We start from the raw sequence: 57249 nt of genomic DNA on the forward strand, positions 1-57249 counted from the left end.
TCCCAAACAAAATTTACTTCTATCCTAGGTTGCTTCTGTATCAATGTCTCAAAATAACCCTCGCTCTGATACCACTTGTTGCGCCTGAAGCAATAATCACAACAATACAGAAGCAATAGACAATAATCAATAATCAAATACGCAAAAAAAATAAAGCACACCAAGATTTACATGGAAAACCCTCCAGTGTAGAGGGAAAAAAATCACGGGCCACCAAAAAAATCTTCACTATCAAATAATAGTTATACAAAGTTCTTCTCTAGCTAAAACTAGAGCTAATCAACAACTAGAGAAACAATTGGAGAAATCTCACCAAATAAGTGACTCAACAAATACACCCTGAATTTGTTCCTAGAGAGCTTCAAACCCGATCTTCACTGTTCAAAAATGTAGAACTCTGAATCATAAACCTCCTGACAAGGTTTCAACTCAATCGGATCACGGATCGACTTTCGTTCAACCAACTTTCCCTTTTTCTTTTTATGTCTCTACTTTTTCTGGCTTTTCTTCTTTCTCTGCTTGATTTTCGACACACACCTAAAACAACCCCACCTCTTTTTTTATTAAGTAGCTAGGGCTCTATGTAAAATAAAAGATCAAGGCCTATGGCCTTTACTTGGTCCAAAACCACTTACATGGGACTGGACCCCATTTTCCTAATAAAGGTCACCATTGAAGTCCTAAAGCCAAGCATGAAGTCCATTCCTGATTGAGCAGAAATCACCAAAAGGTTAGAAATGAATCAAAACAGAATTCCATAAAAGCATAAAAATTATTTTAGAAATTGACGTACTCTCCAGCAGTGGCATTATTGGGTAAACCATGTGTTTCAAAGTAAACAAGAGCACCCTTAAACTAATTCAGAAGCCCTACTACTGTCAGCAGGGAATAGTACCACATACTTTCTCAAATTGTAAGAACATGTTTTTTTTTTTTTCCTCAAAGGCTATCATTAATTAAGTATTGGGTTCAATTGAAAAAAAAAAGGAAACATAATTGTAGTCACTCTCTCAACCCACTTGCCATTAAATTATATCACATTCATCTTTAGGCCCATAAGTGCCTATTCCTGCCACACATCCACCAATGCCATAGAACACATGGATCTTGTATGAGTGCTGTTATTTGCACCTTAACTTTTCTTCAATACATCCTAAGAATTTAATTTTTAATGAAATTATTTAAATATCTATTAGTTTATTATCTTTTTGTCTTTCATACCTCATTCTGGAAAGGAGAAATTTAAAATGACGTCATTTTAAAATGCATCAATTTAAAAGAACAATATTTATAATTGTATTATTTGAATAATTACTTTTCATAATGAAATTTTAAGCATTTGAATTTGATCAAAAAAAATTTTAAAAAGAAAGTATAAAAGAAGAATAAGATGTTAAAGATAGAAAAACAAGAAAAAGATGGAAAAATGTGTTACATAAGTGTCATTAGATTTGTAAAAAAGTGTAAATGTTAGTAATAATATTAAAATGATCAAGAAATATATTTAAATTTGAGTTTTTGTAGTTAGAATGTAAAAAAATAAAAGTTACATCAAAAAAGGAAAGAGAATAAAAGTTTTTCTTACTAATAAAAAATAAGGAATTCACCAATAGTGTCATTTGAAATGAGAAATTTGGGCATTCAAAACCCCTTATCAAGATTCAAAGAATTTTGAGAATTCCAATTTTATTTTCTGAAAAAATGAAATTTATCTTCGAAATTTTAAGTGCTTTCAACAAATGAAATCCCTGTTAATCTCCATCTAAATGTATTGCAAAGTGAGTCCGCGGGGAAAAAAAAGGGTCAAAACCCATAATGACTTGAAGTCCCAAACCTAGAAGTCCAGGACATCTCAACTCAAACCTACCCAGACCCACCCTGCCCTTCAAATTGTAACCTTCGGCCGAAGTGGCAACAGACCATTGGGAACTTTGGGATTAAATCATTTCAACAGAATCTGGAAGAGAGACTATTTACCCTTTACAGACATTTATGATTCATAACCATACAAGAAAAAAGAGTGAGCAAGAGATGACAAACAAGGGAAGTCAATTTGGAGAAAGGAATTTGCTATAGATCTCTACAGAATTTTCAGAGACATATCATCTCATAATTCTTAAGAAAAGCTTAGAAAAAGTCGTGCCTACATGATAACCTCCTTAACAGCATTAAAAAAGACCTAGTTATTCATAATAAAGTAGAGTATGGTAAATTTCATGGTCATCAAGATGATTGAAATCCTCATAATCAAGGCTAAACACATGTGCTCATGATGATAATGAAAGGAGAAAGCAGAATAGGGGCCTAAAAACAAGATGTCATGAATTTTGAAGAAAATAACATCCTTAAAAATTTCAAGGGAAAAGGGCCAGCATCTTATAAACTGTAGCATACAAGAAGGTTCCAGCACATGTCAATACCAAAGGTATTGTCCAAAGGTCAAAGAAACAACTACAGAGGATTCAAAAAATATTTCAAAGAAACATAAAGATAAAGCTATAAAAGGTCATCCAAAAATCTAGAAACATTCACATCACACCCTGCAGTGAAATTGTGAGAAAACTAAGAAATAAAACTATATGAAAAACTAAAAGTAAAATTGAATGTATATTGAAAAACTGCTCATTAAGAATAATACAAGAACCTTAGGTTATACAACTAAATAGGGGCTAAATTAGGAAACTAAATCTTTCTAAAAACTGATCCTATAATTGAGGGATTGTCTATCCTAATTTTTTGTCCTTAATTCTAAGGATACAAATACTTAAATCTAGAGATACAAATAAAAATACATAGATTACAAGATTACAACTAACTATAAATAAATGTTTTCCTACACTCCCCCTCAAGCTGGTGAATAGGTATTTTCCATTCCCAGCTTGGAAATAATTTCTTAAAATGTTGCACTGTTGAGACCTTTGGTCAACACATCTACAAGTTGACCCTTGGTTGATACATAAGGTGTACAAATCAACCCATTGTCTAGTTTCTCCTTTACTTCAATGTCGGTTTACTTCAATGTGATTTGTTTTGTCATATTGCACAAGATTGTGCGCAATACTTATTACAGACTTGTTATCACAGTAGAGTCTCATTGGTCCATCCCATTTGATCTTCAAGTCTTCTAGGATAATCTTTAACCATAGTAGTTCATAAATTCCTTGAGCCATTACTCTGAACTCTGCTTCAGCACTTGATCTTGCCACCACATTCTGTTTTTTACTCCATCAAGTCACAAGATTATCCCTTAAAAAAGTACAGTAGCCTGAGGTAGATTTTTTATCAATTACTGAACCTGCATAATCAGCATCTGTATATACTTCTAGAATTAGCCCTAAATTTCTTCTGAATAAGATACCTCTTCCAAGATTGGCTTTCAAATAGTGCAATATACGGTAGATAACCTGTAGGTGCACTTCTTTAGAATTATGCATAAATTAACTTACCACACTCACAGTATATGTTATACCAGGTCTAGTATGTGAGAGATAAATAAGTCTTTCAACTAATCTTTGGTACATCTCTTTATCTACAGCAGCATCTTCATTAACTTCTATAATTTTATGATTAGGATCTATAAGGGTATTTACAGGTTTACATGCGAGCTTCCCAGTTTCTTTTAGAAAATCCATCATATATTTCTGTTGTGAGATGAAAATACCATGCCGTGAGTGAGCTACTTCAATTCTTAGGAAGTACTTCAATCTCTCTAGCTCTTTTATCTCAAATTCCCAAGCCAAACACTATTTTAGAGATTCTCTCTCTTTTTCATCATCTTCAATTATAATTATATCATCAACATACACTAATAGAACTGTAACTCCCTAAATCAGAGTGCTTGATAAACAATGTGTGATCTCTTTGACTCTGTTTATATCCCATTGCTAGCATCACTTTGGCAAATCTTCTAAACCAAGCCCTAGGAGACTGTTTAAGGCCATATAAAGCCTTTTTCAGTTAAAATACTTTTGTTTACTTCTAGATGACCTTTAAATCCCGGTGGAACCTTCATATATATTTCTTCTTCCAAATCACCATGTAGAAAAGCATTCTTTACATCAAATTGTTGAAGCTACTAATTGTAATTTGCAGCCAGTGATAACAAAATCCTAACTGTATTCATCTTGGCAACTGGAGCAAAGGTTTCTTAATAATCCACTCCATAGGTTTGAGTGTAGCCCTTAGCCATTAACTTGACTTTATACCTTTCAATAGTACCATATACCTTGTATTTTATAGTGAAAACCTATTTCTCCCCATTGGATTTTTTTCTTTAGGTAACTCTATCAGTTCTCATGTCTTATTTTTCTCTAAGGCTTCCATTTCTATTTTCATGGCTTGCCTTTATTTCTTACTGGATAATACCTCAAATAATGTAATTAGAATAGAAATAGTGTTTAGGCTCAGAAGAAAATTTTTGTGGGATAGTGAGAATTTTTCAAATGACACAAAATTAAAGATTAGGTATAGTGGATGCTTAGTACATTCTCTGGTTTCTTTTCTAATGGCAATAGGCAAATCATAATCACTAGCTTTAGTTTTAAGAGATTCATGCTCATTTTGAGAAACAAAATCAAAAATTGTAGTTACTTCATTTCCAGAGTTAAGATCAGGTTCTTGGACTAGCACTAGTTCAAGATTTGGAGCTTTCATTCTTGAGTACACCTATAATTCCTTCATAGAATCAAGAACAATATTATCCTTTGTCACATCTTTTGTATTTGAAATGGGTTCAAACTCAAATTTAGTGTTTGACTTGGGCTCAATAGAAACAAGTTTCGACTCAGAAAAATTAATGGGTGAAAATATTGAAGAAAGGGACAAATTAAACAAAAAGAAGTTTTTATCCTTCTCTTCCATGAATGAAGTCTCCCCCTGAAGATAAGGTTAAGTGAAAAATGATTTATTTTCTTCAAAAGTGATATCTGCAGACACATAAAATTTTTTGGTATGAGGATGATAGCACTTATATCCTTTTTGAATTGATGAATATCCCACAAATTACACTTAATCGCTCTTGGATCCAACTTTCCCTTGTTATGATTATGAACATGAACAAATGATGTACAACCAAATATCTTAAGTGTGAGGTTGTTTGTGGTATTAAGGTTGGGATAGAATTGTGACAATAGTTCCATAGGAGTTTTAAATCCCAAAACCCTTGAAGGTAACCTATTTATAATGTGTGTGGCAGTGCGAACAACTTTTTTTCAGTAAGATTTAGGTACATTTACTTGAAAGAGAAAGGCTCAAGTTGTGGCTAGTAAATAACTATTTTTCCTTTCTGTCACTCCATTCTGTTGTGGAGTATTAACACAAGATGACTCATGGATAATCCTCTCTTTTTGAAAATAGGTGGATAGACTTGGTTGAAATAGTATCTTGCATTATCAGACCTAAATCTCTTGATTCTCATTCCAAATTGATTTTAGATCATGTTTTGAAAGCTTAAAAACATATTATTCACATCTGATTTAGATTTAAGTAAAAAAGCCCAAAAGACTCCAGTACAATCATCTATGAATGAAAAAAATCATCTTGCACTAGAAATATTAAGAATTGTAGAAGGACCTCAAATGTCACTATGAATTAAGTAAAAGGGAGTAGAACTTCTTTTGTTACTAATTAAAAAAGACACACGTCTGTGCTTTGCAAGTTCACAAACATCACAATGAAAATCTTCGACATTTAATCCTTTGAACAAAGAAGGAAACATGTTTCTCAAAATTTCAAAAGAAAGATGTCCAAGACGAAAATGATAAAGTCAGATTTTGTCTTTATTGAAAATTTTTCATAAGAAATGAAAAGGTAAACTATTCTTGATATTACTTATGTTATTTAATGTCACAAGATAGAATAGTCCATCATTCTCCTTAGCAAGTCCAATCTTTTTTTCCGAACTCTGGTTCTGAAATTCACAATAAGAGGGATAAAAAGTCACTTTGCAAATCATATCTTTAGTAAGTTTTTGTATAGATATCATATTAGTAGATAATCTAGGAACATGAACATTTTTTAAAACAAATGAGAGATTAACTTGAACATCTCCTAATCTTACCACTGTAGTAAGTGAATCATCTGCAACAACAATTTTTTTATTACTAAGACACAGAATATATGTACTAAACTTCTGTGAAGAATGTGTCATATGGTCTGTGGCTCCTGAGTCAATGACCCAAGAACTCATAATAGGCTTAACTGAGACATTTAATCCATGAGAACCAGAAGCTTTAACTGAACTAGAAACTTTACTCGAGGAACATATCACAGTAGGCTTTTCAAGGGTTTTTAATAGGTTTCTTAGCTTTTCAATCTCTTCTCTGTCGAACCCTCCTTGTTTTTGAGACATCTGTAATACTCTAGTTATTTTTTCGGTTGATATTTCCTCAAATTACGTGATGGTGATATCTTTCTTTGAACTGAAACAAGTCTTAAGATATAACCAAAAATGACTCTTAGCAATAAAGGCTAAAGAAGGAAAAAATAGAATGGCTATGAAGGCCTTAACAAGATTCGACAATGAAGGTCTAAACAGGGTTCGGCAATGAAGGCCTAAAATAAAAGTCAACAATAAAGGCTAAAAATTTTGCTTCCCAAGAAGAGCCTAAAACTCTGATACCATGTGAAAAAACTAAGAAATAAAACTATGTGAAAAACTAAAAGTAAAACTGAATGCATATTGAAAAACTGCTCATTAAGAATTATACAAGAGCCTTATATTTATATACAACTAAATAAGGGTTAAACTAGAAAACTAAATCTTCCAAAAAATTGATCCTATAATTGAGGAATTGTCTATCCTTAATTCTAAGGATACAAATACTTAATTCTAGAGATACAAATATAAATACACAAATTACAAGATTACAACCAACTGCAAATAAATGTTTTCCCACAAAAATCAATGCTACAAAAAATTTTATTCAAGGAAAAAAATAAAGATAGAGCTATTACAAGCTAGAAAGTAGAAATTTTGAAAATACAAGAAAAAAATAACAAAGATAAATAAATTAATCCCTATATAGGACACTGTTGACAAATTGTAGAATCAAGTGGAAGCAGGTAATTACCTTTCTAACCACAGCCAGTTCGGTTAAGAAACTTTCTTTTTGTCTCCAATCAACACTCCGCTATAGGTTGAAAGAATAGATGACAACCTTGAAAATAGACTGCACTGTTCAACCAGATAATGAGCCATTTTATGCAACTCCACAAACATTTTTAGTATCTGTAAAACAAACAAAATAAAAGGCCTTATAAGGCAAGCTCATCAACAACAACACCAAACCTCGTATTAAAGTAACTTTGGCATCCATATTTTTCAAGCATAGAACTTGTTCCATTTACATTGGCAGTAATTGTTGAACTTTAATGATATTTGAATAAATGAAAGAAGACTTGTTAAGATTACAAGCAAAAATCTAATATCATCTCTGAAATGATAGATTACCCGCTTAAAAAATTCACAAGATAATGGGCCAATTTGACATCTGAGTTTGTCACAATGGTAACAGTCTAAACATAAAGATCGAGAAGAACAAACTGATAAAAAATTCATAGAGCATTAGTGCTAAATTATAATCCACTTATAGCATCATCGTAAATCCAGAATCAGCATCAACGAAAAATATTTGCTCTGTTCCAAAATAATCCTCTTTACTTCTATTTTTGGGATGTCTCCAAAATTGCTGCGATCGAAAGCCAAAAGCTAATTATCTTATAGATGACACATATTATAGCAACATATTTATCTCAATCAATCATTATTTATGTCCCTACAATTAAAAATACCATATCTATTGCCTATTGTTGTTTCATATTTAATTCTGCTAGCCCCACTATGTATGACTCCCATTAACGATATGTTAGCACGAGATTCTTATTATTGTTATTATGATTAGCTTTTCCATGACTAATTGAATGAACCAGAAGAACAAACAAGTAAACTCTGGCTTGCAGTAGAAATGATATAACCGTAGCTTCATGGCTGATTTTTCAACTCTAGGATTCATTAAGGATAATCCTTTTTCCTTTACCTATTATAGGGAACTCAAATGTTCCCAAGTGTCCTCCATGCCACACAAATTCAGTACACATTTGATTGAATAGATAACTTCCATCAGATTAATCATATTAGCTGAAGGGGGAGCTCCTTAGGTTCCTGGTAAAACCATGAAATAATGTATTAAAATTGTGGACTTGGCATTAAATCCACCTTGAAATTTCCCATACTGTGTCAGAAATTTTGACACATTATGTGATTCTATTGGGTAACCTAAAGAACTCCACCTAAATCTTACATTTATCCCAATAATATGATATAAATTCTTACTCACATCTTCATTTAATTAATATTTTGGCTCATTTTCACCTCACTTTTTTCTCTCTCTAATTGAATCTCTCTCTAGTCTCCTCAAAGCCCTAACTCTAAGCCTTAATCACTCGGTTTCCAATTTATTTCCCATTACATCATTCATCCCATATTTAGAATATTTAAACCACCTAAGCTTTGTACGACTACCATACCAATACAAAATCGAATTCTTCAACTGTCACCACTCACCACACTTAAGTTCTTACAGGATTGCCCAACAACTATCTTCTTTCCCTTAGATCTATATAACACAATCTAAACTTTAAAGAACCCTAAATCACGAATATTAAACTTCCAATACACGCTTCTTTACTAAAACTGTTCATCAACTTCATACAAAATGAACTATGTTACTCAATATCTTATAGTTTAGAACTTAAATATACTGCCAACCATAATTAGTGTGAACTTATTTAATATTTTCTTAATCCTCAAGCTCTTTCGAAGAGGAAATATATAGAGACATAGAGACCCAAATCACATTAACAATAAGAATATAGTATGATTGTACCAGTGATAAGATGACAATGTGTGAGAACTAAATTTACAGCAAAAGTGACAAGTTTCAACATTTTCAAGAAACAAGGCAATGAAAATAGTAGGCTAGTGAAAATATGATATAGGAGTATATAACAAAACAGACAACCAACCATAACAGCCTAAATATTATTACCTAAAGAATTAGTTTCTTTGACTCAATATCTGAAAGAAAGGAAGCATAAAAACTCATCAAAGTCTCTAGAATAGAGCTCCTGATATATAACCAAGCATCATCCCCTAAATTAAGCCCTGCATAGGCTAGGTCAAGTATCCAGAGCCGCTGTGCTCTAAAGTTAACAGCATTACTATGGAAAAAATCATGGAACAAGGGTATTTGCTGCAAACACAAATGAAGCATATAAAGAGTTAGCTACTATACATAGTAATAATTAGAAAAAAGAAAGCAATTGGAAGAAGCATATTTAGCAAAAGGTTTTTGGCATTTGTCTTGGTGATAAACGAGTACCTCATATTTACCCTAGAAGAGTCCATCAAAAGCTTATTTAAGGTTGAATAATGTTTATGTAATGGATCTAATAAAATTAACGATGTCTTTGCAGAAAAAATAGCTATAACAGAAGGGATTCTTTGCCACAGCTCTTCTATTCCATTTTGCATATACATCAACAACAGGTGAAGTCACATAACATCTTTTTTCTTCTGACAACCCTGAAATAATTAATTTGAACTTTGGATAAAAATTGCTAACTAAAAATTCTATGCAATTAGCAAACTTACACACAACAATTAGTCAGTAAAACATAATATCCACATGTTGATAATATCTAAGCCAATTAATAGCTTAAGTTCTAGTCTACATTCAATTACCAATGTTTAGGGAATCCACTTCCAGAAAGAATTATTAATACGGGGAAATCTCATAATTTTCCAAATTGCATGCATTGTGGAAGCATTGAACTGAAACAGGCAAAATTGTCAGCCAACCAAGGAGTAACTAACCAGGAGGGGCAATTTACTCTAAAAAAAGGTTTATCAGTTTAACTTATGTTAATTACTTTTCATAGTAATTTTGGTTTTCTCATGCTGGTGAGAAGCAAGATGATTCAAATTGAGCGAACTTCATCAGACTGTTCATAAGCCAAAAAAAAAAAAAGCAAAAAGATCTGAGACAAGGTTTGCTTTCTGCCTTTCTGTAAATACTACACTTTGAAGGCAACATAATTTTGCAAGCCTCTTAGAAGATCATTTTGATGAAAACAAAAAGGACACACTTATGATCAAAAGCTTAAGGTATGTGGAGAAAATTATGATAATTATAAAACCCTAACACTTATTCTCCCTTTGAAAATTTTTATAAGACACACTTATATACAACTATTACTCTATAACTATTAAGAGGACAGACATTAAATCGCCATAAAGAAAATTTTGGAAAGAGATTTGATGTGTTTAGAGAAAATGCATGTATGATAAAAGTGCACACAGAAGAGGCATTGGAGACGAAACAAGCTGCAGTTTGTGGAAAAACCCATGATGAGAGACTTGCCATGAAACAAGGTCCCTATGGATAGAGTCTTTTCCCTAAGGAAGTAAACTATGTTTTACAGAGCATCATTCCTTGATTGGTTCTGTATTAATATCAATGGTAGGAAAATGAGATGTTTGGTGAAAGAAATTGACCTATGTTTGCAAACATGATATGGCTCATAGGCAAGTGGAGGAATAGGGCTATTTTAGCCAATGATAAGAGTTCCAGGGATGGAAAAATAGGAGATCGTAGCCAATGATAAGAAGGTTTTACTTGCTTCCTTGGAGATTGTTCAATTGACCTTGCTGAACTTTGGGGAACATAACATGGAATTTAAATGGCCAAAAGTATGGAACAGTACAGAGTGGAAATTGAAACTGACTCATTAAGCTCAGTGCTCATGATCAAACAACCCACCCAACTCAAACTCGCTCTTTCCCATATCATCCAACCCATCACAAATCTCTTAAACACCAAATGGACATGGAGACTTTTCCACATCCCTTGGCAAAAGAATTTCATGACGGACTGGGTAGCCAACAAAAGATTATTTAAACACCCCGAAATCTAGATTTACCAGCAAGCTCTAGACAATCTAAAATTTCTCTTGCTTGCTCACATTATGGGAGTCGGGTATCCCATACTAGTTTAATTATTATTGTTCAGGACCATTGGCCCTCTTTTTTACCATAAAAAAGAAGTGCAACAATAACTGCCACCCAAAAAATTTTAAAAATCCAGTACCTCCAATGATATCTTGAATCTTGAAAGAACCTCATACGCCAATTTTCTCATCCTGACATCATGAGAAGACATGCTAACAAATGCTACCGCAAGCAAGCCTAAACCAGCAAACTCGACTGGTTGATTATAGCCTGCTGACAAACTATGAATTGAAAAGCGCATGATAAAAACAGGATCATATCGCTGTATTTTCCAGCACCATGAGAAGGTGGCTGCCAATATTTAAATTATAAAAATTATCTGTGTTATAGCATAATCATAACATGAAATACAAACGCTAGAGCTACAGAACAAAATTCAGAGTAATAGACTACAGTAACCAAAGATATACCTTAATCATGTCCTTAAGATTATCTGTCGAAAACTTGTTCAAGGATAAAGGCTATCACTCACAGTTATATCATAAGAGTGCGGCACTATTGCAGCACATACCTTGGGGTCAACCGAAAGATTCTCCCTATACTTAATTTTTCGACCTTCTTGAACTGCTTCAGTGTCAGTGATGATATCAGTAAAAGCACTATGCTCCAGCCCACGTTCCTTTTTTACTTTTATTGCAGCACTACCCCAAAGGTAATCCATTTCTGTAATATTTTCAAATTTCGATGAATCAATTGACTCAATCTCATTCATTAGACTGTATATCGCCAAGTCAATTTCACCAAGTGTTGCACCATAAGAAGACAAAAGCAACAAATGCAATTCTTTAAGATTTATGCCATTATCATTTCTAGAATCAAAACCAGACTGATCAGTGCCAGACTGGAGAAGTGTTCCAAGTAACTTAAGAATTTCTAACTGCTTCACTCACATATCAGCTGCTTCCTGGTCATCCTTGACATCATTCTTGTTTAAAGAGATATGAGGGATAACAAGCAACCTCAGAATACTGGACATAGGCCTCAAAAATGTACCGATCTCTGAGACAGATGATTTAGATATAGAGTGAATCATAGGGTCAAACTGAGAGTGACCAAGCAACATTTGAAGGCATAGAATACGTGAAAATTTTCTCTCTGACAGCAATATAAGGATGCTTCGTAGAATTCAGTGTATTGGAATCTTCAAATCTATGGAGGAGAGTGGATCTCATTAATTGTTCTACAAAAGGAATAGATTGCAACTGAATTAGATAACCGTGCATATTTCTGGTCAGTTGAAGCATACTCCTCAAGATGAAAACTTCCAAACATCTATACAAGTATAAGCAATCCCCACTATTTGCTATTATTGATTTGGAATACTCTAGAACTATAGGTAATTTCTTAACCATCCATTGCCATGCACCCACTAAAGCATTCATAAAATGCATTCTTGATGAGTCTACTTTATTCGATCCCAATATTAATGAGATTTTCTTCAAGTCTCCATCTGTTTTTTCTTGCAGAAACAGTACTTTATCGTCTACCGAAAATAACAGCATCCCGCAGAGTGACATTTTGGCAACAACTTTATTAATATGGTTCAATGACCTGTTAACTGAATTAAAATCCATTTCAGTAACATTGCAATCAAGCAGTTCTTCATGCTGAGCAGAACATGCGACAATGGAATTAAAATGCTCCAATCACTTTTTCAGTTTCAAAGAGTCTCCATTTAAGAAAAAGTGATATCTCAACAAATAAATTGCTTTCCCCAGAAGACTTCCATCAACCAGATTAAAAAGTTCTTCAGCAGAAGATGGCAAGAACTCGCTGTATTCCTCCTGAAATATATCTCCAGACACAAAGCTCTTCCAATGCATGAAACCATTCAACAACATCCTTGAATAAAAAGATGGTATACTTTTAAAATGCTGGTAAAAGTTCGTCTTAAATTTCACAAAAGCTGAATTTAGAAATGACAAAACAGCAGGAAGAAGCATCATAAAATCCTGATCTGAAAGGGCATAGCCAGAGACTTCTTTCATCAAAAAGCCACTGGAAAGAAAATTTCTGTTTAAAATTGTGAAAAAATTAAAAAAAAAAAAAACTGTATAGAAAACTAAGAGTAAAACTGAATGTATATTGAAAAACTACTCAAAGAATTATACAAGCATTTTAGGTCTTATATACAATTAACTAAGAGGTAAACTAAGAAACTAAATCTTTATAAAACTAATCTTATAATTGAGGGGTTGTCTATTATAATTTTTTATCTTTAATTTTAGGGATACAAATACTTAATTCTAAAGATACAAATACAAATATATATATATATATATATTACAATATTACAACCAACTGTAAATAAGTGTTTTCCCACACTTTCCCTCAAGCTAGCGAATAGGTGTTTTCTATTCCCAGCTTGAAAATAATTTCTCGAAATGTTGCACTACTAAGACTTTTAGTTAACACATCTGCAAGTTGATCCTTGGTTGATACATACGATATACAAATTAACCCACTATCTAGTTTCTTTTTTATGAAATGCCGATCTACTTCAATGTGTTTTTATTCTGTCATGTTACAAAAAGATTGTGTACAATGCTTATTGTAGACTTGTTATCACAGTAAAGTCTCATTGGTCTATCCCACTTGATCTTCAAGTCTTCTAGGATAATCTTTAATTATAGTAGTTCACAACTTCCTTAAGCCATTGCTCTGAACTTTGTTTCAGCACTTGATGTTGCCACTGCATTCTATTTTTTACTCCTCCAAGTCATAAGATTACCACCTAGTAAAGAGCAATAGCTTGAAGTGAATCTTCTATCAATTACTGAACTTGCATAATTCGTATCTGTATATGCTTCTAGAACCAACTACAAATTTTTTTTGAATAAGATACTTCTCCCAAGATTGGCCTTCAAATAGTGCAATACACGATAGACAGCCTGTAGGTGCATTTCTTTATGACTATGCATAAATTGACTTATCACACTCACAGCATATGCTACATCAAATCTAGTATGTGAGAGATAAATGAGTCTTCCAACTAATCTCTGATACATCTTTTTATCTACAGCAACATTTTTATTAGCTTCTCCAAGTTTATAATTAAGATCTATAGGAGTATTTACATGTTTATATGCAAGCTTCCCAGTTTCCTTCAAAAGATGCATCACATATTTTTGTTGTGAGATGAAAATACCATACCGTGAGTGAGCTACTTCAATTCCTATTTCAATTTTCCTAGCTCTTTTATCTCAAATTCTCTAACCAAATACTGTTTTAGAGATTCTCTCTCTTTTTCTTCATCTCCGGTTATAATTATATCATCAATATACACTAATAGAACTGTGACTTTATCTGAATCAGAATGCTTGATAAAAAAATGTGTGATCTCCTTGATTTTGCTTATATTCCATTACTAGCATCATGTGCCAAAGCTCCCGGACCAAGCCCTAGGAGATTGTTTAAGGCCATAAAAAGCTGTTTTCAACTTACATACTTTGTTTGCTTCTAGATGACCTCTAAATCCCAGTGAAACCTTCATATATATTTTTTCTTCCAAATCACAATGTAGAAAAGCATTCTTAACATCAAATTGTTGAACTACCAATTGTAAATTGCAACCAATGATAACAAAATCCTAACTATATTCATCTTGGCCACTAGAACAAAGTTTCTTGATAATCAACTCTATAAATTTGAGTGTAGCCCTTAGCCACCAACCTAGCTTTTTACTTTTCAATAGTACCATCCACCTTGAATTTTACAGTGAAAGGCCATTTACACCTAACTGAATTTTTTTCTTTAGGCAACTCTACTAGTTCTCATGTCTTATTTTTCTTTAAGGCCTCCATTTTTATTTTTATGGCTTGCCTTCATTTCTCACTGGATAATGTCTCAGATAATGTAGTTGGAATAGAAATAGTGTTTAGGCTCACAAGAAAATTTTTGTGGATGGCAAGAATTTTTCAAATGACACAAAATTAAAGATTAAGTATAGTGGATGCTTAGTACATTCTTTGGTTCATTTCCTAATGACAATAGACATATCATAATCACTAGTCATAGTTTTAGGAGATTCATGCTCATTATGAGAAATAGAGTCAAAGACTGTAGTTACCTCATTTCCAAAATTAGGATTAAGTTCTTAGACTTGCCATAGTTCAGGCTATGGAACTTTCTTTCTTGAGTACACCTATAATTCCTTCATAGAATCAAGAACAATATTATCTTTTGTCACATCCTCTATGTTTGGAATGAGTTCAAACTCAAATTCAATGTTTAACTTGGACTCAGAAAAAATAAGTTTAGACTCAAAAAAATTAATAGGTAAAAACGTTTAAAAGGAAGATAAATCAATCAAAAAGCAGTCTTTATTCTTATCTTCCATGAATGAAGTCTCCCCTAAAGATAAAGTTAAGTAAAAAATGGTTTACTTTCGTCAAAAGTGACATTTGCAAACACATAGAATTTTTTTGTAAGAACATAATAGCACTTATACCCTTTATGAGTTGATGAATACCCCACAAAAATGCACTTAATTGCTCTAGGATCCAACTTCCCCATATTCTGACTGTGAACAAGAACAAATTATGTACAATTAAATATCCTAGGTGTGAGGTTGTTTGTGATATTAAAATTGAGATAGAATTGTGAAAGTCGTTTCATAAGAGTTTTAAATCCCAAAACCCTTAAAGGTAACCTATGTATAATATGTGTGACAGTAAGAATAGCTTCTTCAGTAGGATTTAGGTATGTTTGCTTGAAAAAAGTAAAGCTCAGGTTGTAGCTAGTAAATGATTATTTTTTCTCTCTGCCACTACATTCTGTTGTGGAGTATTAACACAAGATGATTCATGGATAATCTTCTCTTTTTGAAAATCGATAGATAAACTCTAGTTGAAATAGTCTATTGCATTATCAAACATAAATCTCTTGATTTCACTCCAAATTGATTTTTGATCAAGTTTTGTTAAAAACACACAATTCACATCTAATTTGGATTTACGTAAAACTATCCAAGAGACCTTAATACAATCATCTATGAAAGAAACAAGCCACCTTGCACCAAAAATATTAGGAATTGTAAAGGGACCCCACATGTCACTATGAATCAAATAAAAAAGAGTATAACTTTTATTACTAATTAAAAAGACATACGTCTATGTTTTGCTAGTTCACAAACATCACAATGAAAATTTTCAACATTTAATCCTTTGAACAAAGAAGGAAAAAGTTTTTGAAAGTTCCAAAAGAAGGATGTCCAAGGCGAAAATGATAAAGTCAAATTTTATCTTTATTGGGAGATTTTTCAAAAAGAAATGACAAAGGTAAACTATTCTTGATATTACTTGTATTGTTTGATATCTCAAGATAATGTAGTCCATCATTCTCCTTAGCAAGTCCAATCCTCTTCCCCGAACTCCGAACTTTGGTCTTGAAATTCACAATAGGATGGATAAAAAGTTACATTACAATTCATGTCTCTAATAAGTTTTTGTATAGATATCAAATTAGTAGACAATCCAAGAACATGAAAAACATTTTTAAGAACAAACAAGGGATTAATTTAAATATATCTTAATCTTACCACTGTAGTAAGTGAACCATCTACAACAACAATTTTCTTATTACTAAGACACAGAGTATATGTACTAAACTTTTGTGAGATTGTTTTCATATTCTCTTTGACTCCTGAGTCAATCACCCAAGAACTCATAATAAGCTTAACGGAGACATTTAATCCATGAGAACCAAAAGCTTTACCTAAATTAGAAACCTTACCTAAAGAGCATACACCAATAGGCTTTTCAAGAGTTTTCAATACATTTCTTAGTTTCTTAATCTCTTTTCTGTCAAACTCTCTTTGTTCCCAAGAGTTCTGTAGTACTCCAGTGGTTTTACCAATTGTTACTTTCTCAAATCGGGTAGTAGTAGTAGATTCTGCTATCTCTAGCATGGTTATCTTTCTTAGCACTGAAACGAGTCTTGATAGTAAAAGTTTAACTAGAAACAATTCTAGGCAATGAAGGCCAAAGAAGGAAAAAATAAGACTAAAAGATTTAACAAGATTTGACTATGAATACCTGAAATAGAATTTAGCAATAAAGGCTGAAAAAATTTTCTTCCCAAGAAGAACCTAAAGCTCTGATACCATGTGAAAAAACTAAAAAATAAAACTGTATAAAAAATTAAGAGTAAAACTAAATGTATATTGAAAAATTGCTCATAAAGAATTATACAAGCACCTTAGGTTTATATACAACTAACTAAAAGTAAATTAGAAAATTAAATATTTCTAAAACTGATCTTATAATTGAGGTATTGTCTATCGTAATTTTCTATCTTTAATTCTAAGGATACAAATACTTAATTCTAGATATACAAATATAAATATATAGATTACAATATTACAACCAACTATAAATAAGTGTTTTCCCACAAAAATAGTTAAAAATAATTGCCCAAAGATTGATAGATGCAGGGGACTCATCTCAATAAGGAGATGCAACAGTTTAGCTTTTGCAATGCTGGTTCGAGAAATGCAATGAGAAACCATTTCTACTGGAGTGCTCATTACAACCCTTGACATTACTGCACTTGATAGAGAAGTGCACCATGATGCGTGTTTTTTTGCCTATAGACAGAACTATCAGCTCTAACAGCTCTTAGCAAACACATATCAGCAAAATCCAATTTGAAATTACAGGCAAATTTACAAACTTTAACATAGATATCCTCCAGAAGGTTAACATCAAAAGTATTCTCTTCCACTTCCCATAAGAAATCACTTGGTGCTCCCGTTATTAGAGGCTGCTCCAAATAAGTGGACAAAACTTCAAAAGCACCACCAGCAATTAAAAAACCAACGGACAGAGCAGACATTACATGAAAATTTTCGACTGTCAGTTCATTCGCATTAATTCTACTAAGCATCCAATGCCCCAATTCAAGAAGCTCAAAAGGAGGGGGATATAAATCGAATCAAAGCATGTACAGCACAAAATGATGAGAGAAGTGGCTGCAAATCTCCACTAGCACTGCACACATCAAACCTGTCCCTTAGGCCTAGAAACAGCCTTTGTACAGGGAACTGAAAGCCCTCTGAAATGTCCTCCTTGCCCCATCTTCAATGACAGAATAACGGCTTTTTGAAAAATATAAGTAGTAGTCTAAAGTTGCAGTCAACAGATCCAGGACATGATGATCTAATTTATGAAATCTCTGGCTAGATAAACTCAGAAAAGTCTCCAAACCATTCCCTAAAGAGTCCTGGTCACCAGACTCACCTCCTTATTACAGCTCAAAGGGCAAGTCAGTGATGATATCACTGCCGGATGACATAAGATAGTTTCTGCCACTTCTCTTATGGTTTCTGCTGACAAAGGAACATCACTATCCGTTGAACATTGAAAATCAGGCTTTAGAGCCAACAGTTGGGAAAAAATATTCTTTACAAGAATCAAGCACATATCAGAAAGTTGTTCCAGTTCAGTTAAATGTTTGCTTCTATAAGAAACTCAATAAAACCAAAACAACACAAGGCACAGACAGGAAATGAGCCCATCACTAGTCCGTTCTGACCTTTTAGCCAAAAGCAATTACTGCATTTTGGAGTGCTCCGAAAAATAAAGGGCATCAGTGCTTATAATTGCAGAAAATAGCACGTGAAATGCTTCAAAAACAAACTAAATGCCGTGGCAGCTGATTGTATCATATCAAAATCAATGTTAGAGGTCATTCCTTCGGCATCATCATTGCCTTGCTGATGGATCTTTATCAAAGCCATTTCCAGACCAGGAAAAAACACCTCAGGCCATAAATTAGAAAGACCAACAAAAAAAAATTTAGCTCACTAAGTATTCTTGATGATTAAAGTGGGACAGCTACACCAAGCTTCAGAGAAATAGTCATTACCGAAGGAAAATTCATTAATATATCACCTCAGGTGCTGCACATAACAGAATAAAAGGCTTTAACTATTCCATTTAGTTCACCATGATGCTCATTTCTAATAAATTTTTTCACTTCACCAAGTATATTTGCAAAAGAATTATCATCAGGGATAGCAGTTTTGTCAATTGAAAGAAAGTACTGAGGTCGTGGATACAAAACATTTTGTGAAAAGTACAATAAGCTCTTCAATGGCCTCCACTCACAAAAGAAATCCCCAGAATCATAAACCATAGAACAGCGATCACCAAGTCCCTCAGACAAAACTGATTGAATTAAATCAGACAAGAGTGCCACATCTACCTATCAAATTTCACTAATCTTTAAAAATCACAAATAGATAGTTTTCAAGCATAAGCTAAAGTGCAAAATATATACCTATGTCTGCAAGAGATACTTACAGTGATATCATTGACTTATCAGATAATGAAAAGGTTCCAGATGAGGAATTGAGCAATCTTAGACACTTATTGAGGGCACATATAATGAGAGGGTTAAAGTTAGGTGATATACCGGCAGAACATGAGTAGTGGCTTCAATAAATAATACTGCCATTTATCAAAAATTTTGAGGGACAGAAAAACCTTGAACCACAAATCAAAGTCTCCTCCCAACTTATTTTACATATTTTATAAAACAAGATCTACTTTTAAAAGTATTAGCAAAGTCGCCATAATATCAAATTTTCTCAGTGAAACCTTATCAGTTGACACAAAATCTGACAGGCTCAAAACATATAATATCTTAAACCCTTATAAGATTATCTAGATATTGAGTATATGATATTTTTACTATCAAATACCAAACCAGAACCAATTTTCTGCTAAACTTGCTAGAAAATATTACCATTCGCAGAATCCAAAGAATGGCATGCTTGTGCAATAAATGTAACAACTTTATCAACCTCACATAAGTCACTACAGCCCAAAATAAAGAAGACAAAATGCAGCTATGGTAATCAGGTCATACAAGCTAATCTTGGTGTTAAAGTATTTGTCAATAAATTAAACAGGAATTAGAAATGCTTTGCATGGAGTTAAATACTAAGAATAACTAAAACAGAACGAGCAATAATAGAACTACTAAGGCAAAGACTGAGTCCTGCATATAATAAACCATTATCTATTTATTTGTAATGCTATAAAGCTACCAAACTGTTCATGTGGGCAAATTTTTGCTGTAAAAGAAAAAATATATATTTTAAGCTCACGACATCTCTCATAAATTCTTGAAATAGCTAAAAAATGGACCAGCTTTGTTCGCCAAATTCTTGAAATACTGGAAGAGAAGGGAAGCAAAAATTCCCCATTTGATTGCAGATCATTCAATATTTGAACAAGCAATCTCAATGACAAACAGCTTAAAGCAATATAAACCTTGAAGTTTAATGCATCTATTACTAGAAGCATAAATATACTAAACTCCCCATCTCTTTATGTTTGTTGCCCTTTGACTTTCACGTAGATTAATAAAAAAAAGAAGCCTTAACTTTAGTGTATTTTTTATTAAAATATTAAAAAAATTTTAACATTCATTTGCAATGCTTTTTAATACAAAAAGTTAAAAATATATATAAAAATAAAAATTGCGAAAAATAAATTTGAAATACTAAAAGAGATTGGGTGTTCAAAAATGGAAAGGGATGCAATTATGGGACACCCCAACAAGGAAAGCTAGAATTAGACAGAAGAGTACTTACTATTAGTAATTACAAATTCCACTGACAAAACTATGGATGCAAATATAACAATGTAAGGTCAACAAAAGGATATAAATTACTAGCTACCTTTAAAGCCTTTTAAGCGGGCCATGTAATGCCGAAATATATCCCAATGTTTGAAAAGATTGTTCCCAATGGTGGAAATAGCATCACCTAAGAATGAAACAACAACCGCAGACAGGCTCTGCAGCACTTCTACTCTATGCACCTCAACAGAGGATTTATTTCTGCTATAACCTGGCAAAAATAAGAACCATCCATCAATTTCACATGGGCTTCTGTTAAAAGCACCAGTACTTAACATAGCTGCGCTTGCCAGTAAATATGCTTGATTCTTTATGTCACTATTTGGAAAAGAATTAGCAAGTTAATGAACGTCTGCAGATGCTTGTACATCAGTAATGGGGTTCTATTAAATTTTCTGTTCCCTGGAGACCATCCTATGTATTCTATTAGCAAAGACAGAAGAGAGCGCTGCAGATCTATTGGCAATGCTGATGGACTGCTCAGAAGATTCATGAAGAAGTCAAATGATCCCTCTAAGACAGTAGGTACAGCCTGCTGCACAAAGTAAAAGGAAAAAAAGAAAAACTACTTTAGAACTAAATTACAGTAGAGATCATTCACTTTAGAAGTCAAAATAAAAAAGAACGATAAGCTTCCATTTTTCCTCAAAAATGATAGCCTAAGTTGATGTATAGAGCTAATCCATAGCACTCATTTAGCACCTTGACTGGAAACTTCATTATGCAAAAGAATGCTACTAAGAAAAACCAAACATCCATTAGAATATTTGCTCCGCCAGTTGAACATGTGCGTTTTGGTGACATCTCACAAACAAGGTTCCATGAATTGAAACTTAAAAGATACATATTCAAAGAACTTTAAACTTACAAGATAAATCTTGAGAGTGTCCAGAAGCTTAGAGTAAAAATACATCTGCACATCTTTTAATTCCATAATAGGGCAGGAGGGTAGGTCTAAACCCCAAATTGCTGAAATGACATTCAAAAATTCCTTTTCAATGCCCAACTCATCTGTCACTTGTGCATCTGCAACCATGTCATGATCCTCGGGCAAAGCAATGTCAGGACCAGAGGATATCCCACCTACAATAATGTCTGGGTCCTCCTTTGAAACACCAGCTTTCAATTTCCTTAAACTGCTGTTTTCTGAAAATGTTTCTGAACCAGGTTTCCTCTTCAACGAAGGAATTCTACCGTGAGTACCCAGCGAAGAAAATAGTGTCAACGAGACCTGTGTATTATTAGGGAGCAAAGTTTGAACCTCATTCTGAATATTTCGCTTAATGATGCCCAATTTTCAATCATCTGATTTCTCGCACAAGAAATGTGGTTTAAAGAACTGATGAAGGAATCCAAGAACTTCAACTCCTCCAAAAGAACCCTTAAGGCTCCATGCTTCACAAGAAAATCAGAGTGAAGCAAACCTTTGGTGACTGCAGATTTGCTGAGTGGACAAGGACATATGCAATTAATGATATTCTGCACATCTACACTATCAAAGGAAGGTGGATCATGAGACTTAGAATCAAGGAAACCAAATGGATTTCCCATGGCCACCAAGCAAACCAAGGTCGCTGCCAGAGAAACAGTAGAAAACCTGCAAGTGCTTCAGTTACCATTAATAAATGGAGTTATATAGGAAACAGTATTAACAAAGGATAAAAGGCAGGATCTTATGAAAGTGATGAGGAAAACTGACCAAGTAGGCGATGCATGATCCTCAACACTGTATGGAAACTCAATTCATATAAGCTGCACCCAAGCATGGTCTCCCCCTAAGAGTAGCCAAAAGTAAGTCGTTGTGATGGCCAATCTCTGTTGCTTTTAGCTTTTTCATGACCCCCAATTATCTCTTTGGATTAACCTTTAATGGATTAGGTTGTCTCTCCAAATCAGGCATCAACCCATTGCAAGGATCTGTGCAAACCATGCGAAGAACAGTATATGCCAATTCTGCAGCAACTCCCCCATTCTCCATGCCAGAAATGTTTACCAGCTGTTCTAAAGTAACACTGCCAAAGAGAACGCTCCTAAGACCTGGGGGCACTAATGACTCTTCTGTGAGAACCCTATCACGCAATGTAGCCAAAATATATATAACAGTTTCATCATCATCATTCCCAAGGCATCTTAGTACACCAGAATACATTTCCCTCTGTTGCAAGATCCACCTCAACAACCCCGGCTTCTCCATCGCCAAAAATGACATAGCAAACCCAACAAACGACTTTCTAGTCGAATATTTTTTCTTATCAATCTGCTTTCTTTTTTTATACTCTGAAAGCTTGTAAAACCCTTGGAGTTTAAAGTCAAATTTCCTGCAACCTCAGAAGCCAAGCCTGAACCACGCCTAATAACCGATCCCATCAACAAAAGTGCAGCATTTTGACGCTTCCCATCTTTACTATTCAATTCCTTATAAACATCCTCCAACTTTTCATCAACAATCAATCTAGCAAACTTATCAAGCACCCTATTCACACACAACTTATAATTATATCTTCTCCCCTCAGGATGACTCAAAATAGCCACAATCAAAGATAAAACATAGGACATTCCAGGTTTCCCCTGTCGAAGCTTCCAAGCTTCTAGAAGCTCCGACAAGGAAGGAGAAGTCCGAACATAAAGAAGAAGTAATTCAGCTCCAGCATCAGTTTTGAGCAACTTAACAAACTCTTTGGTAGCATCTGTAAACAATTTGATTTCAATAGAATTGGTCTTATGCAATAATTCTTTCAGTTTAGCATCTGCGACGATTCAAAAACAGATGTTTCAGAAACTCCTTCCTCTTCCTCTTCCTCTTCCTCTCCCTCAAATTCACTTTCAGTATCATTATCACATTCCATAACTGCAACTAAACAATAGCAACATAAATAGATAATGACAATTATTCAAACCAAATTTCATTATTAGAAAAATTATTATAGATATTATTATAATTATATTTACAAAGAACAGAGCAAAAACTAAACAAAACCAAGAAAAAATAATAAAAATATTTCCAAATAGCCGTTGAAAAATTCTATGATAAAATTCTAAAAAAAAGAAGATGATATAGCTTGCTTATTAGAGGCAGAAATGGGTTCCTCCATTAAAGGGCAAAGTGAAAAAAAAAAAAATATCCCTAAGCCGTTGAAATAAACCCGACGGTTTTGCCTCTCACAGTCGAAAATTGCAGAGTAGGGTTTAAGAAACAGAGGGCTTTGGTTCAGGGCGGGCCGATCTCATTTTTTATTGTTTGTGTATTATTTTTGGGCTGGGCTAAACTTTTTTGTCTTAGGTTTAGAGACGTCTAATAAGTTTAATAGGAATAAACAATATGGCCCAATAAAATTTCTTAGATTTCCTACTTTTTTCACCTGTTTTTTATTTATGAAAAAACAACTTTTTTTAAAAATTTATGGAAAGTAACAAAACAATTCAAATTCAATTTTTTTAAGGTAATAATCACAATTAAATATTATTTCCATATAATCAATTATTATATCATAATCAAATCATAATAATTGAATAATTAATCAATTAATAAAATAAAACGTAACTAAATAACTAAATTAAGATACAATGATAATTAAATCAAATCTTATTTTGGACAAACACTTCATATTAATTTGAAAATAACTACTTTCGGCAATTATTTAAATATACTTTAGGTTAACACATAATATTATATATTTTATCAAATATAATTAACATTTCAATAACATCAATAATATTAATTTTCAATGAAAAGGAGGAAGATGAGGTGTCCACGTGGTACCCCTCTATTCCTGATTTTTTATTTTTTGTTAAATTTATTTTTTGTTTTTTTAATCTTTTATTTATTTTTTTGTAAAATAAATTTTATAAAATTAATAAAAATATAAATGATAAAATAATTCATATTTGATTAGTTTTAATTTGCACTAATTCAACGTAAGTATGTTTTTTAATAAACTATGTCTAGAATGAAAGAAAATGAGGGCAACCACGAGGCACCCCCTCCCCTCCTCCATTCTTTATTTTTTATTATTTATTTTTTTTGTTAAATTTATTTTTTGACTTTTATAATTTTTTGTTTATTTTATTTATTTTTTATTAGATAAATTTAAAAAAAAAATTCAATTGAAGTAGAAATCATGAAACAATCAACTCTTTATTGGTTTTAATTTACATTGATCCAATATAAATATGCTTTTTTTAAAAAATAAGGTCAGAACGATTTTTTTTAAATGTGGTCAGATAGGAGAAAGAAATGTTCCATCTGTTCTTGAGCGTCCACGTGACACCTTCCTCCTTTTTTTTATTTTCTCTGTTTTTAAAGCTTTTGTTTTGTTCTGTTTTTTTTTTTTTTTTGTTAACTTTTTAATTAAACTTTTTATTAAATAAATTTTATAATAAAAATATTAATTAAAATAGAGATAACAAAATAATCCATATCCAATTAATTTCAATTCACCTTAATTCAATAGTGCACTTTCTTTTAAATTGGGATAACTGAGTTAATTTTTTTTTTTTTAAATTCAGCTCAAGTCAAAACAAGATTTTGAGTATTATGCATGGACTTTGGTATATGTAAAAAATAAATTTTATTAATTATTTAATTTTATATTTATATTATTAAAAATATTAATTAATATCTTAATTTAAGAAATTCACGTATCATCTCATTTGATTTCAGTATTTTTTTTAATTTTTAAAATTCTCTTTATTAGATAAATTTTATAAAAAAACAAACGAATGCATAAATGAAAAAATAATCTGATATCCGATAAGTTTCGATTCGTCATGATCCAATCATTATCATTTTTGTTTCTTTACATAAACATTGTATTAAGTTTTATTTATTTAAATAATATAAGTCAAGTCAAGATCGGATTTGAAATATTCTACACCAACTCTCCTCGGGATATATAAAAATATATATTTTATTATTTATTTAATTTATATTTATATATATTATATTAATAAAGATATTATTTAATATCTTAATTTAATAAAAATTATATTTATATATAATTCAATTATAATTTATATTAAAAATAAATAAAATTATATTTATCTATATATTATCGTTCATTAAAATTTAATATAAATATATTACATCTCTCATGTTTAAAATATAATTTGAAAAAAAAAAATTATCTTGTGACTGAAAATGCAAATCTAATTCTAATATTATTAAATTTGAATTTATCAGCTCTTTTACAGTAATTTTTTGACACATCATTGATTTCCTCTCAATTAATATGGCAATTGAAAGGCATTTGTAATGTTGAAAGTCATGGCGAGATAAAACAAATGCTTCTTTTGGCTTTAAAAAAAAAAATATGAACTCCCTCGGAGAGCACCTATTTTTCTTCAAAATACAATATGTAATTTTTATATAAAATATGATATAATAATAATATTTTACATGACACAATAAAATGAAGTATCACATTTAAAGCCATTACATGAGGTCCTAAATGGACAAAAGAGAGAAGATTTGGTGCCAAATTTGGTGAAGACAAAGTGACAATTGCTGCAGACCAAATCTGAGGAAAGCAGAGGTAGAAGACAATTTTATTTTGAATGAAATGAAAGACAACATTAAACAAACAAAATTTTATTTGTAATTTGTAGAAAGTAGTTCTTAAGTTGCTTTCATGTAGGCCCCTATACTTGTTTCGTTTATTCCATGGAACAATGCCCCGTGACTAAATCTAATTCTATAAAGAAAAAAAAAATTCGATGGCTGATTTAATTTAATGATTCTTTGTAATTGATTCACAAGTATATAAATTAAATGAATCTCAAAGCTTCTATGTAAAGCCAAGCTTTTGTCAAATTAGTTTATCTTTAAATTCAATTTTCAAACTCAAATTATCTTTAATTATGCTTTATCAGATGATAAGTACAAAGGGTCCTAGCATTTGGTATCTAATGTCTTAATCTAACCTAACCCAAAAACAATTTTTTTTTTATAACAATCAGAATAAACTAGTTTGGGATTAAAAAAAAAATGCCAAATGCCAATCACATGAATTTAGAACAGTCTCCCCCAACTTGCTTTTTATATCCACAGTTAATCCTTTCATGTATCTAGTCTCTAGAAATCCTTACCTAACACACCAACTTCACCTTCATGTTCGTCAATGCAATCATTTTTTTTTTCGCTTTCTACCATTTCTTTATTGTCGAATTACCAAATTAGAGGAAATTCGACAACCGTTAACTTGTATATCTTTTCAATTTTGTCACTATAATAAAAAAATTTTAACTTGAATATCTTTTCAATTTTGGCACTATAATAAAAAAAAAATTGAACTCGAAACCATGTTGGCTTAGCTTATTCATAAAGAAATTGATTAAAAGATTTTGTCATATATTATATTATATTATATTATATTAATTTTCAAAATTAAAATTAAATACAATATTTTAAATAATTTCAGTACCTACGTGTCTGCTTTTTGTGTAGGCATATGACATCAACTAATTTTTAAAGTCATATTTAACAATTTTTTTTTCCAAAAGGATTATTTCGATACAATGTCAAAAGCTTAGAGACTAACAAGTAACATTCGAAAGTATAGGGTGATATACGATCTAAAATTTAAGAACCACAGATATTATTTATTTTATATTTAAATATAAATGAGAATTAATCATGTAAACAACAAAGCATAAAATTTTTCAATTTTCAAACACTAAAATCACGTCAATAATTGTACAATAATACATAAAGAACAGTAAGTAGAAGTTGCATACCTTGAATTTGTTGTGTAAGGCAAACTCTAATCCTCTTAGAATACAAAGTTAAGTTGTAGCAAATTATCAGTTATTCAAGTATTTAGCTTCCAATGATAGTCCACACGAACAATGAGGAAAAAACCTTTAACCAAGATGGAAAGAAGCTACTCCAATGTTATGCTAGTAGCAATATTGATTTGCTCTCTAGGTTTTTCTCTCAAAAGTTCTCAACAAATAAGATAGAATGGATACATGAAAAGAAGGGTGATATAGCCTTTTTATATAGAGGATGGCCGACCATGACCTATTCCTAATAGGTTTTGAACCTTTGTCAATTCCTATTTTGTAAGGATAGCAATAGGTAGGACATCAGCTAATTTTGGAGTACTCATTTTCAAACCTAATTATTTATTAAGATACTTGAATCTAATAAACACCCAAATATTTTTTATTTTTGTTACCCGAACCTTACCCAAAATACCTGTTAACTATTTAAATCCGTTAAATACTTGCTTATTAAGTTAAAGTTTAATTTTTAAATTAAAATTTAAAATTAATTTTAATGCATATTATTAAGAAAAATTAAATAAATAAATGAAAGTTAACTCATAAAAATGAATTAGAGTTAAAAACCATAATTAAAACACTTAATGAATTAATTTAGTTAAGTATTATATTAATAATAAATAAGTTATAAAGAAAATATATAATATTAAAAAATTATTATTTATGATCGGGTTCAACTTTTGAGTATTCTATGATCACTACCCATACCTTACCCAAATTTGTGTCAGGTAATAAATTTACTACACACGGTTATAGTATATTGTAATCCTACCTAATCACATTGAAGAGAGCAAGGCACCCATTACCATCTCTGACTTTTTTGGACTTTTAATTTATTTGGCTTAATTATTAAGTCTAACTTAATTAACACAATTTAATCGTTCACAAACCATGTTCTATTTGTGTATGATCCATTAAGTTATTTAATGTCTTAACTATAAATATAAGTATTGTAATCCTTAATTAATTTGGATTAAATGAATCAAACCTTTATGAATTCATCATTAATTTTGCAATGAACTAATCTTATATTTATAGATAATGATTGTCATCTAGCAATAAGTCGTAGCCCTAATTTTTAAAAAGGTTAATGAAGTTTGATTAACCTATTCGTGCTTAGTTTCTTAGCATAATTATTATCATTTTCATCAATATCTCAAATTAACCTTGAGTATAGATTAATGTCTACTCAATTAGTTTAACTATGTCAAGTCTCTAGTCAAGCACTTAACTCATTGAATTAGATTTAAAATTATTCCAAAACTTCATTCCATTATGACTAGAAATTTCTTGAGTTAATCTTTGTCAAGGCTAATTTTTCAATTATTCAAGATGATAAATCATATATCAATTACAAATTCATCTTCATATGTCTCATATTATATCAAACAATATCTTATCAAGGCATCCATGGTTAGGACCATGGTAAGTAAAAGTAAAATCAAAATAGGTTAAAGGGTCAAAAATGCCTCTAACTATAATTCAATAATTATTTAGGCCCTTATTATTTTATTGCAATTAAACTCTTAATTTTCTATTTCGATTTAATTACATCCTTTTTAAATGAACAGAATCTAGTCACATGACAAACTTTAATCAATCAACCCACAAACTATAATTAATTGAACACTTAAAAGGATCTTAGAAAGAGATAGGGAGAGAAAATAAAGAAGAAAAAGAAAAGGCAAAAAAGAAAAAAATTTGTTTAATTCTCACATATATTAATTGTATGTGGCAATTTTTAATATATTTTATTAATATCACATGAAATTTTTTCTTAGTTGACAAAAAAAATTAATAGTGTTAATTTTTTTGTCCAAATAATGGATTAATTTGGTGCAATTGGTTAACTACCTAAACCCATTTTCGTCTAATCAAAAGTTTAATTGGGATAAAAATAAATGTTTCAGAGTTCAATTTGATAAAAATAAATATTTAAAAATTTAATTGATCTAATATAAAAAAAATTTAAGAATTAATTTATTACAATAAAATGTCAAGACCTTAAATAATTATTAAATTTTTATTCAATTACTTTTTTATCCCTTTTTCCTTTAAAATTACATGTAAAGTCTAAGTTTCTCGTGATACAAAAAAGTGTATTGATCCAATAAATATTCATATAAATTTAAGTAAAAAGTTCATTCATAAAAAGTCCAAAACTTTAACAACATAAACCCTAAAACATTTAATACCATACCTGTTTGTCATTTCACCAAATTTGGTTAAATTTTGGATAATTGGATTATTTTCTACATATCAAACCTAATTATCAAGTAAAAAACCTAAATACCAAATAACAAAATATTTAAAAAAAAAGCTTCATTCGATAACCAATTAAAATATTTTTATTATTTACCAAATTATGAAGTTAATTCAATTCAATCGATTAATTTTATTTTAACCGAATTGTGGCTGTCCATATCCACTTTCACATCTGCAGCTATGGAACTTGCTTAGAACTCTATATTATATCTCAAGTTATAAAAACTAAAATTCAGAGGTTCAAACCTTTGTTTCTTTCCTTTTCTTGCTTGGCACATGCATATGACAACTGTATTTTACATGTAAAAAATGAGTTTATAATTGATGTATAATCAGTTAATAAATGTTATACATTAATCATATAATAATATCTCATAAAAATTTAATTTTAAAATTTTAAAAATATATACATTTAGACTCCATTTGTTTCGCATAAATTGATTTTTGAAAAATATTTATATTTTTTGAATTAAAAAAGATTTTTTGTTGTTTAGATGATTTAATAAAAAATATTTTTCGTTGTTTGGTTATTTTCTAGAAAATCTATTTTTTTTCAAATAATATTAATATAACTATTAAAATATTAAAAATTATTTATTATTAAAATATATTTAAATTATTTATTATTAAAAGTATTAATATTCAAAAATAATTATATTTTAATAATAATATTTAATATTAAAATATTATATTAATATAAAAATACTTAAAATAAAACTATTTATTATTCTTTATATTATTTATTAATATATTATAATATTATTTATTAATAATATTTATTAATATATTATATTAATAGTATATTATTTATTCATAATATATTATTTATTCATTTATTATAATATATTATTTATTAATATATAACAATATTATTTATTAATTAATTAATATAATATTATTTATAAGTAAAATTATACTTAAAAATATTAATAAATAGTTATATTCATAGATAACTTTTTTTTCTTAGAAAATATTTTTTTCTTTTCAAATCCGTAAGACAATTTTTAAAAAAATGATCTTATTTTTTATTGACCAATAAGTTATTTTCGATTAATCAATTAATTTTTTATCAAATAAATACTTAAAATGAAGAAATTATTTTTTAAAAATTATTTTTCACAAAACAAACGAAACTTTAATCGTAAAATATTTTTAAAATTAAATTCTTTAATGACGAGTCATTATATAATTTATTAAGAATGTATAACATTATATAATATTTACTGATATTATATCAAATATAACTTAAATGAAAAATATTACGAAAGAAATGAAAATAAAAAATAAATGGAGAGGAATGAATGCTTTTTGACTTCAATAATCACAGTCATAGAACTGCTAACCATACATGAGCAAAAATCAAGAAAGCCATGCCTGATTGCTGAGCAGACTTTCACAACCTCCGTAACCCCAACTGGACGGACACTATGACCTTAACGTTATGAAGGAGTGCCCTAATGGCTGAGTCAACATTGCCAAATTTGTGGGCCAATTTGAAAGAAGAAACTGTTGCACACATCTTAAATACAATTTGCAAAATCTCTGTCCATAGTGAGGCACGTACGGTTGCACTCCACTCAATATTTTTCCAATTTTAGTTATTTTCTAATTCATGAAATGTCAAGACTTGCAGCACAACTTGTCCTATATTTATTTTTTTCTATTAATTTTTATGTGGTTGCATGGACTGCAAGGTTTAACATTTGATTTTTCATTGATTTTTGTGGGTGGTATGATCGAGAGTTGTTGACTACATTGTTAAGAAAATTAAGTCCAGTTACATGTAATTCGTTTTAGATCAAGCAAAAGTCATACGCCTTAATCTTTTTTTTTACATAGTACCCTAATTACTTAATAAAATGGGTAGGGTTATTTTAAGGTAGTATCGCAAACCAAAAAGAAAAAGAAAAAAAGCCAAGAAAAGCAGAAAGAAAAAAAGAAAGAAGAGTTAGTTAAACAGAAGTTGATCCGTGGTTCAATTGAGTTGAAGCTTTATCAGTAGATTTATGATTCAGAGTTCTACATTCTGAACGGTGATGATTGAGTTTGAAGCTCTCTAGGAACAAATCTAAGATGTATTGTTAAGTCACATATTTGGTGAGATTTCTTCCATTGTCTTTCTAGTTATTGATTATCTCTAGTTTTAGCTAGAAAAGAACATTGTATATCTATTATTTGACAGTAAAGATTTTTCTGGTGGTCCGTGATTTTTTCCTCTAAACTTGAGAGTTTTTCATGTAAATCTTGATGTGCTTTATTTTTTTTGCATTTTTTATTATTGATTATTGTCTATTGCTATGGGTTTATTGCGATATATCATTTATGCATTGTTATGTTTATTGCTTTAGGCCCAACAAGTGGTATCAGAGCAATGGTTATTTTGAGACATCAATACAAAAACAGCTCAAGATAGAAGTAAATTATGTTTGAGATCATAGAAAGTGATACAGGTTTCATGATAAAATTAACAACATCAAATTATTCAATTTAGAAGCCTATGATGAAAGATCATTTGTACTGTAGAGATTTGTATGAGTCGGTATTGGGTGATTCGGCTAAACCAACAAATATGAAAGATCAAAACTGAAAGAAGTTAGACAGAAAGACGCTGACTACAATCAAAAAATTGGTTGATATCAGCGTGTTTCATCATATAGCTCAGGAGGTAAATGCCCACATTATTTGAAAAAAATTGGTAGCATTGTACGAGAGAAAAACATGTATGAATAAAGTTATACTTGTTAAAAAACTTGTAACTTTACAGTACAAGGATAGATGATCTATTTAAGCGAATGATTACATGAAGCTTAAGATGGATGATAAAATAAAGGCGTTGTTTCTTTTGAATTCATTGCCAGACAGCTAGAATACTCTAGTTATGACTATTCTTAATTCAGCTCCTAATTATAAAGTGATATTGGATATGGTAAATGACAGTATGCTTAATAAAAAAGCAAGGTGAAAAAATATAGACTCTGGGAATCAAGCTCTGGTCATAGAGAACAGAGGTAGAAACATTGACAGAGGTCAAAACTCAAAAGGTCATAGTAAGTCTAAATATAGATCCAAGTTCAGAGACAAAGTGAAGTGTTTCTATTATGGTAAAATAGGTCATATAAAATGACACCGTAAAATCTTGAAGCAAAACTGAAAAGATGAAAAAAGCAAGAGTTTAGATGATGGTAATGTTGCAACAATGAATTCAAATAGTGATTCAATTACTTTGATTTGCACACATGATGATTGTAATCATGTTGGTGATCCTAGCATTGAATGGATAATTGACATAGGAATGACATATCATTGTGTTCCTAAGAGAGAGTTGTTTACAACTTACAAAGTAGAAGACTTTGGTTACACCAATATGGAAAATAAGAGTGTGTCGTAAATTGTTAGGATTTGTGATATTGTTGTATAAACTAGTACAAGCTACATGTTAATTTTAAGGGATGTCAGACACATTCTAGATATAAAAATAAACTTGCTTACTATTAATATCCTTAATAAGGAGAGATATGAGAGTTAATAAAAGGATGGGTAGTGAAAGCTTTTTAAAGGATCTATGATTGTTGCAAGAGAAAAATTATGTTGCACAATGTATAAGACATAAATGCAATTAAATGGCAACCAACTAAATGCCGTTAAAGATGATGCTTCAGCAAACTTGTGACATAAGAGGCTGGCACACATGAGCGAGAAAGGATTACAAGTTTTGGCAAGGCAGTCTTTTATTTCTTTTACCAAAGGTATGTCTCTCGATTCATGTGGTTGCTATTTGTTTGGTAAGCATCGTAGGGTTACTTTTCGTAAAAATTCTCAGAAAAAAGAAAATAGATTGAAATTGATTTATTCTGACATATGTAGTCCCATTAAGGTTGAAACATTAGGAGGTAATAGATATTTTATTACTTTTATTGATGATACTTCATGTAAAACTTTGATATATATGTTGAAATACAAAAGTCAAGTATTGTAATATTTTTAAAAATTTCATGCCATGGTGGAAATGATGACAGAGTTACCTTTGAAATGTATTCAACCTGATAATGGTGGGAAATACACATTCAAAGATTTTGAAGAGTATTATTCAAAGCATGAGATCAGGCATGAGATGACAGAACCTGAAACACCACAACATAATGGTGTAGCTAAAAGGATGAACTGTACCATTATGAAAAAAGTCAAATGTATGTTGAGGATGACAAAATTACCAAAGCCATTCTAGGGTGAAGTAGTCAACACGACTTGTTATTTGCTTAACAGATCACCATTAGTTCCTTTGGGCTTTGACATTCTAGAAAGAATATGGATAAAAAAAGATGCTTCATACTCTTACTTGAAAGTTTTCGAACGTAAAGCATTCATGCATGTGTTAAAAGAATAGAGATTAAAGCTTGACAGTAAAGCTACATAGTGTGTGTTTGTGGGATATGATGATGAGAAATTTGGCTGTAGGGTATAAGATCCAATGAAGAAAAAGATAGTTAGAAGTAGAGATGTGATCTTTTATATAAAAAAAAATCAAACAGACCTTGAAAAAAATAAAAAGACTACACAGGTTACTGCTGAGTGTGATGTTTCTATACCTACAGGAGTTCCACAAGAAAGAGCCGTAAATGATGAAAATGAGTAAAAAATAAAACTTGGGGATATGAATGACCTAGCCACAGCTAATGATGAGCCACATGTAATCAATTTTGTGCAGTGAGAGCAATCCTCTCTACCTGAGAGTGTTGAATAAGAGGAGCTACCTTTGACATTAGGTGATTTAGAGTTTCAACCTCAGAGATCTACTAGAGAACGTAGGCCATCTACTAGGTATCCTAGTTCAGATTTTATTTTAGTTATCAATGAAGGGAGTCAGAGAGCTTTCAAGATGTACAAGCTATTCCGGATAGAGAGCACTGGTTAAAAGCAATGAAAGAAAAGATTGAGTCATTACAAAAAATGGTACTTATGATCTTGTTAAACTTCCAAAAGGAAAAAAGTCGTTAAAGAATAAATGGATATTCAAGTTGAAAAAGGATGGTGATAAAGTAGTGAGGTACAAAGCTCGTTTAATGGTAAAAGGTTTTTCTCAGAAACCAGGCATCGATTTTGATGAGAACTTCTCTCCAGTTGTAAAGATGAGTTCCATTCAAGTGGTGCTAGGATTAGCAGCTAGCTTGAATTTTGAGCTTGAGCAACTTGATGTTAAAACTGCATTCTTGCATGGTGACTTGTAGGCAGATATTTATATGAATCAGCTTGAAGATTTTGAAGTGAAAGAGAAAGAGCACTTAGTTTGCAAATTAAAAAAAAAGCTTGTATAGCTTGAAACAAGCTTCGTAGCAGTAATATAAAAAGTTTGATTCTTTTATGATGAGTCCTAGCTATAAAAGAATATCAGTGGATCCTTATGTGTATGTCAAAAAATTCTTTCATGGTAATTTCATTATTTTGTTATTATATGTTAATAATATGTTAAGACAAGATGCTGGTATGATTCGCAGGTTGAAAAAATAATTGTCTAAGTCCTTTGATATGAAAGATTTAGGTCCAGCAAAACAGATTCTCAGTATGGACATTATCCGAGATAATAGAGCTAGAAAGTTATGGTTGTCACAAGAAAAATATGTTGAACGAGTACTTAGTAGATTTAACATGCAACATGCTAAATCAATTAGCAGTCCACTTGCCAATCATTTTCATGTGAGTAAGAAATCTTGTTCGATATCTAAGAAAAAGCAACTAGTTATGTCTAGTATTCTTTATTCTTCTGTAATCAGTTCTTTAATGTATCTTATGGTTTATACACGGCTTGACATTGCTCATGTAGTTGGTGAAGTGATCAGATTTCTTTCTAATCTAAGAAAAATTCATTGAGAAGTAGTGACATGAATTTTTAGATATTTGAGAGGCACCTCAAAAATGTGCTTGAGTTATAAAGTTTCACAACTAGTTCTAGAAAGGTTTATGATGTTGACATGACTGGTAATCTTGATGATAGAAAATTTACTTCAGGATATTTGTTCACTTTTATAGGAAGAGTTGTGTCTTGGCAATCTAAGTTACAAAAGTGTGTTGCTTTATCAACTACAAAGGTTGAGTATATTGCAGCAACTAAAGCAGGTAAAGAAATGCTTTGGATGAAACATTTTTTTTTTTGAATTGGAGTTGAATCAGAAAGAGTATGTGATGTTTTGTGATAGTCATAGTGCTTTAAATTTGAGTAAAAATATCATGTACCATGCTAGAACAAAGCACATTGATGTTAGATATCATTGGTTACGTTTAGTGATTGAGGAATAATATATGCTATTAAAAAAAGTCTATACTAATGGGAATATAGCAGATATATTGACTAAAATACTTCACAGGGAGAAGCTTGAGCTCTACAGTAACTTAACCGGAATGAGTTCCTTGGTCAAGGTAAGTTCCAAATGAAACTGCTATGATGATGAATCTCCTCTTAATAGGACTGAAAAGGGAAATTGTTAGAAAAATGGGGTCCAGCCCCATATAATTGATTTTGGACCAAACAAAGGCCAAGGGCCTTAGTTTTTCTTTTTACATAATGCCCTAGCTACTTAATAAAAAGAGGTGGGGCTATTTTAAAGTGGTGTCGCAAATCAAGAAGAAAAGTCAGGAAAAGCAAAAAGAAAAAAAAGAAGGGAGAGTTGGTTAAATGGAAGTCGATTCGTGATCCGATTGAGCTAAAACTTTATCAGCAGGTTTATGATTCAGAATTCTACATTCTAAATGGTGAAGATCAAGTTTGAAGCTCTCTAGGAACAAATCCAATGTGTGTTTGTTGAGTCACCTATTTGGTGAGATTTCTACAATTGTCTCTCTAGTTGTTGATTAGCTTTAGTTTTAGCTAAAGAAGAATATTGTATATCCATTATTGAATAGTGGAGATTTTTCTAGTGGTTTGTGATTTTTTCCTTTAAATTAGAGGATTTTTCACATAAATCTTGCTATGCTTTTTTTTTCCTGCTTTTTTTATTATTGATTATTGTTTATTGCGTGGCTTTGTTACGATACATCGCTTCTGTGTTATTGTGTTTATTGCTTCAGGTCCAATATACATTTTAACAAATCGAGAAGAAAAGTAAATTGAAAAAGAAAAACATGAAAAAGATATTGAAAATATATAATTAACTTATTGATAAGTGAGTAGGCATGAGAAATGATATAAGAAATTAATAAATATAAATAGTAATTTTAACAATATTAGGGCTATTTTAGATAGTTTATCTTTAAGATTATGAAAAAAAAAATCACTAATTTGTTTTTCTGTAATAAGTTACTAATTTGTTTGTAAGATTAAAAACTAACTCAAAAATTTTTAGATTTAAGAATAAAAAATCCTTAAACTAAAATTACATTATCCAAATTTTTATTATTTTATTTTAATCAGTTAAATTTTTAAATATTTATTTTTATTTAATTAATTTTTTATTAAATAAAAATTGATTAACCACTATCATTAATTTTTATTTAATTGCTGGTTTAATTGAATAAAAATAAATATTTCAGAGTTTATAATTTATTGTAATAAAATAATAAAAAATTAAATAATCATTTAATTTTAGTTCAAGATTTTTTTTTATATTTAAACCAATTTTTCATTTAGAGTAGAAAATGCTTACTTCAAAGAAGATTTCAAACGAAAAAAAAAGAATTAACTTAAAAAAAGGGAAAAAGAACCGATGTCACTGTATGTCTAGTATTTTGTCCTTGTCACTTGCTACTTTTCTTCTGTCTTTTCTTTTTGTTTTTTAATTTCAAAAGATTTTTTTAAAATATTAATCAATGTTTGTAAGTATGGATAAAAATGATATTTATAAAAAATTATAATTAATAGCATATTGTATTTTTTAAAATTTGTTGAGAATAATGTATTAAATTAAAATTTTTTAAAAATAATATTGTCCACGTAAACATGAAAAGTAAATTGTTTAATTCTCTCAAATGTTCGATAGATTTATAAGTACCATTTAAAAAATTTGTTTTTTACACATCATGAGTGAAATTTTAAATTTCATAATCTGTGTTGTCATGTGTATTTTTTCTATATTATTTTTTATATCTTTTAAAGAGTAAATTTTATCTTAAAAATCAACTTGGCATGACAATATAAATTTTATCTTAAATTTCATAATCTGTGTTGTCATGTCTTTTTTTTTTCTGAAAATTATGAACAAAAGATAGAAAAATAAACAAATGTAAATTTTATCTTAAAAATCAACTTGGCATAACAATATATTTTTTTATTACATTATGAGGGTAAAGTTCTAGTATAAATAAAAAAGGAAGAGGGAGATCTAATTCGAAACCAGACTCTTGATATCCCCTCAAACGCCTTTAGCCTAAGCGTCTTTAGTCACTAAATTAACGGCTAGGGGACACTTGGCATAGCAATATAACTCTAAGAAGTTGTCTAAACATATCTATGGGTCGGGGCCAACCGGATCAGGCTTAATTTGTTTTTTTAAATCTTAACCTAAAGTTTGATCCAACCTGTTGAGCTACAAAATTTTTTTCAAATATCTTTAAAATAATAAAATAGTAATATTTTAATATTTTAAATATATTTTAGAATTTAAATTAAAAAATAAATTTTATTAATATTTTAATATCCCGGATGAGGCTTAGTCTTAAAATTCCTTGTTTATTGAGTGAATTTAATCTGTATTGCAATAGAAAGAGATGAATTGATGACTAAATGAACTCAAATTCCATCCTTAAAAACTTAACTCAATCTTCATATATCCCCCAACTCCATTTAAAGAAACTGCCTCAACACAAATTTAGCTTTGTTATTATTATTCTCTCAATCACAAAATAAATGTCCAAGTGAATTTCTTTTTATTATATGTATTTTTTTACACTTATGCTTTTATATTTTGTTTTTGATACTCTTTTTATTTTTTTAATGAATATTTTACCTTAACATTTTGTTTGTAAACAAATAAAAATTAAAATAGTAAACCTAAGTGTTTCTCTTTTTTTTTTTTTTTTGCCAATTTAGAAGTGATAATTTGTTTTGAAGCAAAAAGATTGTTAAATTATATAGAACAATCAAAGCCTAAGTGTAATTTGTCAAATGATCAATGAATTTAGTGAAGAAGAAAATGAAGAAGAGAAAAATGAAAAAAAAAAAAAAACATAAAGAAATTAGTGGAGTTGGTGTGTTCTACATCTTTAAGCAAAATTTGCCTTTGGTTTTACTTGCAAGGAAGAAATTAATTCATGTTGCCATCATGAAATGATTCATGTTGCCATCATGAAATGATTCATGAGCTTTCAAGTGCCTAACCAAGCGTCATTCTTTTAATTAAAGTAAGCAAAGAAGTTTTACAAATTTAAAATGATAGCCTTTTGAACTCTCACAAAGAATCCAAAGGCCACCCTTTGAAATTGCACTAAAATCAAAAGCTACCAAACAAAAGCTAATTGATAACCTTTCAAATCTCCTTCTACATATGTAATTGATAAGCAAATTTTTTTAATATAAAGTTATAATCAAAATCAACTATTATATTCACATAAGAAATTATTGATTAAATAAACTAACAAATCAACATATAATTGAACAAATTTAGCCTAAAATTGGACCAATTCACACATAATAATTTTGACTTGAAACCTTATGATTTTAGGTCATGCCATTAAACTAAAGTCTTATTGACAATAACCGGTGCTTAGAATTTCATTACAATTATAAAACTATCCCATGAAAGAAAAAAAATGCGATCACTTTTGAAATTTTGACTTAGATTCCAAAATTGATTCCTTGAAATTGTAATTTGATTTAAAATTTTCATACTGTAAACACCGATTTTGTCCGGATCTATTGTTTTAATTTTAATAATAATAATAATAATAATTTAAAAAAATAAATAATTATTAATTATATAAATATATATAAAAAAACAATAATAAAAAAAACAAAACAAAAAAACAGAAAGTAGGGTGGTCGATGCTTCTACCACCCTCGACCAGCCACCCTATAGCCCCCTGTCAACCCCTTGATGCCCTCTGACCAGCTCCCTTTCAACCCACCTACAACCACCATACAGCCACCTAGATCCCCCTAATTAAAGCCCTTTAAAATCTCCAACCATTTCCCTTTCAAGCTGGTTGGAAGGCTCTCTAAAGAAAAAAGAATACCAGTTCAACCTACTCTCTGAAAAACTCTCGAGCTCAGATGAACCCCCCTCAAAACACTCTCAATAACCCCAAACATCACCCCAAACAAATACCCAAACCAAAGAAAACAAACAAAAAGAAAAACACAGTCCTCGCCTATGGCGAGGAACCATCAGCGTCGAGCAAGCCCTGCAAAAACCAAAAAACAAAAAGTCAATTTCTCAAAAAAAACAAAAAGAAAGAAAAGAAACCGAAAGCTTCAAGCCCTGATCTACGTCGATCGAGGCTACTTCTGGTAAAACGGACTTCAGATCTGGGAAGATCTCATTGAAAAGAGCTTCTGAAAATTTTTTGGTGTTTCCAATCACCGACGACCACTGGCGACGGTGGACCAGGTGACGGCCGGTGCGGTGCTCTTGTGGCCGTATGGCGAGACGACCGGGGCTCTCCCTCCAGAGCTCTCTCTCTCTTTCTCTCTTTTTTAAATAGAAAATAATGAACCAAAAAAAAATCTGTAACTATATATAGGAAAGCAAAACTAAAAAATGACATCGTTTAGGAAAAGACCCCAAAACGACGCCGTTTTAACAAAGGAGGATCCGCACGTGGACCCCGATTCGACCCGAGATTCGCATAAACTGACCCATCAACCCGCTTCAACCAACCTTGAACCGGTCCAGTGAACCGATATGAGTCGGTCCAAACCACTGGACCGCCAGAACCACCGATCAAACTGCAGAATCGGTCTAGACCAGCATTGATCGGACTGTTGACCGGTCCGGTTCAAGTAAAAAAATTTTTTTTTGAATTTTTAAAATTTTTTTATATTATGTTTTTTGTTATTTTGAGTTTGTTTTATTTATTCTTGCATGATAAAATTTTAAATTTGTTAGGATAAGTTGTATAATTGTTTTAATAATAATAAAAATAAAAACGATTAAAAAAATATATTAAAAATGTTTTAAAAAAATATTTTTTATTATTATTATTATTATTCCTACTTAGATGCTGGAGGGAATAAAAAATATTTTTCTAAAAAAATAATTCCGCCTAGATGTTGGAGAATTATTATTAATAAATTTTCATAAAATAATAAATATAAAAAATTTTAAATTAATTTTCAAAAATTATTAAAATCGAACCTGCTTCGAAAATCCGTCTAGATGTTGGAGATTTTTAGAGATGTTCGTATTTTCTTAAAACCGAAACCTTAAACACTAATTTTTAATTTTCAAAATCCTAAGTTTTTAAAACCCTAAAAATCCAAAATCCTTTAAATCCAAACCCCATAAAAATCCAAAATCCCTTAAATCCAAACCCCTTAAAATCCAAAACCCCCAAAAATCCAAAATCCCAAATTTTTAAACTCTTAAACCTAAACCCCCTAAATCCAAAATCCCTAAAATCTAAACCTTTAAATCAAAACTCTAAACCTCAAAACCTAAACCCTAAAATCTCCAAACTCTGAAATCAAAACCCTAAACCTTTCATATCCTAAAATTCAAACTTTAAAAACCTTAAAACCAAACATTCAAAATCTCTACTCAAACCCTTACTCAAAACATCCTAAAAATCTTAAAGACACGTGTGAAAATTTCATTTGAAGTAATTTGTTCTCGAATGCCGCCTAGATGATGGGGTATTTAGGAAATTTTACTTCGTTAAGTCTTTTCACACGATTTCTTAATTCGCATTAATAATAAGATTAATAAATAAAAAGTATAATAGTAAATTGAGATCTTAAATATAAACAGTCGTACCTAAGCTCTGCCTAAATGTTGGAGAGTCGGGGTGATCTCATTGTACTTAAGAATCTAACTTTTAAATTGCATCTCATCTTACATAACATTCATTTGTATACATATGTTAGCATGTTATTATCAGTAATTATTTATACTATTCTGTCTTTAATTTTTATTTACTACTTGGTGATAAAATATTTTGTAATAAAAAAAGAATAATACTTTTAAATAATTTTGTGATATTATAAAACAAAATAAAAATAACATTCCGAAAGAAATAATCCTTGGTACTCTGCCTAGATGTTGGAGAGTCACTAACAATTATTTTCTATAAAGATTTTTATTTCATTTTAAGGACTATTATGTTAAATCTTAAGCGAAAAGAGTTATTTTAAATTCTGCCTAGATATTGGAGAATTTTAAGATAATTCTTTAACTTAAAGATTTTCTCAATATTTATAAATAAAAATTTTAGCAAAATTTTATTTTTTCAAATGAAGGAAATTATTGTTAAATTTCAAGTTAAAACAATTTTTATCCAACACCAAAAATAGCGCGTGATTAAATTGGTATCAATTTATGGGCATTGTGGGGGTGTTAATCCTTCTCCATGCGTAACCGACTCCCGGATCCAATCTAATTTTTCGTAGACCGAAATTTATCTTTTTGATAAACTTTAAACCCGTTTTTATAGTTTAATTAAAAAGATAAACTTTTGGGTGATCAATCACACCCTAATAAAGATTGGTGACGACTCTCCTATTTTATTTTTTTGATTTTAAAACTCTATTTTTACATCTGACGATCCAGAAACCATTACGACACATACTAAAAGAGAACTTTTAGTGCATAACTGTACCTACTAATTAATTAAGAAGTTGAGCCTTTGTTCATCGACTGGATAAGAAAAGTTGTAATTACCACGTCACTATAGCTTGACTCTTTCGTTAGGCACTGTATTTTTATTGTTTAAAATTCAACAAAATTAAAAAGTATTAGTGTCAAAATTCAATAATATTTAACTAATAATGGCAAGATTTAATATTGATCCAAAGTATAGTGCCAAATTAATTTCATCTTAATTACATCTCAAATTGAAATTTTGCATCTCTTTTTTAGACTTAATGTTCTAAAATTGTCATTTATTATTTTTTAATCGCCTTTTGTTGTTACTTTTTGACATTAAAAATTATTCAACTTTATTATTAAAAAAAAGTTTTAGATTGTTAATGTAAAAACAACTAATATTAACGTATTTCTCAATCTTTAAACATGTAAATTAAATTGAAAATGACTATTCAATTTGAAATTAAAAAAAAAATAGTATTTATCTTAACTCATAAGTTCTTTCTTTTGTTACCTTCACCGATTAATTGGAATCATTATCATTAAGGAGATAAAAAAAAAATCTCAAACCATTCTTAAAAGACATTTTGATGCTCTTGTTTCAAAATGTATTGTTTAGCCCTTTGACCATCCAATGCAATTAATCAAAGTTAGTTAATAGTTACATATGAGAAAAACATAATTACCCTTAAATAATTGAAAATAAAATAATTAAAAAGAGTTAACTAAATATTGATGAAATGTTTTAAACATAAATAATGATGAAAACAATTTTTTATAAAAGTTTATTAGCTCATAAACAAATAAAAATGCGATCCATAATTATGAAAGAAAGAAAAAAAAATTAAAGAAAGAAATGAATTAGTAAAGATTATACCTAATTAGTTAAATTAGGTATAATTTTTTAAATTCTAGTTCATTTTATATTTCCTCCTCTTTCCCTTCTAATTTAATTAGAATAATAATTATATTTAGATTTATATTTGTTACTTCAAAACTTAATTAGAATAATTGTTTTATTTATGGGATCGAAGAGAGTTGCCTTTTGTTGTGTAGTTGAAATTCAATGAATTATCCATCGATAATTTATGAGATTGATTTTAAAAATTAATATAATTTCAAATCATACTATTATTGAAATCAGTTTCACATTATGCTAATTAAAGCAAATTATCCATTCCTAATTTTATTACATAATTGATCTGCAAAACATACATTTAGCTAAGGACTATTAGTTATTCCAATCATTAGTGGAATTGAAATTGATCCCATTATTAATGCATGTCATATGATTGCAACTAAGCAACTAAGCAATAATCTCATTTTGTTAGTTAAATCAGATCCGCCAACAATTATATAACTAATTGGAAAATTTTTAATTCTTTCTTTTATAAAATATTTTTTAAAAATATTTATTAATTTCATAGCAGTTGACATGCAAATGCAATCATGTGAGGCTGCTTCGAAGATCACAACTGCTCTCTACTGTTGTGTAGTGTGAATGTGTAGAAATTTGCATCAACGATTGGGTAATGATTTTCAAACTTTCACAAAAATATTAATTGACGTACAAATGGTTCAAACATTTAACAAATATATAATTTTTTTATTTTAAATCAATACAGGTTGTACAGTTGGTTAGTTTTTAGTGTGTGAATGCATATTATTTTTTTCATTTTAATTTTTAAATGTCATGAGTCATAAGTAAGATTATCAAATAAGAAGCATTCCAAATTCTTAATGTGTATAAAGTAAACAAATAATATGTATAAAATAAGAATATTAGATGTGTTTGAAAATGGAAACAATAGACATTCCAAAAATAAAATAAAAATTTTAACGGAAAAAATATGACATAAACAACCATCGATAACAGTACTTGTATTTTATTAAAACGTAAATATTTAACATTTACTAATCATGTCATTTGTTAAAAGAATAAATCTATTTTTAATACCCTCACACAATATATTACCATAAATGATTAGGTGATAATTTAAAACAAAATGGTGATATTTTGTATTAGGAAATTTATTGAAAAGAAAGGGATGACGTTGGAATGTTGTGCCTCAATTTTGGCTGCTTTTTGGTTTGCCATTGCGTAATGAAAATGGCAATCAATAAAGTGTGATGGCGAACGCAATAATTGTCCGTCTTAGGTGTTTGATTATCAAAATTATTGAACTTTAAATTAGTGGATAACGACATAACAAAGTTGTTCACATTGTTTTTCTTTCCTTGCGGCGCCTCATCAAATAAAATTGTTCGAGTAAAAGAAAAAAAATTATAAAAAAATATAATTATAGTGCAATAAGTAATTAAAGACATAAAAAATTCACAAGGATCAATTCAGTTGGTATAAAAGTGTTGGGAATATTGGCTCAAATCACATAAGAGATTTGTTTGAAATTTGTTAGAGATTTGTTAGATATTGCTTGATGGACAAGAAGACTTGCAAAAGAAGAATTCTAAGAGAAAAGAGATTCTTGATGAACAAGTTTGACTAAGAGAAAAGGGATTCTTGATGGGCAAGTTTGTATGGTTATAAATAGATGAAGTCTCTACTTGGGTATGAGAAAAAGATGTAAGAGAGTTTTAGGGTTTTGTGAGATAGACACCCAATAGGAGTATTGAGGTTCTACGTCTTATGGGTGTGTATGTTTGTTTGTGAGTTGACTATAGGAGACTGAGAGGGTCCACATAGATATGATGTATGAGAACATATGAGTATGTGTTTGGTTATGTTAAAAGGGTGCACAAGGGTTTGAGTTTGTGTTTGTTTGGGTTGAGAATACTCAATAGGACTAAAGGAGATTGAGAGTGTTTTATAAGTATTGATTGTTGAGTGAAGTTAATGATTTGATGTATGTTTGTAATTTTCTACAACTAGTGGATCTTGTTTCTCATCCGTTGACGTAGGTTGATTGGACCGAATCACGTTAAATTATTGTCTCTTGTGTGTTTGATTTATTATTTGATTTCGCTTCCGTTGGTGTGATTGGATTAGAGGCTTTTAGTCCAACAAATGATATCAAAACTGTGGTGTTCTCCAACATAAGGTTCGATTCTTGTGGACATCACTATTAATAAAATTTTGAAAATATCATGTTAATGTATAATGAAGTATATTTTTAAAATCGTTCGACAAAAATTAAACCTTAATATTTTTGACCGTATTACTAAATATTTGAAGATGTGAGAGGAAAGGTATGAATTTAAAAAGTTAGGGTAATTTATGGATTATTATCTATATCTCATTGTTAGAGCTTTTAAACACTATTAAGTAGGTTATAGGGTTATCACATGTCTATTTCATTAGTCTATTTTAATTTTTTTTATTATTATTTTTTAATTATAGGCTAATAGATACGTGGCAACATTATAAAATTTATAACTTATTTGCAAAGTTTAAAACTTAATTGTTGATATATAGGATTTAATTTTTTTTTTCATTTTATTATATCATCATGTTATTCAAACATTTCATTTAATGATAGGTATGTCGTTGTTGGATGCTGATCTTCAATTCCTTTCCTTATAAGAATACATATAATAACATTGAGGAAAGAAAGGGATTTAAATTTTGAATCTTAGTATTCTCTATGGTGCAAGTAATGGCTATTGGATCAAATTGTTTATTGTAATTTTATTTGCACTCAATACAATTTGTTTTTACCAAATGATACATCCTTGTTGTTGGGCTTTCCTTCTTCTTTACTACAACAAATAATTAAGATGTAAAAGTAAAGATATAATTTACAAAAATTTAAAATTTAATTCAACTTATTCGCTTATTTGTTATATGATTATAATTATTTTAATTATCTTAATTAAGATTGGTTCAATTAAGACACAAATTACCCCTTTGGACCTCCTAAAGTTATCCTCTCAAAGTGCTTCGGACAAATCTTTTCCCACTAATTTTTTTCTTTTTACATTTACAAGGAAAACTATAGATTTCATACAAAATAAAGAGTTTATAAATCCATAAATGTCAATTTCATTTCACTTTTGCAAGTCGATTCTTTTTAACTTTTATAACCACCTTTTAAAAAAAAATTAAAAAAATAAGTAATGAGGTTACTTGATTCCTAGTCATCAAAAGAAAGATGTGACATAGTCTTAATCTCAAAGAGATTTTCATATTTGATTTTAGTTATTCATAATTATATATTAAATATTGAAATAATTATAAATTTATTTTTAATGCATTGTCAATAAAAATTAATCATATATTTCTTTTTTATTATCATAATCCATTTTTTTGCAATACCCTAAACAGATAAAATATAATAATCCTACAATTGTCGCGAAATTTAAAATTTTCATCGATAATATATGAAATAAATTTTCGATGAAATATTGAATCAAATCATGAAATTGAAAAAAAAAAAAAAAAGATTTATAGTATTAGAGAAGGCAACCTCGTGCATGTATGTGGAATCCAATGAATTCTTCAAATAACACGAAATTAATAAAAGCCAAATGTTTTGCCCAGAAAAGATCAGTACAAATGTGAAAGAGCCGTGCGATTGACCCTTCAAGTTGCTTACGATCCCAAAATACTCTTTCTTTTTGAGTTAAAAGAGGAAACATTCGTATCACTTTCTTTTTCACGGTCTTTTTGTGTGTAAACAGCAGCACCCATCCTCATTCTCACATTAGCGCGTGGATCATACGTGAATTGAGTAAAGAAATTTCATTCGACGTTGTTACTCACTCAGTAAAAATGGAATGAAAAAGAGAAGAAAGTAACACATAGACAGAAAGACAAAAGAGGTTCACGGGACAATGAAAGTCACGGAATTGTACTGCAACGGACTACGGTAAAGTAGCATTCCTCCGGAAATTGCGCTGCCCAACGTTTTCTTGTATTTTTTCACATGAGAGGCTGTAAACTAAATAAATGAAAAAAGAAAAAATTTAGGAGTTAAAATTTGAATATATAATTTATTTGATATTATTATATTAGATATTACTAAAAAATAAATATTATTTTATTTAAAAATATCAAAATAAGCACATACATTATAATAATTAAACAAATTAATGATTTTAATATTATTTGAAGCTAATAATTTGTAAAATATTAGTAAAATTTTATTTACTTCATAATAAAGTATATTAAATTGTTAAATTAACAAATATATTTATTGATAGATAAACAAATTTTTATAATATAAATTATATAAAAAAACATTTGACTTAGAAAATAAATCTAAATCTATTAAAAGCATAACAAAAGAAATTTGAAAAGATTATATTATATATATAACACTAAAAAAGGTTAAAAGATAGCTTACAATTTATTTTTCAATTTGATAAAATGAATATTGGTTTGAAAATATAAAAATTTATAATATAAAATAATTATAATTTTAAGAGAAAACACATTTGTAATTTATATATTAAATAAATAAAATTGATTATAGTTAATTTTACATATTACTATGATAAAAATTTCACACTATTTTAAGTTAAAATTAGATCTTCTTTCAAGATAATAATCTAATCATTTTTAGTTATCCAAAATTACTATTACATAAATCACTAAACACTTAGCAACTATATTAATAATCTAATCATCATATATAAATTACTATAATTAACTCATTAAACCACCTAAATAGCATCTTAAGAAACCTAAAAGAATGCTCTAAGAATAGTCGTTAGCCTAAAAAAAAAAATTACTCTTTAGCAAAATCCTAAATAAATTAATCCTAATATCTTCTAGATGAATATAGCTATTTAAACATAAAAAAGGTTGGCTAAATTCCAATGAGCTTTCTTCGTATTCCAAGTAAACCATATATTATAAAATTTGTGGATTTAATTTTTTTAACAAATCTAAAAAAATTATCTTAATTTATTATATATATCTAAATTTTTAGAGTAGGAATAAATGACTCAATAGAATAGGGGTAAACAGTAGACTAAGAAAAGGCTTAAAAAAAACAAAGGTCAACTTATGGCTATGTTTGGTGATTAGGAATTAATTACTGTTAATCAATTAATTAATTAAAGAACAAAAAACGGAAAATTGGAAAAAGTGGCCAATAATTAATAATAAAGCTTTGAAGGCTTTTATTACTATATTAATGCTTTGAAGACAAAGCTAATTCCATATATAATTCTCTATATATATAATATTTATTTGTCTGTTATCTAAAATAAATAATAAATATAATTGAATTCTTAAATTTACCCTCACATTTTAATATTATTATACAAAATCCAATAAAATGAAATGAAGCGTTTTTCACCATTATTTTTTTTCTTGTTTCATCTTATTTTTAGGTTTTTTTTCTTTTTTTTTTCTCAAAACTTAAGCAAGGTTTGGTGCATAGGAATTCGCTTATTAATTGTTTTAAAAAAATACAGAATCTACTTAAAAATTAATATAATAGAATTCATGTCAGCCAATTTAACTTTGGTTGCTAAATTGAATAATCTATTTATTTTTTAGATGCTTTCTTGAAATAGTTTTTTTTTTTAATTATAGTATTTTGGAACTAATGTCCTACTTGTACTTGTAATGTACACTTATCACAAAAATAAAAACTCTCAATTAGAAAGTGCTTTAGAAAAAGTTATCAATTATTTGAAACAAATTTGGGTGAAAAAATTTTGATGACAATATTTTTTTTTATATTTTATAAAAATATTGAACTCTTTATTTTTTAATATTTAATATTATCAAAAATTAAATTTTAATCAATTAAATTTAAAATCCATTTTTGATGTAGATTCTTGTAAAATTGAGATTTGATACTCAATATTTATATATTTTTTGTAATTTTAGATTATTTTTTACAAAAAAATTAATATTCTGTTAACATATCAAGCTTTTTTGTATAAGTTGCATAAACAATATATATTTTTATTTAATTTGAAAAAAATTTTAAACTCAAAATTTTTAATTAAACTATACATATAATAATTATTAAATCAAATATTCGTATCACTAGCAACAAAATGATTTAAATCAAATGCTCAAATATTAAAATGACACACACAATAATCAAGGCATTATTTTTGGATTGATAGGAGCTTTGTTTAAGCTTAATCGGTTAAATCATCCCTTCTTTACCTTTCCATCCGAACAACTTGGTCGGCTCACCCATCACCATTTGTGCTTACTGTTGGACCAACATAAATTTAAAAATAAGAAAAACAAAAAATAAAAAGATAATAAAATAATGTGAGTAATTGTACCTGCCCAGTACTCTTACCTGTACCCCCTCTTTCACCCATCATCACCTTTCTATGCGCATCCGTTCTTTAATATCCTCTTTCCTCTTCTTTATATATTCCCAACCTCACTCTGTCTTCGTCCCAACTCTCCTTCCTTTTTTCCTCTCATTTTCTGTTGCCTCCCGTTACTTTCTTTTTCAACCAAACAGCGACAACAATAGCTTCACCTTCACACTCAAAGATTTCTTTTCTTTTCATAAAACACCAAATGAAACAACTTATCCGCCGTCTCTCCCGCGTCGCCGACGCTTCCTCGAGATACAGCCGCCTTCGTTCCGACACCAACTCCACGTACCGAGCTCAATCGTTCCTAGTCGGAGTTTCTTCGTTCAAAAAGCAGGCACGCCGGTCGGTCCCTGAAGGTCACGTGCCGGTTTATGTTGGGGAAGAGATGGAGCGGTTCGCGGTGAGCGCGGAGTTGCTGAACCACCCGGTTTTCATTGGGTTGCTTAATAAGTCGGCTCAGGAGTACGGGTATGAGCAAAAAGGGGTGCTTCACATTCCGTGTCACGTGCTGGTTTTTGAACTGGTTATGGAAGCCTTGAGACTTGGGGTTGAGTCACATGACCTCCAGGATCTCCTTCGTTCTTTATCCGACGACTGTTTTTTTGATTTCTAGGAGGATGAACAGGAACAAAACCAGGTCGTTTCTTGTCTTTTTCGTGTGTGTGTGTGTAAATATACAAGTTTAAAGGAAAAGTGAAGAAATTTAGAGTTTTTTTGGGTAGTCCTTCAATGTAAACAGGACTGAACAGAAATGGATGAATTGCTCTTTTTTGCCCTACATATATATTTTTGTTTTAATTTTCTTTTTTTTGTCAGAATTAATTTTCTGTTTGGTAATTAAGAAAATCATAATGTTGAAAGGAAAGTAAGACGGGAATGTTTGAGATTCTGACTGCTCTCATTTATGCGTGAAGCGGTTTTAAAATGCTGCAATTTCTGTTCGGTTCAAAGGAAAACTGAAGGGAAAATTTGAAAATACAATAAAGTTTTTTTCTTTTGTTAATGTCAAAAAGATCCAACGACTAGCCAAAAGGGGTTCTTGGTTCAGTTGCATGTATTTTATTTGTCAAAATTAGATAAATTTTTGGAATTTGAAATTTGAAATTTGGAAATTTTATTTTCCTTTTTCTCATTCTTTCTCAAATTTTTTTGACAACCAAACAAGATTGAGAGTGTTGGGAGCAGATCTGTAATTTTGGCCGAACATTCGGTGATTGTTGTCTACTCAGATGTAATAGGTAGAGGTGGTGATAGGGGCATTCGGGGAAAGTTGAAAATTTGGGATACAGGCATCATTAAGACGGGTTTGAGGGTTGGTGTGGGTTTTTCAGTTAAGTGATAGGGCCAGCGGGATATGTTGAAAGCATTTTAGAAAAGTGAGATTCTATTCACACTAAATTTTTTATTCTTCACGATTTTCAAAAATTACTTTTAAATAAAATTACTTCTCTTTTTTTCTCTTAATATTCTCTTTTACTTTAAGGTTTTTGATATATAAATTTTAAAAATTTTAAATTTACTTATCTAAAAGCTTAAAATTTTTTGTAAAATATTTTTTTTCAATTGAATTTTTCCTTAAACTTAAATATAAATTTTTTAAAATTTTCAGATATATATATTTTTAATAAATTATAATATGAAAGGTTTAAAATTAAGTAAACAATTTCATTTTAAAAAATTTGAAAAAAATTGTGTTTCAGAAAAAATAGAATATATTTAGAATCTCCCTATGCTGAAAGCATCTTAGAAAATTGCATCCCTATACCATATACTAATATTCTTTACTATTACATAATTATTTCTTTAATTTTTTTCATTTCGTTAAAAAATGTGATATTTTCGCCTCAAAATTTTAAGAATAACTTTTTCTCAATTAAAAATTTTTTATATTAAGTCAATTATCTCAACCATAAAAAATCAAAAAGAGTATTTTTGACATAATTTATGATGAAAAAGGACTTACAAAATTTTTTTCCTAAATAATTTCATTCTCTTTGGAATTATTTAAGAGAATCACTTTCGATTTTGAGACTTTCATTTGGTTTTTAGAAATAAAATTTATTTTATGCAAGTTTGAGTTTAAATTTTTATTTAATATATTATAATAAAATTTTAAAATTTTTTAATATAAGATTAAAGTATCATAAATTCTTTTGATAAAATTTGACATCCTAATTAAACTCAACACAAAATACATAGAATTACTAAATCACATCAAACATTAGGCAAGTCCAACTAAAGCACACATAGATCATATTAATCCAAACATTGATATTTTAAAGGTGGCTCCTATTGCATAGTACTTAAGTTCCATCTAACTGATGATTATTTTAATACTATTTGTAGAGACTCGTACCCAACATGTGAGATATTGTATACTTTAATTTGAATATCTCATAATTTTGTCTTATAAAGATAACTCACAAGTTTAAATTTAAACCTCTATTTATATATTATAGCAAATTTTTAAAATTTTTTGATATAAGATTAAGGTGTCACAAAGATTTCTATTTAAGGATTTAGAAGGGAAAAATGACCTTACCCTTATTCAATTTCAAACAGCAATATCAAAATTTAAAATCTTATTATGATCCAACCTATTAATGAAATATAATTTATTAAAATTAAAATTTGTTCTCATTAATCTTTTCGTAAATTTTCAATTATTGTTCAAAAAAATTATCAAATCCATGACTTGAAAAAATTTTAAAATATAGCTAAGCATAGTAAAAGTCATCTACTATGTTATTTGGTTCTTTGCCAAGAATGATTTTCCTTTTTTCCAAATTAAAAAGAAAAAAAAAACTATATCATCAATAAATTTTATTTTTAATTTGTAAAAAAATATTTTTAACATATTTTTTGTTTATTTTCACCATTAAAAAAAATTAAAAAATGATTTTGTAGATTGGTGAATGAAATCCAAACATTTCATATATATTATAGGAGGTAAGTAGGAGTGCTTGTTGATTCATAAATCTCATCCCATCCTATCTTATATTAAGATAAAAATAGGAATATTAACTGTTAGGATATCCAATGGATAAAATTAATTTAAATATAAATTTGAGGAAACCACGAAGAAAGAAAGAGGCGAATAGTTATGGATGGCAATGAGTAGGGTTGGGATGAATTTTTGGTTGTCTTGAACTCGACTCGATTATATATATAAAATACCTGAATCTGATCCAATCTAATTTTTTTAAAATTTTTTCATACCTAAAGCCAACTCGACTAGACATTATATAAAATCGTACTTGATCCAACTTGATCTAAAATTAATAAAATATTATTTTTAAATATAAAATATTATTTTTTAAAATATAAATATAAAAGAAAATTAATATAAATATAATTAATTAATTAATTAATTAAAAAAATAATTTATTTTTATATTAGGTCAGGCAGGGTTGGGTTTGCCCAAAACTCGACCCTGAGTTGACTTTTTTTTTCTTTTATCACCGACATGACTCGACCCGATATCTGATTTTAAAAAAATGATCATTGGTTTGACTCGAACAATCTCTTTTGGAGAATGAAGAGTAAGTTGACAGTATCTGGGACTGCGTTCCCAAAGCTTCAATGGATCTTCACTAAAGTTTTTCTGTAAAATTTTATAAAGCCAATGTTTTTCATTAATAGCTTTAAGTTCAGAAATATGTGTTATTTCTGATCGAAAACCATTATCACAAACATGGTTGTGTTTGGATAAAAGATAATCAGAATAAACAGAAAAGGGTAAATACTTATGTATAAAATTATTTCCTAACAGTATGTCTCCATGCATATTAAGAAAACATAATATTTTAGGTATAACGAATTTTTTATCGTTTAAAGCAACTGATATAGTTTTTGCCTTTAGGCTAACAATGGTTTCTTTACCATCGATACCTACTATTATTATAGGATGCTTCATAAGTTGTCATTTGGTTGACGGCAAAGCATTAAGGCGATAGCTTGAGATTGTTGCTCCTGTGTCAATAAGAATATTTAAACTATAGGGTTTATAGTTTTGAAAATAAAAATAACCTTCTATATAAGTATAATATCTTACCTTGTTGGCAAATGATATTATTTCTTGAGGGTAAGTCTCAGAAATACGAAAATTATTTATAGAATGTATCATTTTAATATCTTCATTTCTAGTTTTTCTAGAAGAGGAAGTATGTGAGTTAATCACAGAATGATAATGGGTTTGATTATCAACTGTACCTTGCTGAGATGGATTATCTCCTGCAAAAATAAGAATTTGAGCAGTATCAGTATTACCTGATTGACGCATACTATTTGCTTGTCTGAGGGTTTTTGTACTGTTTGTACCATGAAAACTTGAAAAAGAACTTCGATAAGGAGTACAAAAAGATTGATTACTAGTTATACTCTCAATATCATCATCTGATTGATGATAAAAAATATTTACGAGCGGTAAAACCAGGTTTGGATTAAAATTGGTTGATTCATTTGGATTTTTAAAGTAAAGATTTTTTTCTGATGAAAAAAATTTTAAACTTGGTACTTTCTGGTTTTCAGAAGTATTTGAAAGATCTTCGAGACACCATTCTTTTGGGATTGATAAGTCTACGAGATTTACTAATTTAGGTTTAATTTCTGAATCAAAAGTATTTGGTTCAAAAATTTCAATAATATTAGAATCTATCGGTTTGATAGAGGTATTAGTAGTATTGGTAAATTCATAAACCACTGACCAGTTGATTGAAAGATCATGCGATGTTGATTCGAATGCAGAATTGGTTATTTTGATTCGAAGACATAAACATTTTTCAATGTTTTCATCAAAAATAAAAAAACCCCGTATGGTTATTAATTACAAGAAATTAAACCAAAATCTTGTTTTTGATGGCTATTTTATCCCTCGTAAAGATGTTTGAATTAATTTAGCAAAAAATGCTAAATATTTTTTTAAATTTGATTGTAAATCAGGTTTTTGGCAAATCATGCTAAATGAAACCTCTAAACCCCTTACTGCTTTTAGTGTACCAGTAGGCCATTACCAATGGACTGTTATGCCTTTCGGTCTATGCAACGCACCTCAAATCTGATCGAAACCCATCAAATACAAGTCAAAATACCTTCTCTATGAATAATTTGATAGTTAACCTGGCAACACAAAATGATTTAAAAAAAGACACTGTCGATAGATTATGATTTGATTAAATTAAAATCAGATTAGATTCCTTTTATCATTCATTACCCAATTAATCACATCTGCCACCTTATAATTAATTATTTTCTAAGAGATCAAAATTATTTTTTAATCTGAATTTTATTTCTACATAGTTTTAATTGTATTATGATATAAGCAGTCTAAAGTTTTTCTAGTAAATTAGTCAAAATCTAGTTGGGAATAATAATAATAAATTAACTTATCAAAGATGGTGTCATATAGTCTTTTAATTATTCTTTTTTTTTTAATAGGATCAATGTCATGAATGATTATTAACTTATAGTAAAATGTATAATATGGTATTTTAATTTTAAAAATCTTTAATGTGGTACTTAAATTATAAATTTGTTAATTAATATAATACTTATATTTAATTTAGCTAACTTCAAATAACGATACATAATAGATAAATAATCTTTTACGTACCACATTAGTTAATAAATTCATAATTTGAATACTATATTAAAAACTTTTAAAATTTAAATATTATATTAAATATTTTTCTAGAATTTAAGGGCCACCTTTCCAATAAATTGTAGCTATGTAAAATCTTCCAATTTTCACAAAACTTTTATATCCATATGGGTGTGTGCTTATAACTTATGTTATGATACATAACTTATGTTCTTATTTCTTATACTCTAAATTATCTTATAATTTATCAATAAGACTTTGATTTAGTGGTGTAAAAAAAAAAATCTAGTGCTTGGATGTCTTAAGTTTAAGTTGTATTATGTGTGGAATTGATTTAATTTTACGTTGAATTTATTTAGTTATATTCTATTTTGTTGATTTGTTTTGTTTGTTTGATTATCAACGATTTTTCATATACGGTTGTAAACTTGATTATGATGATAGTTTAAAATTTACATGTGCTATAGTAAACCCAAGAGGTATTTTTGCGGTGAAAAAGTATGTTTGGAATAAAAAATCACTATATTATACTATATTTTTAATATTTTATTATTTTATAAGTATCTTTTTAAAAATTTTAATTTTTCCCAGTATTTTTTCACAGCAATACTAAATACATAAAATTTCTAACCATACATATTTTTACCACACTTTTTAAATGTATTTTTTTCTAATACAAACTTCTTTCAAGTGCAACACTATTGTAAACTAATCCATATTGCGGAGATAAATGATCATATCAATTAGGCGAATCTGTGGATTGCATCACTCATACGTGCAATTGAACATAACATATTCTGAGTCAATTATCATCTCGAATTAATTCCCTCTTTCCCAATTTTGCAGCAAACAAATCATCATCTTAGGGCAAAAGTAAAGAGAGATACTGTCTACTTTTCATATTTGGTTTCAAATTTGGAGGAGGCATCAAAACGTGCTTGTAATTAACTTTTCGTGTTTAATTACTAAAAGGAAAAGAAAGGAAAATATGCCAATTTTATAGAAAACATGTGAGGTGAGTGGGTTAGGTTGAGAGATGTGACAAACAAGAGAGACGTTGGGCAACAATGAGTGGGAGAATCGTCCTTTCCTCTTTCGGTTTTGCACGTTGGATTAAGACCGCACATTGCAAATTGGCTCACCTTTGACCTGAGATCAACCTTTTCTTTTTCTTTCCATAACAAAACAATGAAAAAATGTGTCATTATAAAAACATTCTCATCAACAAATCAAATTAAACCAATTGATTAAGAGCTTAATCAAGCAAAATTTGTGGACCCCCTCCACGATTTGATCCTTTAATAGGACAAATTAATTCGACAATTGTAAATATAGATAATGAAGCCACCAAAGAATTATGCCAAAGTGATGAAAAGTAATTATTTGATCAAATCAAGCTAAGATCAATTAAGTAATGGATTAATTAAATTATTGTAATAAAATATTAATTAAAACTTTGATAAGTCGGACCGACCAACCTAATATCATTTGACTTAGGGTATAGCTCATGTTCTTCCAGTTGAGTAGAAGGGTCCAATTTTCAATTTGACGTAAATATTTTAGTAATTGTTTGCTTAAATCGATGATGATTTGTGCGAGTTTGTTTTGTAAAGGAAATGACAAAAGGGTGGAAAGAGCAAGAAGAAGTCTTGATACTATGAATGACACAATGTTTTTATCAATTATCTATTCTAAATATTTAGAATGTTCAATCTACTCCAACTAATCACTTTTGATTCTTGAAATATAGTTGATCAATTGGATTATAATATATATAGTAGGTTAAAAATATTAATTTTATAAAATGAAAGCATCCGAGTAACATATATATGAACTCGTCAAAAAAAAAAAAAAAACCCATAAATTATTAATTTACATTTTTTATTTATAGAAAAAGAATTTTT

The 57249-nt window shown here is 29.4% G+C and overlaps 2 pseudogenes across 2 annotated transcripts; one reads left to right on the plus strand and one right to left on the minus strand.

Moving 5' to 3' along the window:
• Nucleotides 1–7093: 7093 nt before the first annotated feature.
• On the minus strand, nucleotides 7094–23462 carry LOC111276377 (uncharacterized; annotated as a pseudogene). Its single transcript, XR_016333599.1, has 15 exons — nucleotides 22416–23462; nucleotides 21585–22313; nucleotides 20767–21251; nucleotides 19349–19484; nucleotides 18970–19273; nucleotides 18623–18868; nucleotides 18401–18526; nucleotides 17347–18144; nucleotides 15519–15590; nucleotides 11959–13081; nucleotides 11537–11877; nucleotides 11148–11359; nucleotides 9392–9583; nucleotides 9048–9251; nucleotides 7094–7228 (listed from the first exon to the last, which is right to left on the minus strand). The product of XR_016333599.1 is annotated as an uncharacterized LOC111276377 (transcript).
• A 26319-nt stretch (nucleotides 23463–49781) lies between these two features.
• LOC111276626 (auxin-responsive protein SAUR72 pseudogene) lies at nucleotides 49782–50544 on the plus strand (annotated as a pseudogene). The gene has a single exon (XR_016333664.1). The product of XR_016333664.1 is annotated as an auxin-responsive protein SAUR72 pseudogene (transcript).
• Nucleotides 50545–57249: the final 6705 nt, after the last annotated feature.

The sequence above is a fragment of the Durio zibethinus genome, chromosome 25 (assembly GCF_047325235.1).
Source record: "Durio zibethinus cultivar Kanyao isolate XHJ-2024 chromosome 25, ASM4732523v1, whole genome shotgun sequence".
Lineage (NCBI taxonomy): Eukaryota > Viridiplantae > Streptophyta > Magnoliopsida > Malvales > Malvaceae > Durio > Durio zibethinus.